The sequence below is a fragment of the Dermacentor variabilis genome, chromosome 4, assembly GCF_050947875.1.
Source record: "Dermacentor variabilis isolate Ectoservices chromosome 4, ASM5094787v1, whole genome shotgun sequence".
NCBI classification, from domain to species: Eukaryota; Metazoa; Arthropoda; class Arachnida; order Ixodida; family Ixodidae; genus Dermacentor; species Dermacentor variabilis.
Genome location: NC_134571.1, coordinates 62,425,000 through 62,493,709, shown reverse-complemented (window position 1 = coordinate 62,493,709; position 68,710 = coordinate 62,425,000). Strand labels below are relative to the sequence as shown.

At 47.5% G+C, this 68,710-nt stretch overlaps 1 protein-coding gene and 3 pseudogenes across 1 annotated transcript; 1 reads left to right on the top strand and 3 right to left on the bottom strand.

The window, feature by feature from the left end:
- Positions 1 to 11,123: 11,123 nt before the first annotated feature.
- LOC142577788 (very long chain fatty acid elongase 4-like) lies at positions 11,124 to 12,109 on the top strand. Its single transcript, XM_075687239.1, has one exon. The coding sequence runs from the start codon at positions 11,213 to 11,215 to the stop codon at positions 12,047 to 12,049; it is 837 nt and encodes a 278-aa protein (XP_075543354.1). The 5' UTR covers positions 11,124 to 11,212; the 3' UTR covers positions 12,050 to 12,109.
- A 6,033-nt stretch (positions 12,110 to 18,142) lies between these two features.
- On the bottom strand, positions 18,143 to 19,312 carry LOC142577787 (very long chain fatty acid elongase AAEL008004 pseudogene; annotated as a pseudogene).
- A 7,456-nt stretch (positions 19,313 to 26,768) lies between these two features.
- LOC142577786 (very long chain fatty acid elongase AAEL008004 pseudogene) lies at positions 26,769 to 28,597 on the bottom strand (annotated as a pseudogene).
- Positions 28,598 to 40,298: 11,701 nt separating this feature from the next.
- Positions 40,299 to 42,057, bottom strand: LOC142577785 (very long chain fatty acid elongase AAEL008004 pseudogene; annotated as a pseudogene).
- Between the last annotated feature and the right edge of the window lie 26,653 nt (positions 42,058 to 68,710).

The following is a 68,710-nucleotide window of genomic DNA, read 5'->3' as shown; positions in this document are numbered from 1 at the left end:
GCCCTGAGAAAAGTTCCGGAGAACGTGTGGTCTTATCAGTAATAATCAATAGTGGGCTAACGACGGAATCCTCAATCTGGAACCAACTTTCTAAGAGGGAAGCGCGCCTTCGTCCGAGTGTATATATATATATATACGACCGCTCGGTCCTGTCTCTTTCCTGTGTGTTGTTAATTTACGTTTCTCTTCTAATAGCTTTGCCTTGGTTAGAGCTCCCACAATGGCAGCAAGCCCTTTTGCCGGAATACTGGCTCGGGGCTGAGGTTCCCCTCGTTTCACAACTGTTGATCGACTTATCTCAATCTTACTGTGACGACATTGTCTTGTTTAATATATTCGTAATAAGTATGGCCTAGATGTCCGCGGGCGATAGGGCACTCTCATATGAACACAACAGCCTTAGGTATACATATATGATACATACGCAAGGCCCACAGACTGTGAGCACTGCTTCACGTTTGCATGCCTCATCGTTTAAAATGGTATACATAGCCGATAACTTTAGAAATGACAATAAGTAAAATTTATTTCCATATCAACGCCCAAATTACAAATAACCTGCAACGCGGTGTAATTCCCGCGTGGTCGGGTCTGATCGGCTCTTTTACGAAAGCCCCCCTCGAGTGAGCCGAGTCAGGAGTCAGGTCGATACAATGTGTTTCGACAGCATTCAGGGGAACTCGCTTCTACTGTCCGACATCTCTGCGACAGACAGCATGAAGTGTAGCGGGTGATTGGAGTGTCCCAGTCTATTTTTGGCTGCGAACTGCCAACCCGATCCAATCCGAGAGCATTTGAAGCGCCTTGCCAAACAAGTCGGGCTGTATCAACCCGCCTTGCGTAGCTGTGCTGACACAACTTTTTTTCATTCAGCCCATTTGTTAGCCCAACAGATTCGTTTGTAGGAGAGGCACGCACGAACAAATTTCTGTTTGAAAAGCCAACTCTACCTATTTTTATTGTCACACACAAGTAAAGTGCGCCGTGTGACAATCGTGCGCGACCTCGGCGAAGCTGAAGTTACGCCAGTCTCCTTCTTCCCAAAAAATTTTTTACGCCTCACGCGGTCGGCGCGCAGTCGTCGGGCGGGGACACCGGTGCTCGGCGGCTCGCGTGGACGATTACGAGGGCGTCTCTTGGCTGGGGCGACTGGAGTGGCCCGAGTGGCCGGTGCAGGAGCAAAGCTTCGAGAACCGGGAGGAGGACCTCTCCGTGGCCTCCTGCGTCGAGTCGCTCTGGAGCCGACGGTGCTTCCGAGGCAGCGGCGGAGCACGGTCCCTGCCAGCGGAGGCAGGCCTCGCGGGGCGCCCCGGCCTCCTCCAGGACTGGCGGTCGCCGAGAAAGGACGACTGCGTACGCGACGCGGTCATGGCCAAGCTTGGCCTCCAGGTGAGCGCAGCACGAGGCTTTAGACGTGCGCGGGCGCATAACACCTTAGTAGGACACTGCACATGCCGTCTTAATAGAACTCGCTAAAGAGGAGGTGCGGTATACACCGAGCCTTATTAGAGAGATTTAGTATATAGCGTAAAGCAGCAAACGCAAAGAGTTCGCGTTAGCGTTAGCGTTGCGTGCACCACACTGCGCATGCACTGTACGTAAACGCTGCTGGAGCTCTTACGTACGTACGCTATTAGACAGTTTTAGTACTTCAGTCTTGGGTACGTCAGCCCCTGGTGACTTGCCTGTTCGAGAGGAAGGTGGCGATCAATCGCGGTTCCACGGACGCTCGTTTAGAAGATTCATGTGGTTGAAGATGAACGAGCGCATATTTTGAGGCACCGGTAGGGTTAGGATTATCGGGGTGGTAGATTGGACTGTATATAGTCGATATTCCGTTGCTTTTGTTACAAGGACCTATACAGCGCCCATGCTAGTACGCCTTCGTCTCGTTTACTGCCTCGCGACATAGGCCCCTGAAACAAAAGTCATAATCGGTGTTGTACATGACAACATGTAGTTACACTGCGTTGCATGTGTGTTCGGGAATCCACCATGGTGCCAACCACGAAGAGTAACAAACACGCCTGATGTCATAGCGAAATAACTAAAGCAGTGAGTTTGTATACAGCCCGCATGTCACTTCCCTTCGCTGTGAGCTCAGAACACCATGCAGCTCACCTTTGCACAGACAATGTTTCATTGGTTTCTGCGAGACTATTTTCTTAGAGGACTCGAGTCGTGCGGGTGACATAGGCAAGAAGAGCTACGGCCCAGCTATTATTTCGTGCTTGATACCATGCGCGTAATATGTCTTATACGACTTGGCGACTCATGCATATATTTTTTTCGTGAATAATAGGGAAAATAATCAAAGGAACAGGTGTGAAGTGACGATATATATGAGTTACGCGCTTGCCGTGCCCCTTGTTCTTGCTTTAATCGACCGCATCACTGGAAACAAGGCACCGTAAAATACGCAAGACAAAAGGTATAGTCAATGACGACATAAGCGCATAGCTCACTTGGGAAGATATCAATGTGGAATACGAACTGTTGAGCGAAAACCGCAATTATGCGCCGGAAAATTAATTTAGATATAACTCCTAGGTTGTTGCCCGAAGCTGAAAGGAGCGCTGTATCCAAGAGCGCACACCTGGACTTTGAAATCATAAGGATGTAATTCACAGAACTTTCCGTTTAAAAGGCATGTCTGTTTTTGGCCGTCCGCCTTCGATAGAACTCATATGTCCACTTGTGCCATTTGCCGCGACGCCTGTTCTTAAGATGAAGCTTTAGCTCGAGCGCTCCTATCTAGATACAACGAAAAGGAGAAATCGTTTTTCTCCACGGCAACCACTGCACCAAATTTGGTGAGGTTTGTTGCATTTCAAAGAAAACTTAAAATGTGGTCAAGTGCTCTTAAAGTTAAATGGATTGGTCAGTCAACATCTGATAATCTTGCTGAACTGACTCTTAAACTATGGGTAAAATAAATAAAATTGGCGGCTCGATCCACCCCTCGGAGATGATCGGCGACATTAATGCGATCAGGAATCTATCTTATGATGGGTGTGCAATTGGTCATTGTATGTTTTATGAGCAATGATAATTATTATGACGATTATTGTGATTATTACGACGATAGAAATAACGAGACAGTGAGAGACAGTGAGAGAGTTGTGAGAGAGTGCAGAGGGTTTATTAAAGAGATTCATGTGGTACATTCGATTGTTCTTCATACATTTTTCTCCATATACAAATACGTACACACACTGAAAGTAGTGTCCATTGGTTCACCACCACCAGCGATGTTCGATGGTACGGTATCCTCAGATGCAGCCGCAGCAGCCTCTCGTACGTCGGTGATGGTATACCGGCGAGTAGCCAGCAGCTTCTTTGAGACGGCTATCCATTGAGCGGCCGCGCTCAACGCAGATGGTGTGCTATCGCTTTGTCACCGCGGCACATCCATTCAGGCACATACCCATGGGCTCACGTTGTCAACTATACGCCAGACATTAGTTGGCGATTTGCAAGTTGTCTACTCGGGCACGTGCACCTAGTGAGTGGCCCACGTTCTCTGCTCGGCTAGATAGTAGCCAACAGATACCGAGTGTCCCAAGCTCGTCGACAACTTGGTTCACTGTCTGTGTGAAAGAGGTCAAATACGGACAGCGTACAAACCGCACAATCGGTAAAGTTCCCAAAGAAAGCTAATAGCATTGCAGAGTCTTGGTTGCATATACTGTACTTGCAGTAATAATCTACTAACGCATCTTACGAGTACTCGCATGGCTGCATGATGCGTATTTCCGCAGGTCACCTGCCTGGGTAGCATGTCACCGATGTCGAAGTCCTACCCTGGCCAGAAGGCAGTGTTCAGCGCTTACCGTGGCCTGAGCCTGTACAAAAGTGGCGGCGACGCCACCATGGCCGCCGCCGCAGCACCATCCGCCCACCGGTCACCGACGAGTCGCAGCGAGCTCTACGATGAGAATGATGTCGAAGCCAAACCCGGCGCTGGGGACTACGGGCATTCGCCCGACGAACACGGCAAGTCCCGTGATCGTAAAGGTGGAGTCAAGGATGAACGTAACGATAGAAGGTTATTTCATCAGCAGATGCACGAGCCGCACCCAGTCGACGTCGGGGGCGCCAGCTTTGAGACCTTCCACGCGAAAGATTCTCGAGTAGTTTCAGCGTGTTCTAACTGCAGTCATTTGGAAGGACTGCTCGAGGAACACGAAGCAAAAGCAGCAAAAGAAGGAATGCTGAACGAAAGCGGCTATGATGAAGCAATTCCTGGCGGCTTGGCCAACACCAGTGGTAGCCTCGACACTTCAACGTTGAGTGGCGACATCAAACTTGACCACATAGAAGATATTGGCAGCAGGCTTCATTCCACGCCTAGCCGCCCTCACGGAGGCTGCGGCGTCGAAGATGATAGGCGGCTACAGCTTGGCCTGGGCGACTTTGACCACTTAGGCGGCACCGCAACTTGCAGCCGCGCGAGAGGAGACACTTCACTGCACGTGAAGGTAACAGGCTCCGGTGACTGTGAGCAAGGCAGCGGAGGAAGCAGCCGGCTTCCTGCAACTTCGTCACCGATTTCTACGGGAGCAGATGAAGACGGTGCGTGCCTTAGTAGCTTTGGTGAGGACGGTGTCATCGAAAACAAAGCGAATGAGGTGAATGACGAGCTTTGCAATGAGGAATTCGTCGAGTCTAAAACGTTGAAAGACGAGTCCTTCTCTTCGGACATGACCGTGAGGCGCCTGAGCTATGGCGATCCCATCGATGGGCTTGAGTCAGAGTTTGCATCTCAGCAAGGTAGTGAATCTGCCGGAGAGTTTCTAGATGCCGGGTTCGACACAGACTGCTCCGAGGGAGCCGCCGTCGATGCGGACTTTTTCTCGTACATAAATTTGAACCCGAACTTTGTATCAACGTCCGTCACAATTCGGGACCAGCGAGCTGCATGCGAACAGCGAAGTTCTGAGCGGCGTGACTTTGACGTGTTTCGGGAGCAGCAACGAGACGAGTTCTTCGGCGTGTTCGAGGCGAGTCCATTTCCTAAGGGCGCGAAATGCAAGTCAGTTCCGATGTCGTGTGAGGTTGCCCAGTCTTTGAGCAGCGGATCACCTTCCACTCAGACCGCAACGCTCAACAGTGGTCGTACGTCGGCATCAAGATCTTCCAAACTGACTGCTGTCTTCGATAATAACGAGCAGGGGCAGCTGAGCCCCAGTCCGACTAACAGCATCGATGGACAAATATCCGTTTCATCGTATGGTTCCTTCCTGACCGTAGACTCGTACGATGAGGAAGCAGACTTTCCAAACGTCAAACTGATCGGCTTCAGTACGAACAGTGAATCTGCCCATGACTTAAACTCTCCAATAGCACAAAGTCCTGCAACGGTACATAACCCCCTTCGTCCTGAATCGCAAAGCTTTCAGAACTACCAAGAGGCAGTAGGTTCAAGTCCTGTCGGATGTGCTACGAGCGATGAGCTCCCGCCTGACATGAACCTCGTAGAACACACCTCTTCTCCTCTCGCATATGGCCAGCTACGTCCAGAGTCACAAAGCTTTCAGAGCTACGAAGATGCAGCAAGTTTCAGTAGTCAAATTGAACTGGACACCGAAGATGCAAGCGACATTGTGGGACCAGGTGAGCGACTGCCGAGCGCAGACTACGAACCAGTGGTTCAAGAGACCGGAGGTTCGAGTTCGACAACAACGCTCTCTTTCCACGTTCTTGATGAGGATGCGGACGAACGCACCTCGTACCGCAGCAGCAACAGTAACAACAGCAGCAGCAGTGACAACAGCAGCAGCAGTAGCAACGGCAGCAGCAGCAGCAGCAGCAACAGTAGCAGGAGAAGCAGCAGCGGTAGCTGTAGCAGCGTAAGTCCCGCCGAGTCCGGTGACGAGAATATTTCGGCTGCCAAGTCATCACCTACACCGCCGCAATCGACATCACCGGTACAGCCTAACACAGAGAATGATGCCATCAACAACAGCGGCGCATCATCACCATTCCCGCTGCAAGACTACCGCAGCTGTCGTGACTTTCTGCGTAGGCTGACGGATGCGAATCCAGAGCTCTCCTACTCCCTTAGCAAGTCCTTTGCTTCCGAGGAGTGCGGCGTTAGCGAGGCTGCGTCAATCGAAGACGTATGCAGCCAGATCTTCAGCAGCTACAACGAAAGCTTTACGCACTTTGAAGCACTAGAGGGCTTCCCGGTGCTTCCACGCTCTAGCGCCGCAGAGATGCTTACGTGCCCGGAGCTTAGGCCTTTGCGCTTGGAAGGGAAGGCCAAGGACGTTTTCGAACCTGTGTTAAGTAGAGACCAGAAGAAGCGCTTGAAGAGGTCCACGGCGCCCGCAGCTGCTGCTTCGGACACGACGGCAACGACCAGCAAGATTTCTGAAAAGTGGAGTCACATGCCGTCGGCGTCTTCAGTGTCCATGCCTGATTTGAACCATTCTCAGAAGGGTACATGGCCGCCGAGTCTTCAAGAGCAGAGTGGAGTTGCAGCCACCTCGGATGCGAATCTCGATTCAGTGAGAGCCCACGCAGCCACTGCAAGAAAAGTGGTGGGTTTCGCAGTGTGACGGTGATCTGAGACTTAAGGGCATTTGTAGAGAGAGATGAAATCTGGGGTGCATAGAGACATCCACCTTGTAATCAAAGGTAATGAATGAGAGCATGCGGGAACAAGACCATTCTCAGTTTGTCTATGTCGCGTCAATTGCCAGGACTTGTTATCCATCTAAAGGAGCCGTGTGCGAGTTTCGAGGCCAATAAATGTCACCGCATGAGTACCTTGTAGCAGTTTTGTAGGTGCCCGGTTGTTCACATATTCAGGCGTGATTGGAGGTACTGATAGCCTAATGCTAGGTGCCCTATGTAACGGTTGACCCTCTCTTAATCTTTCTGCACCACTTCCTTGGTGCAGAGCGCTTCTAATTTAGTAAGACAGACCATTTCATCTACATAAAATGTTTCTAAAGAACGCTAGTTCACCTCTAGGAGCCACGCAAGCAGCGTTCTTTGCACCAACGCGAAATATTACATCGGTTCTGAAGCTTGTTACACGAGCCGTATACCAATGCTTTTATTTGTCTTCTTTAATTACCATAATTAATTTGTAATACTCTTTGGCTACCGCTGCTGCAATGTTTACGAAGTGAAATTGGCAGCCGCTTTAATTGCCTTAACTTACGAACTGTTAAAGAGTGGAATAGCGTGAGGACACTGAGCCCAGAATTTTCCACGAAACATGCGACTGGTGCGGTAAAATTAATTAGAAGTAACAGGGTCGCATGTTCTACTAGGCTTCACCGTGCATTCCCCAGTGTAGGCCTCGCTGTAAGCTAAAGGACTGTATAGGCGCATCATAATAGCCTTTGAACAGGGGTACTGTGATAGGCAAGGTTATTTTGCGATTTATAAAAGTCAAAAGAGAAACGCGCAGAAGTTTCAAATGGGAGGTCACGATCACAAACCGGGATAACAGAGACGGCAGAACAAGCACAAAATATGTAGAATTCAATATGTAATTAATTATGTGCCAATGTAAATGCTACAATGGTTTCGTTTCACTCTAAGCGAGTATGTAAAACCACAAAAAAGCAACTGCAATTGTGATTCTATACCCGCAGTCAGTGAAATCGAAGCACTCTTATAAATTGCCACGTAAAATTTCCAGTGCCTACCCGGCAAACCCTCCATCTGTGCAGCAGCGATTCCTATTGCTTTGGGTTATGTCTTAAAAAATAACCACTTGCTTGGGTTTTAAGCGGGTATTATTCAACTTGGATATATACGGAGTGATCATTATTAAGTTGCCCGAAATTTTTTGAAATCGCCTGTGGCAAACATAATTTTTGTCCTTCAGCTGGATTATTCGAAGAGGCGGACACTACTAGCACCAGAACTCGAAACACACATTTAGCTAATTAGCAAACATCTACTAATTCATAATTACTTTACGGCACCCATTGCAATTTACGAATTGTAGCCGGTGAGATTGCAAGACGTATCCACTTGAAATGAATGACCAGGATAGAGATTCATTTCAGTGAATATTCAAATTAGTGAACATGTAAATGAATCCATTATGGAAATTCATTTACATGTACGCTCACACTCATGTACACTCACACTCACGCACATGCCTACACCGGGTGCTTCAGCAAACTTTCAAACTTTTTAAAGGTTGCCTGTGGTAGATAGCACAATTCTAGTTCATGAGCTGCTCTAGTCGAAGAGGCGGACATGTCAAAAATCGAATTGCATAATCGACTAATTAACAAAAATTATTAATCAAGTGTTTAACTAATTACCTCATGGCCCATATTGCAATTTACAACTTCTAGCCGTGGGGTTCGCAAGGCGGATCCACTTGGAAGAAAATCTCAGGACGACACCGTTTACGAGAGATGTGTCGTCAAACTTGCACTAAAAATGCCCTGTCGTTCCACTTACTTTTTTAACCAAACGTGGTTTTATACATTGAACAACAAAATTAACTGGAACGCCAATGCATTTCTCGGCAAAGTTCGGGAATTAATATCTCCAAACTGGTTTCAGCCTGTGAATTCGTTCCTAATGGATTCGCCCTGAAAACTTCGTGGCTAGAATTTGTAAATTGCAATGTGGACCATAATGTAATTACTTTAAATGTTAATTAGGTATTTTTGTTAATTATTCAATTATGCATTTCAGCTTCTTGTGCAAGTTGTGTCCGCCGCTTCGAGTACACCACCTCATGAACAAAAATTGTGCTATCTGCCACAGACAACCTTTAAGAATTTTCGAAAGTGTTCGGTTAAGCACCCTGTATACTCCCGTGCAATCACATTCGCCGACAGTCACCCACGTTCAAACTCACGTCCACTCAAAATCCACTGTCGCTGACTTTTCGTTCGTACTGACGTTAACCGACACTCACGCCTGCCCCTATAAACTCACGTCAAAAGGATTGAAAAGCGGGCGAGTTGGAAGCTATCCATTCTTGGACAGCGCACGTAGAAAACGAAACACTACGAAGACATAGGACCAGCGTTTGTCCTGTATTCTTTCTCGTGTTTTGTTTCTCTATGTGAGCTGCCCAAGAATGGATAGTAACGTTCACTGACGCCCGCTCCGACTCTTCGTCACTCACTAACGTTCTATCTCTCACCTGTGAAATGAGTGTGGAGGCAGTATGAGAATGTACTCTTGAGTGTACCGACCTATGTGTATCAAGTATCGGCGAGTGTGAGTGCATGTGTGTTTGTGTGGAAGGGGGGGGGGGTGCTGCGTGCCTGTGCGTTCGTTCGTGCGATCGTGAATCACTGCTTTAGAGTCATCCGATGTCATGGCGAACAAGTTCATCGACGATATCTGAACGGTATAACTGTAATAAGAAAGAACTGCAAGAATGTATGCAAATGGCCGTTCATGCATAAATCAATTTCACCAATTTCACGAATCCAACCAATTTCAAAGTAAACTCTCTTATCAATAAAATATTCAGCAGTGACTAGGGCCAAGAAGCAACATGTGTGATCAACTCATAGAAGGCAGGAGAGAAATTGGTGCTATTGCGCTGGTCTCGCTTGAGAACTTCATTTTCGTTCTGCATGTAAGAAATTGCGGATCGGCTTCCAGGCACTCTTATTGTGGGTCATGCGCCTTTCAACTGACCTTGCGTCAACTCGGAGAAGCAGGTTTTGCGGAATCTCTATACGCCAGCCATTTTTGTAGACCTTGCCTCATCTGTCCTGAACGCGGCTGCAGGAAGTGAACCATAGCAGCAGCAAACATGAAGGTAGGTTGCAGGCGCGTATTGCGAGACTAGATCATAGCTTGGAAAAATTCCCTAGGAACTCGGTGTATGCGATTGAAGTACTGATGTCTCGAAATTATGAGTGGTGTCCTGTACACTTCCAAACAAGGCGGAAATTGAAAGGAAAATGGAACCTCGAAGTAATGAGCTGCAGTTGAACAAGGAATGTCGCTTAAGCCACATTTTCTTGTTTGGCTACTGGTCATACCGTCATGTACGCTATAGCGCTAAGGGCACAATCACGGTAACAGAACATACTGGGACACGGCGCTACTTATAACTGACGGTTTTATTGCACATGATCGATGTACACCTAATCGCACAGCAACAGAAAAGAAAAACACGAACAGGTCCACCCAGCAATTCACTTGTGACGGGCCACTATGCAGACAAAAACATTTTCTTTTCTTTTTGGCAAATCGTTGTCCGACGAAAAACACCCATCTAGCTGTTGGAAACGGTTGTCTGCTGAACACTTTGGTCGATATACCATGGTTGTAACCTCAAGGAGATAATATGCTATGTTGTGGTATGTATGTATTAAATGTCCCATCTGCTGTGTGTATCACTTCATTGTCATCGCATTCATCTGGATTAGCATGATAGGCGTGCCGCCAGACAGTCTTTTTTTATTTGACAGCCTCTCTCTCTCACTTTGTAATAAGCCGAAAAAGTTTCACGAGTCTCGTATTCGGCGGGCACCCGCCACACACAAAAGCACGTTGAGGCAATGCTTTCAGCGTTTCAATGCACGTACACAACATTGCAGATGCAGCCTTCTTCAGTGAAACACCGTCCGCGATGATCTTGCCCGATGATGTACGGTCTTGTGCAGGTAGTCAAATACCTGTTCTGAACGGGGATTCTTCGAGAATTCAGCACGATTTGGAGAACGGGACAAGCACAGGCTCATTGATGATTTGAATCAACCTGAAAGGGACAAATGTCCCGGAATCAATTCTCGCAAATACCACGAATCTAAAACGAGTTCACAGAAGCCGGAATAAAGCCCCTTGATCGATGCGCTCCGACAAATGGTCGGCGGAACACGTCATTGAGGGTCTTTAATGCCGGCATGCGCCGCACGTGCACTCGGGGCACGTGCGTTAGTTCTCCACCGTACTTCAAGCAGACGAACTTCGGCGCGCCATGAGAAGACATCCTATCCGATAAATATACACAGGTTATGCGCGATTCTTGTCTTATTTTTCTTCTTTGCATATTTACTCTCCTTGAAGTAATTATAATTTTTTGGTTTTTCTCACCGCTTGATTATTCGCCCATTCTGTTTTGTTGGCACGTGCCATAGTTGTGAATCGTCGTCGTCATAATGTCACGTGAAAGGCCTTTCGAACAGATCAGTGTCCCATTTTCGAACAGCTCAGCCCCTACGGTCTGTTCCATACCAGCGCAAGCGTACCGGGTACAATGAACTACTTCTACGACCTTGTGGACGCCTTCATCGACACGTGCGACCCACGAGTGAGGAATTGGCCGCTGATGGGTAATCCCACACCGATGCTATTCTTGATGCTCGGCTACTTCGCGTTCTCGATCTGGTGGGCCCCGTGGCTGATGCGAAGCCGCGAACCACTCCGCGTACGCGGACTGGTCCAGTCGTACAACCTCGCCATGGTCATCTGGAACGCTTACTTCGTCGTGGCCATGGGGCGGCTGTCCTACTTCCACGAGGACGCGCGGAAGCGCTACAGCTGGCTCTGTCAGGGACCTGACTACACCCGAGGAGGGCTGCCCTTGCTCAGCCTGGCCTGGTGGTACCTCATCATGAAGCTCGCTGAACTCTTCGACACGGCGACTTTCGTGATGACCAAGAACCTGAATCACGTGACTGCGCTGCACGTCTTCCACCACGCGGCCGTCGTGGGCGTCATGTGGATCTCCGTTCAGACTGGCGTCGTGGGGCAGAACGTTTTCTCCATGGTCTTAAACGCCCTCGTGCACGTGCTGATGTACACGTACTACTTCCTCACCACGCTCGGACCCGAAGTGCGCAGGTGGCTCTGGTGGAAACGCTACCTGACTCAGGTCCAGATGGCGCAGCTCACTTCCTTCGTGCTCTTTGGAGCCGTGCCCCTCTTCGTGGACTGCAGGTTCCCGCGATGGATGGCGCTGCTCATGGTTGGAGTGCCGTTGGTGCTGCTGGTTATGTTCTGCGCCTTTTACCGACGATCGTACGCGGCCAAGAAAAGCCTCGGACGGCTGGGAGACTGCCTTCATGTTGATGCGCACTCGAAACGCGGCTAACATTCACCGTGCACCAAGTCGTGGGTTGTGTTGTGTAAAAATAAATCATTTGGTTAAGCAGCTTACCTGAAAAAAAAAAAAAGACGCGCCCACACAAACACGAATGATCAGTACATACACAGGCGCCGATTTCAAATTCGCTGCCCAACCAAAGCATGGATTATCGACTAGCTCTTCAGCTCGTGCTAAGCATAAACAAATGACCGCTTTCAATACGGCTTTTAATGAATCCTGTCATGTTTTCTGTTACTGCATGTGATGATGTGTAGACCATGCGGCAAATTCTTCCGCTGGGATACCTACCACGCACTCTCCGGGGGCACACCATTTAGTTAAGCAGTGCTCCGACAAATGTATGTGCAGCAATAACATCATGACACGAGTTTCCAATAGAGCGACACGGCAATTCTCTCAAAGAAAATGTGAAACTGCTTATTATTTCTTCTTTTAAATGATACCTGACGAGCTGTCCTGCATCTTCTAGACAATGAAAAACTCCATGGCGTCAAATTCTGCCACGTTGGCATTTTGAACCATTGAGACGAGCCATGTGAGCCGATGAGGAGTGACAAGACAGAGAATTCAACAATATGGCGGAACTTTACAGTGTCATGCCACCCGCTTTCGTTGTTGAATGTCTAGTATACGTGCGACTGTGCTTCGTATATACCGTTTGGCATATAGTTATGTCGGTTGGTGAACAGTAAAGAAAGGTTGTCATTGCCTTGATATGGCAATTACTTTCGGGGATACTTACTTTCATGATATTTCGAGCGACTGTATCCCCGGACGCGTCAGCGTCTACGAGCGATAGCGCTCCTGGCACAATGACGAACCCGCTGGCTGTTTTGGAAAAGTGCCTGCGAGGAACGCTGTCTCCCGTACACGTCGACGCGTTCGGTGCCGGTCACGCGAAATCTCCATGAATGATCGCCGAGAATACCACCCTTACTTTGCTATTGCGCCAAACGAGAAATTGTAAACCGAGTGACAACGAAGACGGAGAACAATGAGCCAACGTCTCGTACAGAGCGTCAGTTTTCCATTACTGCAATGGTGGCGCCAACGTATGGCGGCGTGGTCGGTATCGAATGTCCGCATGTGGCCTCCGAGGTTGCAACGGCGCACCCGTGCGATCTCGGAGGCCACGGTCACCCGCAGAATTACCTCCAGCAACGCAGCGTGCGTCGGAACCCCAAAGCGGCCATATTACGAACCGGGCATCAGAACGTGCAGCTGGAATCCGGCGTCCATAGAGCCGGCAGTAAAGAGAGAGGAACGAAGAGGGAATTGTGTAGGGCATGGAGTTTCCTACAAAAATTACTAGAGGGAACTCTGGCGCTGCAGTCGTTGTCCTACCATGGGAATGAAGGGAAGTACATGGATTTGTCTGATCTTCGTGCTTGTGGATTCAGACGTTCTTGTGGCTTTGTATATTACGCTATATAAATCTTATTGTCCTATATTTCAGCGCAATCTATATTCTTCGAATGCAGAAGACACCGGGAACGCGTATCATTGCTATTATTTGCAAGGATTGAGCTTGTCCAGGTGGTCAAATCGAAACGCGCCAAGCGTCTCAAGGCAATGGCATGCCCGCGATAAATTCGCAAGGGCGTTTCATTCGCTTGTCGATGCATGCGTCCGTGGCTTAATACAATAAAGAAAAAAAAAGCGTCCGTGGCTTAATGGTTTCCGTATCTGGCTTCTGCGCTAGAGTCCCTGTGTTCGAATCCTGACGTCTGGCAATATTAATGATGTTTATTTAATTATTTATTATGCAATACACTGTTGAAAATGACGAGTTTACAAAGTCACGAAGCCGGTTTGAAGCCAAAAAGACGAAGTTTAGGCAAATCCATGTACTTCCCGTAATTCCCATGCTGGGACGACCGCTCCCGTAGACACTAGCGCCAGAGTTCCCTGTAGTAATTTTTGTTGGAAACTCTATGGTATAGGGAGCTTAACCAAGGTTGGCTACCCTACTCTTGGGCAGCAGAAACTATGGAGCCAGTGCAGAATATTGAAACATATACCGTACAATAGCGGAGGGTATAGAAGTACCACGCATTGGGATATAGTGGAGCGTCCTAATGTTAGTCGGTCGGTCGGTCCTCGGTGATATAGCGCAGCCCCGTCTGGGGGATCGGCCAGAATGGGGCCATGCAAGGGCATGGTGAAACGTTTGAAAAGTCTTGGGTAGATTTCGGGCAGTGGCAAGCCAGACACCTGGACTTACGAAAGGGTTAAGAACTTCCTTATTAAGCTTCGCCGTCTTTCATATATGAGTTGCTCGAATTTTCACACAACTGCAAAAATGGTTTTCTAAAAATTTTGTTATTTGCCATTATTCAATTTATTTCTCAATGTCTGACTAAGTTCTTTAGTGGGTATACGTCATGTTTTAAAGAATCACCACCAACATTAACAAGGGAAAGGTTGGCATTCTTTCTCCACAAATCAACACATATTTTGCTCACCATCTGCCTGAGCATGCCCTATCTCTCTCGCGGTTTTTACATTGATACTGCTATTTTGACTACGCTCCGTTTCATGCGCAGCATGGAACGCTGTAGGTGCTAGCAAGACGACTTGGAGTAGCTGCGTTCGCAACAAGAAATGCATTTGTTTTGTTTTTTTTCTTGCCAGCACTTCAGTGAAACTTCTTTATTTAGGTTTAGTAATAAATTTAAAAGAAATGTTTCAATCCGTAAAAGTCATGAAATCGTGTTTTAAGTCTGCTAATACGTTGCTTGATACAATTTTGCTTTTCATTCTTTTCCTTTTCAGGTTTTTCATTAGCAGCTTAACCCGCCAGCATCGCACGCAGGCTCACACGGCTCGCGCGAGCACGTTGGTGCGACCACGATACTTGACCACGAAACGCGCGGTCGATGACCGAACTTGCGCGCCAAGTATGAAAAATCATTACATTCGTGCTTTCACGGTGTCCAGGAAGAACTAGATAATTGACCGCGATTAAATTTAGAGTAAATGGAGGTGCTGACAGCTATAACCTTCAAACGCGGTATCGTCCATGGGGACGTGTTCTCGGACGGTCACTTTCGGCGATACTATATCACTTTCGCGTGACGTAGCACACGGCGCGTAGACTGATTCGAGCTGTTTCCAGCCAATCAGCTCAACTGGTTTTGTCAAACAGCCAGTCAACGATCAATGAAAGTGATATCTCCGAAAGTGACCGTCTGAAAATATGTGCCCGATGTCCGCCTTTAGTGAGGCAATCACGATGCGCCCCCTGGGGGAGAAGAATACTCGCCCACTCTTCGAACCCACATAAAACGCCGTAACTGGGTACAGCTGTTCCGGCACCGAAGCTCCTGTAAAGTGAGGTCACGCCCACATTTCGGGAGTCAGTACCACGCCCCTCTTGGATTCCGTCGTCTCGATTCAAAGTTCACCAGCGCTGGAATGACAAAGTCTCATTGAGGAAGAGCTCAGGTTCCGTATACAATTACAACATATGAGTGGAGAGCACCCCTCTCTAGGCATACGTGACAGCAAAACCCTTTATCTGCCAGCGCCTTATGGACGGGAGCGGGAAAAACGCCGTGACCGCGCCGTGCTGAAACTGTTTCTGGCCTCAGGGTATCGGCGCCTACCATGTGCAAGCCGTCACGTAGTCCGCATGGGCCACGGAAGAAAGCAAGCGAGCCCGTCACGTTTCCTCGACGTCAACCGATACCAAGGCGCACACACGGGCCGGTACCCATGAGCAGGCGCTGGCAGCTTGTGCACCTCCGCTCACTATGGACTCCTTTTTTTCTTAGTATCGTCGTTGCCTAGTGTCTTTATGTCTTGAAGTCGTTCCCATCGCACGGGAAGCCTCGACGAGAGTGTTTCGCGGCCAAGGTCAACGGCGTTCGGCAAGACGGCGTTGCGAAGGGCTCGATTAATTATCTATGATTGCAGCCGCGGCTCCGATGTACGATAAATAATGTGAAAAAAAAAAATATACACGAAGACACCGACATCTTATTGTGAGATGATGCCGGTGGGGTAACGAGATAGCTCGCAGCTCAAAAAGGTTTTCGAATGGCACCGTATATTATACACTGTAACACAAGTTTCCTATTTTAATTTCTTTCTCTAGTTTTTTTTTTTCAAGAAGCCCAGATGAGGACCTCTTAACTGCCACAACGGAAGGATCCCGGCAGGAGAGGACACGCGTGTTCGGAAGGAAATTTGTAAATATTTCCAGATTTCCTTATGCGAAGAGGAAGGAAGCTTCTTGAGCTCGTTTTTCGATTCGCGCGATTGCTTTCTCTGTCGGCGTACATTCTGTGTTCTGTGTTCTTGCAATTATGCCTTCTTTCAAATTCATCTTAATGGTACTATGACAAAATAGGATTCCTAATAGATCAACACTTTCATACTTCTTCGATTTTCCTGGGCTCTTGTGTATTTGTGTGTGTGCGCGCATGTGTGTGTCAGGCAATTCACAACAAATGCCGGCTTCCAAAATATCAAGCCACTGGGCCTACATTATTTTCAAGAATCTTTCACCTCAATCGCAAGTTGGATGTGTGGTCGATGATTAAGTGAAGCTGGACGCATATTGTGTAACCCTGCAGCCAACACTAGCACCAATGGAAGGCGAACTTAGAACACCGACATTGTAGGATCGACAGCGTATTCGCTTGCTTATTGCATTCCACTTACGTTTTCATTATTGAAGGCCACTTTTTCTGACCGAGACCAACAACTGCCTTTTGTTTCTCATGACTTCAAGAACAACCCAATTTCCTGTAAGTCTTGGTCGGCCTTCCGCGCACTGCGAAAAAAAGAAATAATGCCTGCCTCTCTCGCATCTGCCGGTACCGCGTGCACGTTAGAATTAGTCCGAACTAGTATCCGACAGTTAAAGTACTACCGGCACAGCATAACATGTGCTACATGTAGCTACAAGCGGCCTTCGAATTCGCAGCAACTCGCGCCAAAAGCGGTACTTCTCGCCGTCGTCTTCGAAAAGTCAATGTGTCGCCGCCTCTCATACGGCAAAAATTGCGTAGACATGAATGCCAGGGTGAACAAGTGCAACGTCTGCTCGCTCGCTTCGTGATTCACGCGAAGGTCAACCCTTGGATAATTTCCGTTGAATGCACATCTCTTGTCAAAAGTATACAGGAACTACGTTACCTTCGCAACCGCAAGGCCGGCTACAAGCTGTTTGAGAGAGTTCCCGAGGTATGTCCTAAGTAACAACGCCTTGATGAATGAAAAAGCTATCGCACTAACTATCGAAAGGTCTGGAGTGGTACCCTGTGGATCCCCACGGGAACCACGCCACACAGCCGAACTACATATATGGTGAAGGCATGGAGTTGCCCGTATACTTTTGACAAATGCTGTACATCCGAGGGCAATGCGAAAGCCCGAAGGCCTACCACAAGGTCGCGGTGAACTATAGAAAAAAATATTCAAAGCTTTCTCGCGCTATCACATAGAAAAGCTACTGCGGCGGTAACGAAGCAAGCCAGCTTGGCGTCACCTCTTATTTCTGGGACGCCTTCAGTGTTAACGTTTCGCAGTGGCAAATTTTATTTTTAAGGTATTTATTTATTTATTAGTATTTATTTTTCTCAATAATATCATTTATGAATTCGGAGATCATGCTCAGTACTTTCAGTCAAGGCACTCAGCATAATCTCCGAAGCAGCAGGTCATAGAGTTTACTCGCCGAATTGTGTGGCCGCTGCTGCGATGAAAGGAACTCAAACGAAGATAAACGAACGACAAAACTTCAGTAACAATGTGTTATACACGTATAAAACAAAACAATGAGCTCTTCAGCGGGGAAGCTCTGGGTTTTGCTACGATGCTGATCTGCAAGTGCACCGAGCGGCAGGCTTAGATTAGTGGAACGCTCGACCGGTTGTCGCTCGCACTATCTCTGCCTGAGATTCGTGCTTACCTTATGCCAACCTCAGACATACGCGCTAATGCTGACGCTACCTGACGTCGGTTGTTTGGGATTGCCAACTTTCCCCTTGAACCGAAAACGGGAAAAAAATATTGCGATTTCACTCCGAAATAAAATAACAAACGTTTCGCTTACGTTCTGGTCAATAATGTACTTTTTATCGTTTTTATTTTCGTTTCGTTCAGACACACCAGCTCAAACGCCCTGTAAAAAGGAGCATAGGCAAAATAGGCACATTGTCACAGAAGCCACTGAACACATCTGCATCGCGGCCTCATACAGATTCGACAGAGCGGAACCATCGGTAAAGTTCGTCTGAAGGTCAATTTATCTTCCTTATAACGCCATTGCGCGTAGTGAGAGCCTTCTTGTTGGTGTAGGCGCTTGCGTAGAATCGAACAAACATGACGAGGAAGAAGAGACCCTGGGGTAGACCAATGTAGATGTGAGCGGTCGGGTAGCCGCAGTCGACGAACAACGGAATCGTCGCGTGCAGCATCAAAACGACAAACTGAAACATCTGAAGCTGCGTCAGATATCGCTTCCACCACAAGTAGGGCCGCACTGACGGTCCCAGGAGAGATAACAGGTAGTACGTGTACATGACCACGTGTACGAAGCTGTTGAAGATAACAGTGAAAGCCGCGTGGCCATCCGCTCCGTAGGCGAGCCCGTACCAGCCGCTGGAGACCACCAGGACATGGTGGGCCAGGTGCAGGAACGACACATGCGATTCCTTCTTGCGCAGCACGAAAAACACTGTATCCAAAAAATCCACAACTCTGATCCAAAAGTACATCCAGCAGTGGGTCAGCAGACTCATAGTCTCATCGTCGCGCGCTTCGAAGTCTATGCCTTGACAGAAGAAGCTGTAACCGCCGCCCAAGTAGGTCTTGGACAGAAAGGCTACCACAAAGTAGCAGTTCAAGAGCACCATCGCGGCGTTGTAGATCACGATAACAGGCTTGATGCTTTCGTAGGGCTTTCGCCCCCTCATAAAACGCGGCCCACCTATTTTTACGACGTAAACATAGCCGAGCAAGAGGAAGAGCAGGAACGGAACGTTGCCGACCAGGAACCAGCGGGCGGTGCGCGGGTCCCTCCTGAACCAGCTGCCTTGCGCGGCAGCGGTCACCGACGCAGGGTCCATGGTGCACGATTCGCCGACGTGGGCTGCAGTCAACTTCGCCGTCTCTGTCCGTTTGAGGAGTGCGAACGCATTTCCCGGCGTTTTGAAGTCTTAACGAGCGGCCAGCAGGTAAATGGTAGTTCTCGCTGTACAAGAGGTGCATCAGCGTGAAAGGGAGTCGTCAAGCATTAGTGGCCTGTAGAACTGGGTGTGTGCACGCATGTCGGCACTTGCGCTTTGTGCGCGCGCAAATGCAGCCTCGTTGCGACGACGACCGTGCTTGCCACGTGGCTGCTTTAAATAAGGATTGTCGTTTCTCTGGATGCAGTCATTAAGATGTACGGAAGGTTTCCACGTGTAGTAGATGACACGGGCGCAGAAAAGGGGCACATTAGGAAAGCAATGACACCAAGAAGCATGAACATTCCTTTTCAGCGACATGTGCAAGCACGGATGGTAGCCTAAGACTCTTGTGGACGTCTGCGGAGGAAGATTAACCGGAAATTGCTAACGGGCCGCCAATGGCAAGGTGCAGACGCATAAATCGTCGAGGCTAGCTTTTTGTATGCGGTGTTTCTGGATAGAACCTGTCTTAGCGACTTTGCTATAAAGGAGACTCGCAAGTGCAGGTGAGGTCGAGAGCTGCAGGCCACAACCTGTACCGCATGTACTGTCTTTCTTTTTTCCTTTAGATCAAGTATGGGCCGCCTAGCTCGAGTGAGGAATCAAAATGAGAAGCACGACGGGCCGTCTCTGTTGCCAGCAGTGCTGTACGAAACCATGATCGACCAGCCAGAGCTGCAGTAAACGATAAAAGCGTACGAAGGAGCGCAGCCTGCAATTAGATTATCATATTTGGTGATTGTGTGAGGTCAAAAGTTTTGAGCCCTATCAACTTGCCATAATGCTTGCCAATCGATTACTCTGCAGACCACGGCTTGTTTGCAGGCGCTGAGAGAATAGAGAAAGATAGATAAAGAAGAGGACAGGCAAATAGGTTAATCAGGTTACACCTGTTTTGCTACCGTAGACTGGTGGAGGAGGAAGGGGGCAGAAAAGTAAACAGGAACGGTGAAGGAAAGGAAGTACAAGTGACACGCGCGCACACACACAATCGTGTTTACCGCAGAGACAGAGGCAGTCGCAGAGGTCAGTCTTCTTCAATCTAGCCTCATCCTAATCAGAGATTAGATGCTTTACACTTATACCTGGGGAAATAAACTCAGCAGACTTCAGCGATTCATCTGGCATTACAATCGTAGCGTAGGTTCTCAAGAAATCTTCCCAAAAACATATTGATTGCGATGTTCGCAATGGCTGTCTACTACAGTATTACCTACTCTGGCCTCCGAAATGCATGCGTGCGCCGGCGCCGCTACTTCATAGTTTTTTTGTGGTGCGCGAGAACGCGTACAATTGACCAAGCACGGATCTTACGTGCGAATTGAATGCTTATCACGTCCGGCTACCCAATGTGTGCACATTGCCGCAGGGTCAGCAGTTCGATATGCAGTGGTGGGCGAAGTTTTATTATTATTTTTTTATTCGTATAGTGACTGTTAAGTGAAGCTAATGAACTGGATTTATTGAGTGGGACACTGATGGCCTGACGAAAACGGCGTAACTGAAAGACTGGGCTGTTGGACACAATTAGTTTTGAATTGCTCTGAACTAACAGCCGGTGTAAAAGAAAAGCCCCAAAAAAAGAAGGAAAGCAGGTGTTTTGAAAAGTATGCAGTTATCGGGGGGCTAACAAGAGTCCGACAGCCGTAGCAAAGAATCGAAAATAGAAAACCGCTAAAAGCGCTCCGCTAAAATTTTCGAGCAAATCAATCGACACGAAAGTGGTAGATGGTTAAAAGGTAAACAAGAACCCGGAGCACTTCGCCGACCAAATAAAGATTTAAAAGAAAAGAAGACGTTTCGGCTCCCACACGGGAGCCTTGTTCACAGGTAAAATAAACAAAGGTGTTCGAGCAGCTTGCTTAAATAGTTTGAACACGTGACGCAGGCAGCGCGCATACACTGACGGCAGATTGCCATCGCTCCTGTTGTCTGAATCATGAGGGACTCAAGATAAAGGCGTCGAGATAGCCCTTTTTCCCTGGCAAGGACACGTGCCTTCCCCTAGTCGAGTGCGTGGCCGCTTGAAGCGGCATGCTCAGCTAAAGCACTGGATTTCACATTTTCGTTTTTGACGTCATAATTGTGCTGTTTAAGACGCCTTTCAATGTCACCAGTTTCGCCAATGTACACGTAGTCGCAATCCGCGCACGGGACAACGTACACAACACCTGGGAATTTCTCTTTTGGTAATTTGTCCTTAGCATTGACGAGTGATTGTCGTAGTTTCTGGTTTGGAATGTGTGCCGCTTGAACATTGTATGAACGCAGAATACGGCTTAGAGCTTCACTTGTGAACGGGATATATGGTATTCCGGCGCGCTTTTGACTAGCGGCAGCATAGAGTAACTGCGGACGTGCCACTTGTCGTTCGACAGCATTCAAGAAAGAACACGGGTAACCACAGGCTGATAGTTCCCGCCGTACCACGCTTACGTCGGCTGCGTAGCCTTCTTGTCTCGTGCAGATTTCCTCCGCGCGTCGTAGAAGCGTCGAAACCGCTGCCCTTTTGTGAGAAGCAGGTTGCAAGGAGCCGAAATGCAAGTAGCGTCCTGTGTAAGTTGGCCTTCTGAAAACTGCGAACGACAAAGTAGGCTCCTTTCTTTCAATCAGCATATCAAGGAACGGAAGCTTGCTGTCGACTTCCCCTTCTACCGTGAACTGGATCGCTGCTTCCATGCTGTTTAAGTGCGAAGTGAACGTGAATGATGCAAAAACACTCGTCCACGTAGCGAAAAAATGGCTTCGGAGCAGGGCTGAACGAAGAGAGCGCTCGACTTTCAAGTGCTTTCATTGTCAAGTTAGCGGCGGTTACCGATATAGAAGCTCCCATAGCCATTCCGTGGACCTGTTCGTAGAAACACTTTTGGAACGTAAAGTACGTGTTTGATAAACAGAACTGTAACAGCCGAGCCAGATCCGGTGCATCAATGGGAGATCTCTCGGGTAGAGTTGCATCCGACTCCAGAGCGGTACTGCATACATCCACGACCCAGTTCCGTTGGCACACTAGTAAAAAGCGATTTCACGTCAAAAGAGGCCAAGATGCCGTTTTTATCCAGTACGAGGTCACGGACTTTGTCCATCAAGTCGTAGGAATTGCGTATGTGAGTGGCACGTTGTCCGACAAGGGGCGAAATGACACGATGTAAAAATCCTGATAGCTTGTGCAGGGGCGAACGCGTAAAGTCTACAATTGGACGCATGGGAACGCCTAGCTTGTGAACCTTGGGGAGGCCATAAAGAGCAGGCGCAGAACCATTATGACAAAGTAATGTGAAACACAGTGACTTGCGTTCAGGGGGGACCACACGAAAGACATCGGCCAAAAGCTTCTGGTAGTCTCTTTGCACCTTGGGTGTTGGATCCCGGTCAAGTTGAACGTACGTATTCGTGTCTTCTAACAGCGTCAACATCTTCTGGAAGTAGTCGACTTTGTCCAACAGAACAGTCGCGTTCCTCTTGTCTGCGGGAAGGATCACGACCTTGCAATTTGGCGCTCACCGCTTGACGCTCTTCTGAAGACAGGGACGAAGAAGGGGGGCCCCGCAGTCTGGAGAGAACAGACAAAACACGAGTGCGGGCCTCATCACGGTGCGTGGGATAAACTTGGCTAACGGCGTTCTCCACGGCACATACAAACTTCTTCTTATCCCTCGCAGCTCCGGCATTGAAATTAAGGCCATGGCTGAGGACCGAAAGCTCAGTTTCGTCTGGTTTGTACGAGGACATGTTGAGAACCGTGCACTTCCCTGCTTCGCGCTGAACCTCGCTTCGCTGGGCTTGAAGTCTGCGAATCTTGTTGTCGTGCGACCAATCATCTTTCCGTGCACGAAGGCTTGCTTGAAAATTGGCATGTAGCTGTACGCTTGCGAAATCGTTAGGCAAGCGAAACTCGAGCCGACGGCGAGCAAAGAAAGCTTGGTTCTCCAGAGTTCTTACTTTTTCCCGGCAGTCTTGGAGCCGTGCTTGTAAGAGTTGCCGCTCAGCTTTGACGATGACGCTGAGACCAAAGGGTGTCGATACAGGTCTTCCCAGCCGTAGTGAACGAGGGATCAAACCCAGAGTCTTGCATTTAGAGTTAAACTTGAGGTGGCCGCGGAACGCTGCCATTCGCGTTGACAGTGATACAAACTGGCGAATCTGCTGAACGATCGGTTGGCCATACGCCTGACGAAGGTTAATGAAGTTCAGTGTTTGACGGAAGCCCGTCTGGTCGGGATGAAACATGGTTAAAAGGTAAACAAAAACCCGGGGCACTTCGCCGACCAAATAAAGATTTAAAAAAAAGAAGACGTTTCGGCTCCCACACGGGGGCCTTAATTGTCCACAGGAAACGTCTTTTCTTTTAAATCTTTATTTAGTCGGCGAAGTGCCCCGGGTTTTTGTTTACCTTTTAACCACGTTTCATCCCGACCAGACGGGTTTCCGTCAAACACTGAACTTCAAAGTGGTAGATGATAAACTGACATATATATCAAGACTTTCCTCGTTTATGAAAAGCTGGAATAATATGAGATCTTTAGTAAATGTCAAGCCTCTCGCCCGACCTTTCAAATTTTCTATGTTTGCGTGTGCTGTAATACTGACGTTCATATACTTAAAAAATCCTCGTACTCATAAAATTATTTTTCGAAAGGGTAGCTCGTTATTTTCCGCAGCATTGGTGCTGTCTCGTTATCGTCTCACTCACTGCGACACTGGCCAACACTCCGACGCCACCCGATTAAAGGGCACGCTTACTTAGAAGAAGGTTTATAAATTTGGGCACAAATTGTTTGCGTCTTGAGAATTTTCCTAAAGAAAGGACCTCCAAAAGCAGTGATCCACGAATGCAACTTCCCAGTGCAGTAGATGGCGCCACTGTCGCATGACTATGAGCTGCGGAACTAAGATTTGATAAGATTTCGAACGCTAAAATTTTGATGTATTAGTTTTGTTATTTTATATATCTGTATAGTATATCCAGACTAGTATAGCCACTATAAGATTATGGTTGGTGAACTGCTGATCTGCGTTGCGTACTATTGCATAAACCCCCCTAATCACGTCGGTTACACAGAAGATTTGAGGTTTCTTTTACTTGCGATAACTAGTTACGATTAGTGTTTGCCCTGATTCGTGAAGTTAGTTGTCTGATGTCTCTCGTGCGTCACATGGGCTTCCGATATGTGTAATCAATAAAAAGTTTACTTGCGCTATCAAGTATGCCAGCACTGGCTCATGTCATCCTGTCTGAAGCCTCTCGTGTGTGATGCGGCTAATGAGAACAAAACTAAAAAGGCGGGAAAAAACGCAAGAATGTGCATCCAAATCTTGGACGCCTAGCCCTCATCCCCCGGGTGCATGGAAGCTAGCTGGCGCCAGCATACTATGCTGCCAGCAAGAAGGTTAAAGAAAAAATTTAACCTCATTGGCTGTATAATTTATCGTGCGGTGGCGGGAATGCGCGTCTTTCATAAATTCAACAGGAACGAGGACGTAACCTTACCTTTACTGCAAGCACACACCTAGCCCTGCCGTCTGACACCACTGTTACTACGGGTTATACCCGAGTGATGCATGTAAAGCGTGCGGACACAGAGCAACGTTGTGACACATGCTCTGGGAATGCGCCGGCAATAACGGTACCGAAACATGCCGCCGTTCGTGACATGTCCATAACGGCGGCCGTTACCAGCGTACAGGAAGCCTCGAGCTCGCTTCTCAGGACGCCGCCCCGGTTGCGGGGGCCGGCGGGGACCTTATCCATCGGCGTCGCCGCCGCTTGGAGGCGACTCTCAAAGCTCGGAGCTGGAAGGCCAGCTCTGGGCCGTCGTATGATTCGTATGAGACGTATGATTCTGTAGACGTCTGGGCGTGGGTCGCTAGTTCTTTCTTAGCGGTGCTCTTCCGCCCGATTGGACAGCCGTACAAGTCCCTCAGCTTCTGTTTGAAAGTTACCCAGCCGTTAAGCTCTTCCTCGTGGTTGTCATACCACACCTTCGCCGTGCATTATAGGCAAAAGACCAAGTTAGCTAACATAATCGTCGGGTCCCGTATGTTGTGGGCACTTACGCGCTTATGCGTGGTGAACCAATCTTCCACGCCGAAGTGGTCGGTGCCACAGAGCGTTCCTGGAGCCCGCGGATAGGCCAGCCCAAGCGTCGGGGCTGTATGCGTTGATGTGGACCGCGCCATATCGGGTTCTGTTTCGTCCGTCATGTTGTCCAGTCCGAGGTGACGACAACTGTACATGTTGTTGTTTCTAGTGGGTACCCACTCGCCGATTTGCTAGGTTGCAAACGACACATATAAAGATGTATTTCCAATATATAGAAGAGAGACAACGATGCATAAACAAGCACGCTATCGCGCACTTTGAATTAGCGGCAGCTGAATCCTGCGCGAATTTCCTTTTTTCAGACATTGTCATAGGCAAGATACGGGACTGAACTTTGCACTTTATCCATTTGTCTTAAGTTTAATTCTGCCAAGAATTGTTCTGTAGTTTCGAGGCATAAAAACATCCTCGAAATCACTGCAGAACTGAAAGTTTCACCGAGTAGTGCTAAAACCCTTAACACGTTCTTTAAGTTTGAAATGAGGCCGAGATGTAGCAAAGCGAGCGCTTCTGGCCTGCTGCTCCATTTTACCGAAGGATTAGGACGTTACATGGATGAAGATAGAATCAGAAGGTGAACACACGAACACCCACGCGCACTAAGTACGCACGTTTCGTAGAGCATGCATGCGTCTGCACTGCTATAGTGTGCGCATCATTTTGCGCACGTTATCAGCAGTTGTTCTTTCGAGATAACGAGGGAAAAAGCTGTTTATGAAATATGGGGTTTTACTTGCCAAAACTGCGATCTGATTATAAGGCATGCAGATAGCGAAGAACTCCGGATTAATTTTGATTGCATGTGGTTCTTTAACAGTGCACCCATGGGTGCACACGAACGTTTTCGCAATTCGCTCTCGTCAAGAGACAGAGAGAGAGACAACTTCATGTAGTCGCCTGCAGAACGACACCATGACCGCGCCGTGACGCGGGCTTTCGTGGTCGTAGCATTCCGCCGCAGTCGCTCTCGTCAAAAGGATGTTGAACACGTACTTGCATTCTGTCCAGAATTGTTTAACGTCAGTCACTGGCAGCGAGCATACGTCGCACATTGTAGATCCGCCAGTCGAGCACCGACAATACGTTATTCCCTTCACCCTAGTCCATTGCTCCGTACAAGCTTTGCCCGCCACAAGAAATTCACGCCGCTCATGCCTCCGTTTTCAGGGAGAGTGGAGCTCATCGCCTTCCCGCAGCACCGCCAAACTGACATGCGAATGCGACGACTACAAAATTTTAAAATGAGATACAGTGTGCCCGTTCCTACAATATCAGGTTTCTTAAAACGCCAATAGTGTGAAGCTGTTTCGTCGGTTTACAAAATTGTGTCTTCATCAGCCATTTTACGACAGCCAGTCCGACTTAGCACTATAGCTTGTGTTGTGAAAATAAAAAGCTAAACACACACACATTACACGAATTCAATGAATGATGAATATCTTTATTTTTGACACCAAAAAATTAAAAAAAAGTTGAAGCGTAAGTAGTTGTGGGATCACTTAAACTTACAGTATAGCTCTCATTACGAACTAGATACTTTAGCATGTAAGCATTCTGTAAGTACTTGCCAAGCGACCGCTATGAGACCTGTAGATTAGGGGATCACAACACGCAGTGCAGCTATCAGGCCAAGAAAAGCAGACGCATAGACTCTTGGCTTACGAAACATGTTTACTTTGACAGATTGGAACACTAGAACAAGACCACCAAAAGAAAGGTTACTGGAACACGCCTCGGTTAATTTCTGTACCACACTTCATTTGTTTCGTAACTTCAAAGTTTACTTTTTTTAGGGGGGGGGGGGAAGATATTTTCCGCTTGACCGTTCATTCAGTGATCACATACCGCAGAATGTCTTTTACATTTTTGCACACTGCTTGCGGTTGCGCTGAATGGCGTCAATCACTTTGTTCAACATCACGGCACTGTTTTAAGGCACGGCACTAACTGCTTGTATCTATCCAATGTTATAACTGAAATGGTGACTATGCGTAGCTGTCGTACCATGTTCTGGTGTAGCGGAAGTAGCCACACCACTTGCTTTCTTTTTGACGAGCAGAAAAGTTCTTGTACCAGAAAAATATAAAAGTTATTCCTGTAAAGTACAAGCTACTGTCACAGATCTCGATCATACAGTGAGGATAACCTGGGGCCGAATTCTCTAAGCTTTTCGTTCGTAAGCGCTTTTTGCTATTTGCTGACCGCGTTCGTCTGAATAGGTTGGCATTTTCTCTTACGAACAATTATATCATGACAGCGTTTTGTTAATACGGGCACTAGAGAGCAACGTTACTTCCTGCGTCATTTGGTCTTCGTTTTGCCGGCTCTATCCTGAGTCGCTTTCTGTCCGTCGTCGTAAGCACAGCCGTAGAAGCGAAGGAACATGTAGAGAAAGAAGAAGCCCTGCGGCAGTCCAATGTAGATGTGCATACTAGGGTAGCCACAATCGATGAACAGCGGGATCAGCACGTGCACAATCAGAACAACAAACTGAAACATCTGGAGCTGGGTCAGGTAGCGTTTCCACCACAGATGCTTCCGCACGGATGGTCCGAAGAGGGACAGGAAGTAGTAGCTGTACATTACCACGTGCACAAAGCTGTTGAAGATCACCGCGAAGGCTGCGTGGCCATCCGCTCCGTAGGCGAGGCCGTACCAGCCGTTGAAGACTACTAGGACGTGATGGACCACGTGAAGGAGGGACACGTGCGAATGCTTCTTGCGTAACACGAAGAAGACGGTATCCAAGAAATCCGAGACCCTAACCCAAAAGTAAATCCAGTAATGGGTCAGGAGGCTCATGGTCGCGTCGTCACGCGCTTCGAAGTCGATTCCCTGGCAAATGAAGCTGTAGCCGCCGCCCAGATAGGTCCTGGAGAGAAACGCTCCCACGAAGTAGCAGTTAGCGAGTACCATGGCAGCGTTGTAGAGCATGATGATAGGTTTGATATTCTCGTACGGTTTGCGCTGTTTCATGAAGCGAGGGCCACCGATCTTGACGACGTATACGTAAAAGGACAGGAGAAGCACGAGGAACTGTGCGTTGCCGACCAAGGCCCAACCCGCGGTGCGCGGGTCTCTCCGGAAGACATTCTCTTCGGGTGAAACTGCAGCCATGACGTTGGCGAGCGATACTTGTGCAGTGGTACCCTAGTTTTTCTGGCAGGCAGCACCGCGGGCCCTCGGCTCCTGAGTGGAGCTGATTTGATCCCTCACTGTCTAAAGGGAGTCGGCGGCGAGGCAGACGGCAAATCGTGCCCTGAGCCTCGAGAGGGGGCTGAGGAACATTAAATGCCTGAAAACAGGGCGTATGCTCGTTTAGTGACGACAAGCCTGGCGACCGACTCCATAAAGCAATTTCCTTTAGAACCCAGACGCTGAGACCTTTTGTGCCACTGCATAAATGAGGTTCTGAACGTCGTCCCAGTCGTTAGTGCTAAGTGTGGTAAGAGCGGGTGCACTCCGCTCGCTGTCCGACATGCGGCCACGCGTAGATGAGCACACGGACCGTGTACGCAAAAAGAATGTCAGAAAAGTAGGCAATATCTGGCTCATTTGTTGCCAGTATTTGGGACCTTGGTGTTCTGCCCCCAATAACATCCGTCGAAAGATATATATATCTATATATAAACTTCGGTCATATGTATAGTGGAAATTTATAATCGTATATAATTAAATGTATAATCGTTATAATTTTAACCCTTCGTCAATGCGAAGAGATTACAATGTACGACATCAACAAAACATGCTGTCGTATGTGTGTGTTTCTTGATCCCAACTGTTCTGCGGGTGACAAGGTGCGCAGTAATTTCAAGGTTAGATTTCTCCGTTCTTCCAAGTAAGAAACCAGAACGTCTGATCGCTCTTTCACCGAGATAACTACATATAGTAAATAATGTGTGATGGTCTCAATAGATTAGGAATCGTCTACTGCACATTTTCCTCATTGCTAGCGCTGCCAACATGGGTGAGAAATAATTGCTGTCATTAGTGTTCTTACATTCCAACCCCGTGTGAGCATTGAAATTTGAAAAGGAACTAAATTTGCAAAACGTAGTACGCCTACGCAGTATCGAGGACACGGAACACGAAAAAGACAAATGATAGCCCAGCTGGTAATCTTTTCGTTTTGCATTATTCATGTGGCACTAATTAAAAATCAATTTACCTTGCAAAATGTACCACACCATCGTATTCAGTTGACGTTACCGCACGCTACCTCATCGCGGTAGTTCTCTCAAACGCTTAGTAAGAATTAGTGAGTACACATACGCAGTACCTGTCTGTATTCTCACAATTATAATGCACACATCAAAATTTGCCATTCGTCGTGAAGCTTGGAGGATACAGCTTTCGTCTTCTGCGCAGCCTCTTGCGTCATTTCTTTCATTTTTTCCACGGTGGCTTGCGTCGCGAGTAATGTGTCTATATTCTTCACATAAAGTCAGCCAAACCTTGGACAGGGATTCAGAGAACGAAACTTATTGCCTGCAATAACAAAGAAAAGTCGTTCACTTCTCATGGTCCTTCAAACAAGGATGTGTTTCGGCGTCGTGACCACTGCTCTAAAGAAGAACGACTCCATTTTATTTAATTCGGCTCAGTGTTGCGATATCTGGTACTACCGCCAATCAAAGCAATTACACGATCATAATGAATAATCTCCCAACTAAACATTTTACAACCGCACTGGTGCCAAATGCGACAACGCAGTTGTGGTCGCTTAGAAAATTGTTTAGAAACAAATCGCACTCGAACGACAAATAGCATCAGCAGCTTTGTCAGTTGAGTTGTCAGTGCGGTTCAAAAACTGAGAAGGCGGATATAGCGTCCGTTACTTTTTCTGATGGTGTACGTTTGACTTACGTCCATTCTGAGGCACGTTTTCAGCCACTGCGCTACTCTGCCCATAGGGGTGGCCTACTTGACTATATGACATTCCTGTTAGTTCATGAAAGAACGCAAGGTCTTTTTTTCTATTATCACAGTTTCCCTTCATTCGAGAAGCCTGCCATAAAAAAGACAATCTTATGAGAGGAAAAAAAACATTGTGCAGATACTGTGGACGATGTTTCTCAATGGAAGACAACCGACAAACGTGCCTCAACGAACGAACGAACGAACGAACGAACGAACGAACGAACGAACGAACGAACGAACGAACGAACGAACGAACGAACGAACGAACGAACGAACGAACGAACGAACGAACGAACGAACGAACGAGCGAACGAACGAACGAACGAACGAACGAACGAACGAACGAACGAACGAACGAACGCTTCCCTCGCCAGACCGACCACCAAATACCGAACACCGATCAAACACGAAACGACCGAAAGAGGCAAAGAAGGCTATTCGCTTTGATATGTGGCGCCCCTCATTCGCCCGCGGAGATGTGCGCGCATATTTCGCCAGTACTGCACCAAACTAGAGATACGACGGGCGAAAACACCGAGCTTCGAAGAGTTAATCTTACAGCGCGGGGAAATTACTCCGTTACAACTCATTTGGGCTTTAATCTATGTGCACGCGTTTTGGAAAAAAGTGTACGTTCAATGGACCTTGAGCCGAAATATATTAGTGAGGCCGTCGAGTTTCACTTCCTGGTTGCAACATGCACCGCACATCTCAAGCTACGGAGGGTAAATGCAGAAGGGTCCACCTTCATAAGTTTGTGTGGCGACCTTCCTTCGGTCTGTCGCGGCGGTGCGGTAGCGTTCTGAAAAGACCGGGAAGCTGACTCTCGGAAAGCGACCTCGAATCGAAGGACGCGCTTAAAGAGTTTAGCTTCTCATTCAGGCATTTCTTTAATCATTCGGTCACAAGTGCACCACGTGGACTAAGGGGACCAGATGACTTCAGCAATACAAGTGGAAGACACTCTGAAAGTATACCCAAACATGCGGTGTTGCTTGTCTGTAGATACGTCAAAACAAGCGAAATATTTCATCTGAAGAAACCTATTTAACCCTGCGATGCCTAGGCACAATCCCGCAACAATGAAAATTGGGAACAAGAAGGCATTTGTTCCGGGAACAACAAAGAACAACGTGTTCATCTTTATTTCTGGCCAAGGATAGTATACATTTGGACACGAAAAAGAACAATGAAATGTTACTTGAGTAAAAGCTTAATTAGTAGAGTGGAGTTAACTGCGAGAGGGAATAGAAAATACTTCAATGAGCCCTAACTTCTGAGTCTAGCACAATATCCCTACGAATTTGATATCAAATTATGTGCTTTCAAATGTATTATCAGTTCAACATACACACAAAGTATACCAAACGTTCCGAAGACAAAAATTTTCTAAGTTCATCTCCTTAACTTGGCGAATCAGTAAGAACTATGACCTCCGTCATTTTATTTATTTCATTTTAATATGTCTTCAAGCTAGTTTATTGTTAACTGGGACAAACAAAGGAAGAGCACAATTCAAGATACATTGGCGCGATGATTCCTACATATTCAGGTAAATCTTTCTTGTGCAGAGGTTGGGTTCTCAAAAGGATGATTGGAGATAATGATGAAAAGTAGCTGGATAATGAGAAGAGGATTACTTGATAGTAATTAAGGAGGTCTGGAGTGGCTAGCACATTTAACCATCGTTCTAGAATGGTTCCTCAATGTCGTGTGGAAATTTGCCAAGAAGTTATCATGTTTCTTCGAATATATTAAAACATTTTATCTTCTGCGTGCTTACGCTGCTCTTCGTAGTCGCCCTTTCTTTTAATGCGTTAAGCAATGAAGTCGTCATGGGCGAACAGAAAGAGATACGGAGATAACTGTAGAGCACATGAGATAGATAGATAGATAGATAGATAGATAGATAGATAGATAGATAGATAGATAGATAGATAGATAGATAGATAGATAGATAGATAGATAGATAGATAGATAGATAGATAGATAGATAGATAGATAGATAGATAGATAGATAGATAGATAGATAGATAGATAGATAGATAGATAGACGTTATTCCAGCACCGGAGCTCAAACTCAACTAATATTTTATTTCTTCGGTTACCAGCCAACTAAACTTCCACATCCCTCGTGGCATTGCCTGACCTCGTCTTCTTTGCCAGGGCGATCGCGTCGATGTCACTGGCGCTACATAGCTCCACCGCTAGAGAGCAGCATGATCTGCGAACGATATAAGCTTATCCATGAAACTCGGCGGACTGAAGTAGCATGCGCAGCGACCGGAAAGGAGATGTACGGGGCTGAATTGAAGGATGCGACTGTGGGATTTACCTCACAGTAGGCTGGCTTCAGCCGGTCAAGTGCGATGGTGTCAGGTTTGCCATGAATGTCCACGATGTATGTGGACTCGCATCTGTCTAGTACGGGAAGGGGTCCAAGTTAGTCTGGGGGAGGGGGGGGGAGAGCAAGCTGAAAGGGTCCCTAGCGCACGAAGTGGTGGGTTGCGTGTCAAGGTCAGTTGAAACGTAAGGTGTGCGCACTGGAACTGGACGCGGCGGACAGGGCTTTGGATCCCGGAAGAGGTCGCGAAGAATGTGCACCATCTGTATTCGGCTGGGCAAGTGCTGAAGAAATAGCTCACGTACGAGGGCGTTGTCCGTGGTGGAAGCGCGTGGGCCGATAAGGTTAAGCACTCGAGGGTCAGCAACTGGCTTGATCGTTGATTGCTCAGCTGTTCGAATGAGAGTAGATGATGTATTCTCGAGCGTTCCGGCGTAGCTATACGATCCAGTATAGCGGCCTTGATTGCATCATAAGGCGACGTTGGGAGAGTGTGCGCGAACGAAAGAAGGTCAGCAGTCTCATCGATGACGACCGCTGGCAGCGCTTCGACCACAAGGAGGTACTTGCGGTTCTGTGATGTTATCGGCGAGAGTTGGTGACACGTCCGTGTCACCAATTGTAGAGCAGGTGAGAGAAAGAGACAACGAGACGTTATTCCAGCACCGGCGCTCAAACTCAATTAATCTTTTATTTCTTCGGTTCCCAGCCAAATAAGCTACCACGCCACTCGTGGCATCGCCTTACCTCGTCTTCTTTTCTAGGACGATCGCGTCGATATCACTGGCGCTACAAACCATTTGAAACGAAGAGAGCTGGATATTTGAAAATAGGCAACCCAAATATTCAAGGACGTGATAGGATCCTAATTGGCGTAATAAAATGCTAAAGACGGAACAATTCAAGGACTAAGTGAAGGACAACGTTTTGCAACAATCGACGCGGGAACGAGCGCGAGCGTTTTGCAGACGCCAGAGTGAACACGGTAACCACGCAGAGGCAGACTGAGGAGCGCTGCAACCAAAGACTGCTTCATTATGTTGCGTAAGTGCTTATGGCAATAAATGACTCAAGGCTGCAAAGAGCCTGAGTCTGTGCGTGTGTGTTTTCCTACACTTTCCACATCGCATTGACATTCAGGTGCACAAGAGCTGCGTGGGTTGCTGTTAAGATGGCAAGCAAATGTTCTTACTACAGATGGCGAGGCAGTGCTGCAGAACTACTCGTGTCTGCAATTAGGGGCAATAAGGTTCGTAAATAGTACTGACTGATGGCAAAGGAAGAAAAGCTACCGTAGTGCGAAGAGGAAATCGTGAAATCCCGCTTATCATGTGAAAACAGCCATGCTTCGACTAGTTGAAGGGTTCATTAATGGGAACCCGCCGTGACAGCTTAGCGGGTATAGTGTTGAGCTGCTAAGCACGAGGTCGCGGGATCGAATCCCAGCCACGGCGGCGGCATTTCGATGGGCGCGAAATGCGAAAACGCTCGCGTAGTTAGATTTAGGTGCACTTTAAAGAACCCCAGGCGGTCCAAGCTCATCCGGAGACCCCCACTGCGACGTGCCGCATAAATCAGATCGTCGTTTCGGCACGTATTTTTTCTAATTAATGGGAAAAACCACTTCGCCCAGCGCGAGCTTAACCTAAACCAACGTTCCGCTCAGTTGTACGCTAAGGATAAATCACGCTGCTCTTTGCTCCGCGTCCCTCTCCAAGAATTTATGGCCGGTGCGTGCGCTAAGCCACCTCGCGCAGTATACGCTCGATCGTCCATCATTACAGACCCATCAAGACCTTGCTAGTGAAAGGAGACACTGCGGGATAAACACTAATGACGTCGCGTCCAAGCACGGCAGTGAACGGTTCACCGCTCCTTTCACCGAACAAGGCAGTCGGACTGACGAGGACCACGAGAGAACGCTATTTTTGTCTCCGAGCGACGCGTGGCGTAAACGAAGCGCTGGCGGCGCTCACCGTACGTCACTGTTCGCGTAAAACTGCAAGAGAGAGAGAGAGGGAGCAGCAGCCGAGGAAACACGAGTACTGGAAGCCGGAGGCAAGGCAAACGCAACAAGCACTGCCATCCGATAAAGATTGGTGCCTGTTTATGCACTGACGTCACTATGTATAGCTTGATGAGCTGCACAGCGTGCTGAATTAATGAGCCGTCTGCGCTTCCAGCTTGTCACGGTCAATGATTCTGGTACACGCAAGATCGATCATGCGCAACGGTTATAGCCATACTTAGCTTTAATACGAATAGAAAATACTCTCCGATGTTTGCGTACATGGCCCTTCGACTGACACACACGTAAACCGCTAGGAGCTCGATGTTAAATTTCTGTGCCACAGGTTCCTCAATTCTCCCACATCTTTTTTTTTCTCCTCATCATCGTTGGGAAGCTCTGAACCGGAAGTTCTGACAAGCAAAGCATTCTTTCTCTTTCGCCTCTTCGCCATTCTGCTGAGTCTACCCTGACGCTAGAGGCACTGGCACTGGGCCCTTGTTGTTGGGCTGCTACACCTTCCACGTAGTTTTGCTTGATTGAACAGCTGTAATTTTCTCCCTAACAGAACGTGACTGCGCGCTGTTGAGGCACTGCAGACAGGAGCCGACGTGCAGGGAAACGTTCGAAGTATCAGACGCAATTTTAAATGCTTGTGTGCAACTCCCAACAACATATTTATCAAAGAAGTAGCTTTCTTTAACGTAACATTGAAAGGATTATGAACACTGCTATTCGAACGCAAAATAGCAAGCAATGTTCGCAGGGCAATCAACTGCAGCGCCTGATATTCCAGGCCGACCATAAGCAGGTAGGCTTGTAATTTCAGAGTGTTCAACACCTTCATTGCGTCGCTCTGCCGGAGATGAAAAAAAAAAAAGCACGCAGGCATCAGGTGTGCTACTATTCTTCGTGAGGAAAACTTGCTTAACCGGTCCTGCAGTTGTCTTTTGTACTATAATCAGGTTAAGATTCAAACAAGATGCAGACTTGAAGAGATCAGCTGTGGTCAAACAAGAGACGCCGCTTGACGTCCCTTCAGAGACGCCACTTGTTCGACCACTCTTGATATGCCCAGACTAACGTGACACGCCAGTCCTAACCTTGTTCCATTTTGGACGTGTCGTTAGACATCATCCGTCAACGTGTAATTCCGAGTAACTTTCCGTGTCCAGCGCAGCTGAGATCAACGATCGGGGAGAGCGCGCGCCGCGCTAGGCGCTTCGTGGCGCGGTGCCAAAGTCAACGTGATTTAAGTGACAGTTTCCCACGAATTTTCCGCGGCCTATCTCGTTGCGGTTTCCTTATGGCCTAGTCCTTTGACGATGTTTAAAGGTGTCGTAAGGTGTGATCCCACGACTCCGCGAGCGTTCGATGAGCCCATTTTCCTTGGCGTCCAGTGGTGCGGCGACACGTTAATCGTACACCTCGCAACGTGATCGACTTTCCCAGGGATAGAGAGAAAATAAACTTTATTTAATAAACGAAAATTTGCTTTGGGAGTGAAGCACCATTACTCAATGTGTACTGAAAAGATTTCTGTGCCTTTGTTTTGTGAAGTGGTTGAGTCAGACGCGGAAGAACTACAAAGGAAATTCCGCGATGGATTCCGCTTACTAGACGGTTAGTTGCAGATAAAACTGCCTATTGAATTCTGCCTGTGGAAGCAAGTCCTGGTGCGCAGGTAGTCTGAGTGTTCCATTTCCTCGAGTAATTACGAGTTGCTTCGAAGATTTTGTGATACTAAAGGCACCTTTCTGTTTCATGAAGCATGATGCTCTGAAACAGCACAATCCTTCTCACTGTGCATCTACAAGGAATTCGGTGCTTGTGTAGCCCGATTACGCCTGGGCAGGCGTGCGTGCTGTCGGTGTACGACGAACCAATCCGTACCCATCGATCTTTTTTCTTTAGGCGCGTTCTCAAACATCGCTGAAGGCTTTGTTATTGAAAACAAAATGCCCTTTAATGTCAACGATAAGAGCCAGCCCGACACAAGCACAGCCAACGTGCCCTGAGCTGCACGGCAATAGTGATTTCCGACTTCAGTGTTATCGCAGGATATTATACGAAGCTCGCTGGCTCGCTCGCTCATTCATTCATTCATTCATTCATTCATTCATTCATTCATTCATTCATTCATTCATTCATTCATTCATTCATTTTGCTTTCTTGCTGCGTCAAACCGCTGCGCAAAGGTGCTGCCCGACAAAGTTAAAAAGCTTCGAGAATGCAGAGATAGCTAGAGGAGCCCGCGGTGGTGACCGGAGGAGTCGTTACGACATATCACTGAGCCGAGAAAGATATATTGTAGGGTTACACGAGTTCGCACGTAAAACATAAAGTTTCGTGCGAGGTTATTGGACATGAGCGTAAAGTGGCATGTGAGATTTCTTCATAGGGTTCGTCCCCCGACCACCCGTGTCTATGTCAGACAATCACCCACGGCACTCACCTACACATCTCTCCAGGCAAGCATAAAGTACCCCCGCAGTTATATACAGTTCAACACCGCGGCCACCATAGTCTTTGCCAGGAGATAAACTGCGTCAGCGCCTATGTCGATATAGGTGCAATCAAATCTTTTGCGTCCGGGTCACTTGAATCATGGCGCCCTGTTAAGTTCCTTTATGCGATCTTATATCTTGAGGCTTCGTCCGTCCAAAATACTTTGCCCAAACCCCCTTTCCTCGTGAAAGTACTGTTTTAACAAAATGAACCGAGCTATAGCCCTCTACCCTTACAACGTACACAGTAATACACTTTACAATAATTACACTCTCTATTTGCCGAGAAGAGTGAGCGCGTTTTTTACCATCACTCGCGTAACCATAACGGTGAAGGGCGAAGCACAATAAAATGCGAACGACGCATTTATATGAAGAAGAGGAAGTCGGTACGTGCGGCCATTGGACGGAAACCACGCGACAACAACTTTCTATTCTCTTCTCTGAAGACACTTACGTCTCGTTCGTTTAGTGTGCGTGCCAGGCCACAAGGGTCTAGCCTTAAAAGAATATGCAGATTCACTTGCAGTAGCATTCCATGGTGGTCCTATAATTCCCATTTTACCTACGCCAGCCTTCATCCCTGCGGCGCGGTTCAGAAAATATACTATCACAAATAACTTCCCTCAAGCAAGGTTGACAACACTTGATTTCCCGCATCTCAATTTTCCTTGGAACAAGAAAGGTTCTCCTTAGAAGTAACGATGGCAAGACTACGGTGCCGAGTCCCCCCACTGAACTTTTACCTCCACAGGTATGGTCTGGCTATATCGCCTTTGTGCCCTTTATGCAATGAAAGTGAACCTCTGCAACACTTCTTTTCGACATGCCACAGCTACAGCCACAGGAGCATTTGTTATGCTTTCTGCGTCTTTCTGTGTGAGGCAAAAAATAGAATTGCATGCTAGAATTCTTCTAAATACTTATTACGCTCACAAAATTCACAATATTCCTGGATAATTGATTATTCACATTTGGAAAAGTACACACTTTAAATCCCATCTGCAAGATTCTTATTTCATCTCACTCTAATTTATTAAAAAAAAAATGCTCAGAGTTCCTTTACCACCCGATTCATAGTCGGTCTCCCAGAGTAGCTTGCGACATTTCACTAAGGAAAAAGAATACGAACGGTTATATTGAACTACCCGGTTCTTGGCCAATCCTCCAGAGTGGGTATGTGCCACTAACATCTAGGCTCTACATCTGCATTTACGTGCACGGCGCTCAGGAAAGCTATTACCAAGTGATCGTGCATCCTCAGGCAGTCACTAAAAGCGTTCCCACGATGCTGCAAGTTTCCAGAACTTGGGCGGACGTGTCATAAATACTGACAGCCTTTTCTGCGGACCACCGCACCCGTGTGACAGATGCTTGCGCCATTATGCCGGCTTGGGTTTAGTCGGGCGCAAAGAAATGGAAAACCCGCTGAAATAAAATTGGAAAAATAAAAAAAACATCGCAGTTTTGTTGAAGCTGCGAAGTCGTGATAGAGATATATCCCGATCCAGGATTCTCGTAGCTGGGAATTATTTTTTTTAATCCTTTCCTTCGCTTGATTTTGTGCTTGAGCGTTGTGCAACACAGAATGCGAGTTCACGCAGCCGGCTTGTTGCTTTCATCGACGTTAGACAGTTACTCTGCGCATGCGCCTTAAATAACGCTTGCCGATTAAATTTCATCCTGCGCACAATCCGACGACTCAGAACGAATAATTGTTTCTGCAACGCGAGGCGTTAAGTAACGGTGCGCACTGCAATCCTCGCTATATCTTCTGTATGGTCTTTCGTATAAATATCCATCCTTGTATTGAGAAAAAGTGTTCGGTCAAGGCAAATGTCTAGAGCCAACTCTTCGACAAGAGGACTTGCCTTTGAGCAGTTCCACAATGACGGGCTCGTCAAGCTGCTCATGCAGCCCTTTTGTTCTCGACTCTCCCCAAACTGAAAACGTGCAATTAAGTCAATCCGTATTCATCGTGGCACAACGGACAATGCCATCTCCAGATGCATCCAAGTGGATCCAGAGCGCATATATCGGCCAGCATGGTAATATTGTTGCAAAAGGATGCGTTTAACATCTTTCAAACCCCGTCTGTCTCAGCGCAACGTTTGAGCAAGTCCATGTTGTGCCGGGCAGCGAGCGCCTCATCACCTAACAACGACACGAAGTTCAACTGCTGTGTGGTATCTGCTGCTCGTGCGCCAAAAAAGTTCCTTGCGCTTAGTTTCCATCGTACTTTGCGTATACAAAACACTCTTTCTTTTACATAGAATGTTTATGTGACGAAAGAAGTTCAAGATCGTCCTTGCATAATTTGATTGAAGGACATTTTTACTGCACGAAACCAGCGCCGCAGTGTAAAAACACAATACCCAAAAAGACCACCTCAGTATATCCTTCTAAACTTTCTCCGGTACATGACCTCAAAGAGCGCACAAAAATTTACACTTCTGGGGGCAACGACGATGTAAACCGCGCAGGAATACGCTAAGACTCTAAGCAGTGAAGAGCTGCAGCCTTGATTACGTCCTTGTTATACTGCGAACTGCACTAAAAGATGCACGCGGACATTGCGGCCTCAAAATACGCGATACCAGTGAACATCATTGTGCGCTTAAAAGAACGCTTCGAAGATAGATGAACTACCCATTACGCTAGAGTATACTTCCCCGTAGAGCGTACGCGGAGACAGGGCGGCCGGCCCAGACAGACCGGCTGCTCCTGCGCCCGATGCGCTTACATAAGTGGGTCGGCGAGGTGAGGCCGTGTGAACTTGACACAGAAACGGGTCGAGTCTCGCGCTGCTTCGACGAAACGCGCGATGATGCGCCTTTCGTGTTCGCTGGGCCGAAAGGCTTACCGTATAGGCGGTGAAGAAGACCCAAGAACAAGTAATTCTTGAAATAGCAGTGGGGCGGCTCTACAAGCACAGCGCTGTTACACCGCACCCTGGCAAAAACCATTGCGGCGAATGAACGGCTGCGCCGTTCTGCTGCGGGCAGCGTGAGGTTGCGGATTTTATTCCTGGCAGTGGAATGCAGACTCCCGCGTGCTGATGTTTCAGTGCAAGCTTGAGATCCCAAGGTGGGCTAAAATAATCGGTTTCTAACACAGCCCATGTACAGTGGATGTAGCACACAGTCAAAATATCACACGGAAACGAAAGTGTACTGCGGCAAATATAAAATGGGTTTATTTACAAAACAACCTATTTACACGAAAGAAATGGGTGCGTTCATAAGCACAGCAGAACCCGAAGACTTAATATGAACGCTTAGTAGGCTACTTTTAGGGTCAGATCAGCGCAGTGGGATAGGAAATCATTGATCACAGTCATGGTCTTCGTGTCTTGAAGGGATGCCCAGAATAGTTCACTGTTATCACACAGTCCAAAACCTTGTGTCTCCGAAAGAGCAAGAATGTGTCGTGTGTTACAGCCGTCGCATGACTTCTGTGATGCCACGTTGTCATTTGGCTTCAAGGAATGGACAAAGCTAGGAATCAAACGCGCGCATCATCAGGCGTCTTAGAAGCATGGCTGTGGAACCTCTTACATGGGAGTCGCTATTTTCAGCCTCCGACCCCACCAATAAGATCCGTTCTCAGTCGCTGTCTCTCTATAATGTGCTTCCGTTGAAATTGGCTCAAACTACGGCACACAAGCGCGCGAACATAAGTTGTGTAAAATGTTTTACGATGACTAAAACTTGCTTATGTCATTCACTCTAGGCGTACTATGTCAGTTACATACACGAGAAACAGAGACGCAGTAAACAATAAAAAGGTCCTACTTGTAGGCCCTAGAAAATAGCTGTGCCTTCGCAGCTAGGACAAGTTTCTGGCAATCAATGCACAACGGTGTTTCTTAACTGTCTCAAGTCTGTTTTTCGAAGAATGACGGCGGGACAAACTATGCATTCGCGTTCACATGGACAACACATGGAACTGATTGCACACGCGTGAGCTTATTTTCCGAAAGTCTTACAGGGGCGATACTTACTGAGCCTTACTCTTGGATTCAATGTGATGCTGAGGCCTTTTTCGGTTGCAGTAACTCTTGATGTAAAAGTTCATGAACATGACGAAGAAGAATATTCCCTGTGGCAGCGTAATGCACATTTGCGCCAAGGGGTATCCGCAGTCGATGAACAGTGGAATAGTCATGTGGAAGAACAGGATTACAAACTGCACCAGCTGGAGCTGGGTGAGGTACCGCTTCCACCACAGGTATTTCTGTACCGAGGGTCCCATCAAAGAGAGGAAGTAGTAGGAGTACATGACCACGTGCACGAAGCTGTTGAAGACGATGCCGAAGGCGACGTGGCCGTCAGCACCGTACGCGAGACCATACCAGCCGTTGAAGACTACGAGGACGTGATGCACCACGTGCAGGACGGATATGTGCGAGTCCTTCTTGCGCAAGACGAAGAAGACGGTGTCCAGGAAGTCTGCGATCCTCACCATCACGTACCACCACACGTGCGACAGCATGCTCATGGTCCTGTCGTCCCGCGCCTCGAAGTCGATTCCCTGGCAGAGCAGGCTGTAGCCGCCGCCCAGGTACGTCTTGGAAAGGAAGGCCACCACAAAGTAGCAGTTGAGGAGCACCATGGACGCATTGTAGAGCACAATCAGGGGCTTGATGCTGTCGTACGGCTTGCGGTCCTTCATGTACCGCGGCCCGCCGACCTTGACGATATAGACGTAGGCCGTCAGCAGCAGAACTATGAACTGCTTGTTGCCTACCAGGGCCCAGTCGGCGGTGCGGGGATCGCGGCGGAAGAAATACGCTTCGGCCGTCTCTAAGTCAGCCGCCGTCGTGGCGGTGATGTTCTCCATGGCGCCGTCGACGGCAACACTGGCCCCGTTGCGCGGCAGGCAAGCGAGCGGGTGAGCGAGTTGCCGAAACGGTGTCGACGCTTGTGTGGCCCGAATCAGCTCTGAGTCCCGCTCGTCGGAGACGCGCCCCTTTTTCTATCCTCTTCCGAGAATGCTGCCGGTGTGGAGGAGGAATGGGCCGGTGGGTGGTGGGGGAGGGGGCGGGCGTGGGTGCTCATTTCCAACAGAATGACCATGACGGTTTAAACATGCGGTGCGAGGGTGCAAGTGTGGGAGAGAGGAGATCGAGGAGGGAGTTCTTCTGCAATGACCGCGTGACAAGTGATCGGATGCGGCATGTGCCCGCGGCGGAGAAAACGCGCGGTCCTTTCCTTCTGCCTCTCGAATGCGGTCACGTACAACGTATGCGCCAATGTTGCGGACGACACACCATTTCTTCATTCTTTTTTCCTCTATGTGAGAAGCTGCCGTGACGCCGGCGATTGTGCCGGCTCTAGAGTCCGGGCTTACTTGCTCTCGCCCTTCATAGATTGAGCTCTGTGATCCTGAGTTCAGTAGGAGCTGTCATATATCCACGTGGACAATAAACCATAAAAAAGAGGGAAAAAACTATAAGATATAGCTCTATGCGTTCTTTCTGTTCACGGTCGCGGTTGACGTTGAGCGCTGACGTTATTGCTTAGTGTTACTGGACTACCGATCTGATAAAGATGCTCTCTTTGCAATTCGCAACGGGCTGGTTGGCATGATGAGCTGCTTGGGCCTTTGATTGCATCCTAAATGTGCAAGGAGGTTTTGGTAATGCATCCGCGTGTGCTCTCGAGCAAGAAATTTCTCAATGTCACCTATAAATCCTTTCAAAGCAGCCTGCTACTTCCTGATTTTCTATGACCAGCAGGGAGGATCGGCGTCAATGTTTTTAAATGTCTTTGCGCAACAAGTCCGTAGCGCCGTTGATTATTCGCTGCGTCAGCACGAGAAAGCAAAGGCTGCCGAATGAATCCCCCCCCACACACACAACTACAAGCGCAACAAACAAAAAGAAACTGAAGTATAAGGCCTGAGGAAAGTGCTGTTAAAATCCTTTTACCGGAAACTCTATAGAGGGACCTATTCGCGACTCCAAGTAAATGTTCGCTACCTATAGGCCGCGCCAAGCAACAGCTGATCCAGGTTCAGGCTTGAAGTGAAATACCGGGTCCTGTCACAGCATGCGCTGAATGCCTCGTAGTTCTCAAATCGTTATGATGCCGGCACGCACAAGCCCAAAAATTTCTGGCGTTTGAAATCGCACAGTGCGCTTTGCTCAGGCAGGCGATTTGATAAATTCCAGTGATTTACGCTAAAGCTTAATTTGGTTTTGTTCGTCTAAAGTTTGCTGCCTCAGAATTAGTATTACTAATGCTTTAAGCAGCAGGAATATTCTCGCTTATGTACTTTTGCCTACCAGCAGGGTAGCCGGAATAATAACTACGTCGGAAAGCCTGAAGTTGAACATGACACATGCTATGCCGCGAGGTGGCATATCGCTTTCATAGCATGCCTCAGTTTAGCGGTAAAAGAAGAAGATGCTATTTTCTTATTCAACGCCGTAAGTTGTCAGCTTGTTTCCCCGCAAGAAATTTAGAACTGCAACCAGCGCTCGTTCCAGCTTTGGAGCGTTCGACCTGCGCACAACGCCGCTAATTTGCTTTCCGACTCTGTGCACACAGTTAAATTCAATTACAGCTGGTTCAATTCGTGTCGAAGCCAGGCATTTACACCAATACAACTAACTTTGCCACAAGAAAAACCTCGCTAAGTTTCGAAGACCTGCTGGAAGAAACTCAAGTTGGTCCGATTGGTTGTTATTCACTTATCAGGCTTCAGCGAGTTTGAGAATTTCTACGGGCGGCAAGCGTCTGCTGTGTTCCCAAGCCCGGGTCCTACCTCGAACACTGCGTGCTGCGAACACGAACAAGCGCCAGTCATCGGACACCCACATCCTCATCAACGGTATCAGCTACCTCTAAAAAGAAGGTGCACTCCAACTCACAAACAGAACTCTCATTTGTTTTTATCCCAAGACACACTGACCAGCTAACCTTACACTTTTTAGCCTCGGTCTATCAGTGCAGAATATCCGTATTTCGCTTCTGAAAGTACGACAGATGTTACTGCCCATATATTGTGAGATGCTTTATGCAATACACTGCAACACGAGTCGCAGTGCGTAGTTGCGTATGAAGGTCGAAAACCGTCAAGTATCGTACCTGCAGCAGTGGAGCACCGCCGCGAACCAGTGATTGCACCATTCGGAGAGGCTCACTACGCAAGAAACACCGCGCTTCGACGCCACAAAAGAGGAACGTGACAACAGCACCAAGCGAAAGAGCCGTCGTGAAGCTGGATGTTGTAGCAATCTTTATTTATTTGGACGGGCGAGTTATTGACCTCTGCCTCGTTTCCGGCTTAAAACGAAGGTTCAATCGCTTTGCATTTACCCACGTGCAGCCATCACTGCCCCGCGCGGTCATTTTTCAGTGTGCGCTATCTCCCTGTATATGTCTTCCTCCCCCCCATTTGGGGAACGTCGAACATTTTCCCGCTTCCCTTCCTTGCAACCCACTTGTCATAAATGCTTACAAGCTAGCCAGTCCTTCCGCGTGGACTCGTCCATAATACCTTGACCCTTTCGACATGCGAAGCGCGGGGACACGTGTCGTTGACCCCTTTTCTCCCCGTCGCTTTGGCAGTCAACTCAGGCGCCAGTTTCACGTGAGTCGTTCAACGTCCTTTGACCCCGCGTTATCCCTTTGCTACTCAGTAGTATGTGGCAGCTGCCCTGCGCTTTTGTATTCTTCCGAGAGGTCTGCATCCCAACGTGTAGTATTGTTCACATTTAGCGGAGACGCTTAAACGGTGACAGAGAGCTTTAGAAATAGGGTTTCCTTACGGCTTGATGTATTCAGAGCCCCCACACAACGCTTGCGTTCTTTTGCACTTCATATGCGTTCTTCTGTACGTCCGACCAAGAACGTCGCCTAACTTCGCGTCTTCCATTTTTAAAGCTGCAAAATAAAGCGGACATAGCAGCCGCACTTGCTCAACTATATCAGAACACTCAAGGCTCTCGAGGAAAGTTCGAGGCGGACATCTGCGCACACATACAAGTATAGTTTGAATGGCCTTCGTGCAGTTTATCAGCTGCTACCGATGATTAGATTTGAAATGAGCGTTCACTTTAAGAGTGGACCGTACTGTACATTCCCGGGCCAACTATAGAGAAAGAGTTTTCCCTAATGGTACGAAATGACACGACGAGACACGCCTGAAAGAGCGTTGCTCCGTTTATTGTAACTCGTGGGGACGTAACAGAAACTGCTACAAACTTCTTGAATGTTGTTGTTACGACTGGTCGAAGGCACTTCGGATAGTGGTCGGACCATGCACAGAGGAAGGCTCCGGATAAACCTTCAGTACTTTCAAACTCTATCAAGCATCCACCCAGATAACTTAAGTTAGAATAGGGGCAACACTTGTATTCAATCAACCAAGAGAACAAGCTGGTTTCAAGAACCGGTATTCTACAATGGATCACATCCATACCATCAATCAGGTAATTGATAAACCTACAGAGTACAACGAAACTCTATAAGGGTTTCACAGGTGAAGAAAAGGCATCTGGTTCAGTATAGCCACTAAAAACCACAGAGACATTGTATAATCAAGGAGTACAGTAAGCATACGTGAGAATTCTAGCAAATATCTATAAATACTCCAGAGCTACCTTAATTCTCCACTAGAAAAGCGTAAAAATACCGATAAAGATAGCGCTCAGGCAAGGACACACAAACAATGCTATCCTGTTCAACAACACTGAGGATGAATTGCAACAAATGATAGAGGATCTCATCCGAGAATGTAAGAGTAGGGTTCAAAGCTATTATGCAGAAGACAAGAGTAATGTCCAATAGCCTCGTAAAGGAACAAGAATCATTGATTGACAATCAGCCTCTAGAGTATGTTCAAGACTACGCTTATCTAGGTCAGCTGTTCACAAGGTATCTTGCTCATGAGAAGGAAATTTATATAAGAATAAACATGCGTTGGAACGCATACGGCAGACATGACCAAACCTTGATGGGCACCCTTATCGTTATCTTTGAAAAGTGTACAATCACTGCATTCAACAGGTACTAACATATGGGGAGAAACTTTGATGTTAAGAAACAAGCTTGAGAAGAAGTTAAGGACCACACAACGAGCAATGGAATGAAAAATCAGTAGATCCCGCGTATATATGGGAATCGATGTTAAACGAAGCTTTCCTTGATGTTTACGCAAATGTTATGCAAACGTAACGCTAATGACAGAAATGTTTGCACGCAATGACACAAATGGAGTGTTAATCACGGCAGCGCAAGGCTATGTTAAACCAAAAGGTAAGATGGTCAGGTAAGTGTGTCATAATGACGTGATTGTTACAGACTTCTTTACTATTCGCCTCTGGTAATGGTTTGTGGGTAACGGGCTTGTGTTAACTCAGCGAGACATTTAGCCTATGCCGACAGTATTACAACAACGCCGTGATGACGACAGCATGACGGCAGTTCGAGGGAAACGCTCTAATGGCGACGGCGGAATGATCATGATAGAACCACGGCGGCCTAACAACCGCGGCATGACGGTAGCTGCACGATGATGAGGACAAGCTAACGACTGCATGCTAGAAGGCATCACGACCATGTGATAACAAGTCCGTGAAGGCGACATAATTATGATCATGATGACATTACGATGACAAAGCGACGACGACCTGCGGCGATGAAATGATGACGACTTAGTGATGATGATTTAGTGCGGACGGTGACAGATTTCTGAGACACAGGTCATGGCGACGACGGTACAACGGCAGCTGCATGAAGATGACGACATGCCGATGACTGCACAATTAATGAAGACAGAGCGACGATTGGACCACGACATGAAGACGACGAAACGATCATGATGGTGCGAATAGTACGAAGTAATGAACATGACATGTCACGAATGAATGACAACAAGGAAATGGCGATCACAGAATGACGATGACGAAATGACGACTATTGAGTTGCGGCGACCGAGTGACACCCCCCCCCCCCACTACCTGACAGCCTGAACTAATGATGAAAAAGGCCAACGTCAAATGCTATCGAAGTACGGCGCCGACGTTGGATTCCCAGTGCTATCTTGGCACATATTCCATACCATCGGTGGGGGGATGCTTCGGAGGTGGAGTGCTGCGGAACGTTGCCATAGCATGGGAGTGGTATCGTAACCGATTCTACGATTGCGATTGGCTGCAATAGAGCCATCAGATTCCCTATCTAGGCGAATCGTCTAGGGAAATGACAATACTAAAAGCGGAGAGTTTCCACGCAGTGGGGCCGACGTGTCATGATGCGGACTCGGATACTGAACATGCTCCTGCATGGAGTGAGCTTCCGTAACTGGAGCCGCGTAACTAATGTCAAATAAACCCTTTCTTTCCTTCATTCCTACTACCGGACGTATTCGTCGATGGGCTTGGTGGATTCCTTGCCAGAACACCACCTCGAGCAGCAACCCCCTCTCCGGGCCAGGTATTCTGAGGCGCCCGCTACCGTCTCCAGCGTGGAAGCTGGAGCAGCACACGCAGTTGGTGACGATAATGATGGCGTTCTTCTTTTCTGGCGCGTACCAAGTAGACGGATAGGCCAAGAATCGGGCGGCAGGAGGAGGATTCTTATTTGAAGAGAAGAAACGCCAATGAAAACAACAAGAACAAAAGGAGACTCCGGGAAAATTAGAATAGTGTGCGAGTGAGCGGTCAGAATAACTGAAGGAAAATGCCCAAGGTAACGTCACCCACTGACCTGTCACCTAGCTAAGCCCATTCTCTGTCACGCGCCGTGGAAGGGCGGCGGCTTGTAACTTGTTTGTGTCTAAAAAATATTTTATGTACTGCAAGTACTTCATTTTGCCGGGACTTACATCTAACGTTTTCATTGAATATTCACCACTTTTGTGTTGTCTGCTACCTATGAGCCTATGAGGCCAGATTTCTTTAGACCCGTATGTACTGGTGGACCTATTCTGGTGCATCTATCTGTATGACCGATTGTTTGTCATTTCTTCTTTATTCTAGGTAATTCACACCCAATACTGCGACCATTCATTCAAGTTAACTTAATCAATGCTTTACCCTACTTGTTAATTTCATCCGAATATTTTGAACGACCTTCATTTTGGTATCTTATGTATGGAGTATATTTCGCTGTGCAATTCCTCTTGGTTCACTTTTCTACTGAATATCTTTACACAGTGTTCAGAAAACAACTGTATACAGATTTGATATCAATAATTTTCCCACCTAACATTTACCGTTTTTCATTCTCCAGTCTGCCAGGGCATGGCGTACGTCAACGAGTCCCCAAGATGTCTTTATCCTCGCGTACAAAAACATTTTTCTTTAAATCACACAGTGAAATGCTACCGGTTAAACTTTGGTTGCACACAAAAAAGGCATTTTTGTATCTACTGTGAATTGTTGCCTTTGCGATCTGCCCAAAACTCTAGATCATTGCTTCATACGCTGTAAAGGTGCAATATTACTTAGGGATGTGCTTCAAAGGACTCTTAAGAAAGGCTTCGTTTCAGTCAGCATACCATCCGATACTTGATTGCACCCCTCGGAGTAGACAGGTCATTTGACACGTTTTTTTCCCTAATTGGACTAAATAGCCTATGGAAGACCCGCATGTTGGACCGAAATGGGAGGGGTGGGGGTGGGGGGGAGGGGCTGAAGCCATTGTTTCGTCAAAAAATTGCTCAAATGATTGCTCACTTGAAGGACACGTATGACTTAACAGAGTTTCTAACGGACTGGTACCACCTCTTGATGAGTTTATTGTAGTTGCCGCTTTTTAAGGTTCAAAACTACCTGTAGCTTTTGTGTGGTGCATGGTGTGCACAGCGTGATTTATAGGTCCTTTCTAGGCCATGAAAATGAAATGTGTTGCCGAGTGTTTGCCCGTTTCTCCCGTATAGTGCGTTTCTCGCACATACATGATGCAATAAATACCATGTAAGAAAAAAATAATGAGTCAATCCACTCTGTGAAGGTGGATGATCACCGAAGCTGTTTAGCACACAACACAGAGGTTACACAGAGTTTTGAACGAACGTACGAACGCAATTATTGTCATGATTGGTGGTCATCGTGATGAAAGGTACGCACACACATTTTTTTTTAATTTCGTGACGCTGTCAATCCCCTCAGGGATTTTCACAGGAGTGGGTTAGAAGGGTCTGTAGAAATTGTGGCACATGCATTCACATAAGTTGACAAAAGGGTAACTAGAAAGTGTTAAAGACAACGGACTTATGTTAACAGCATTGAATAGAGTAAAATAACGGGTAATATACTTATTTCAGTTACATATGGTGTCCTGCAAAATAAAGAAGAAAGACAAGCACACAATATATAAAATTGATAACCTCATCCAGAATTTCACCTGACTGATCTCCATTATACCTGTTAAGTAAAATAATGATAAACACAATAATGATATTATCACTTACTCGTTGCTGACAGCATAGCTTGGACAGCAAGTTCCACAAATTTCTCAGCACTGGGCCGTCCGAACCCAGTCTGGTCTAGAGCATTCCAGAACAAACAGCTCGCGGGAAGAACGAAGAGTTAAATGTCATGTTAGCGCAAAAATATTCTTGGAGTGTAGGATGCTGCTTATAACGGGTTTCGCTGCAGGTGTTTAAGTAACTGTAGTTGTTAGAATCCCTTTATGGACATTCGCGTGGACGACGGGGAGGCGGCCGGAGGAAAGTAGACACGCGTGCCGTTTCGGCGAAAACCGCCACTAAGGGAGAACAGAAGAAAAGTAAACTAAACATACAGATAAAATATTGCAAGCTATTACAGCATATAAATACAGTAAGGTATACATCACTACTTCAAGTCACATTATATCAAAGTACTCCGTGCGTCAAGAGTAAAGAAGAATACTCCTGACTAGAACCAGCTACGGCCGACAGAGCTTAAATTCCCAGATACCGCATTTGTTAAATAACATATCTGACAAAGTTGACTTTCAGCATCCCAGATCTAAACAATACGTCAAATCATTTTTGTCAAATAATCCAATTTATTTTCCCTAACAGTGACTAACCAACATGGCTCTGTATCATAACAATGCATACGTATACAAAACGTTTTCCGTGCTACATGATATGCTATGTTGTATGTGTGTATCTGTATATACGTATGAAATGCATGTACATATGTATTCAGAAATGGTGATATGTACATTAGAATGTGTGCAAATATTATACATGAATGAGTTGTGTGCTGTTTTGTATTTATATCATTCGGTTATATGAAACAGTATGCTGAACATGTTACCTAGGGCAGGAGCCTCTGTCAGGACTTTAGCTTTTAGCTCCTGCTCCACTTTCGCTATAGAAAGAAATCAAAGAAAGAAAGAAAAATACGCAAGCGCTTGAAACGCCGACAAAGAGAAGGCGGTGCGAACGTATACATGGCCGACTAGCGTCGGCCATGTCGCACATCATTAGCCCTATGGACATCATAACTTGAACTATGTTTTGACACGTGTGTTATTTTCTGTTCACTTTTACACTTTTTTATTAAATGTATTTAAGGAGAGGTTGGTACCTATGTGTGGCGCCGGCTACTCCTTTTCTCTTACACGATAGTTATCGTCGGAAAGCTGTCAATAATCACAAAAGTGGACTAATAAACACATGAACGAACATTCACGTATAAAGCCTCAGTACTGCAATATAAATAAATGTTCACGCAAACCAAGAGTTCGCATGGCACAAATAGTCACAAAACCATAGTGTTCACACGCAACCCATGAGTTCGCACAGCATATTCCCAGAGATGTTGGGCACCTGAATACCGCACTCTAAGTACAGCAAATACAAAGGCTACATGACTTTTACACTTCACTTTACAGCTAAGCTGTATATGGCTCAGATCTGGGGTTTCGTGACGTCTGCGGGCTGAAATTATCATCATCAGCAGTGGCTCGAGCGTCGGCGTCTTCTTCGTTAGGTGGTTGCTCAGTGGCTATGGTGTTGGGCTGCTGAGCACGAGGTCGCGGGATCGAATCCCGGCCACGGCGGCCGCATTTCGATGGGGGCGAAATGCGAAAACACCCGTGTGCTTAGATTTAGGTGCACGTTAAAGAACCCCAGGTGGTCAAAATTTCCGGAGTCCTCCACTACGGCGTGCCTCATAATCAGAAAGTGGTTTTGGCACGTAAAACCCCAAATATTATTACTTCTTCGTTAGCGCCCCTCGGCGCAACCGCGCGAAAGCGCTCGTGCCACTGCTCGCGCGTTCGTCGTCGTCTTCTTCCACAGCTGGTTCCGTCGTGCAAAAAAACTATCATCATCACCAATGGCTCCTTCGAGTGCGGCTGACGTCACGGCTCTACAGGTGAACGACGTAAATGATCAGTTTCGTTACAGACCGCGCTGCTTCACCCGACCACTCGGAGAACAAGGACGCCCCCACTACATACAATGAAATCACTAAACACTACTACCTACAACGTAGAGAGTATAGCACGCCACACCGCACGCTCACTCGAGCCCAAGAAGTTACACCCAGAATGCTACAAACAGACACATACCCCACGCAAAACAGACTACACCGTTACACGCCTGAGCTCTACGACAAGTCTTGTTGTACCAATTGCAATACATCCCTTAAGGTATATCATTTACTCTTGCCGTGCTCGCACGCTCGCAAACTCCGAACCGGACAAGCGCAAGTTTGAAGAAGCAATCCGGAGCGAAGAATTCGCTCCCCAACTCTGGGCCGTCCAGCAGGTCCATGACGCCGCCAGGAAACTCAACCTCACGGTTCCGTCGTGGAAAACGCCCACTCCATGAGAGCCCAAAGCTCTCGTGGCCTGCAGGACCTTGAATAAAGTTGATTTTCTTCCTTCCTTCCACTGGTGCAATGGTTGGTAGTGCGTCGTCAGGACTTCAGAACAGCCCGCGCATGTAGAGCGACGGAGAAAGCAGCGACCCGAGTGTGATCGTCGACGTCGTGCAGACGCTAATGCGGCGGCCGACGAGCGTGCCCAGGAGGCGGCGCGTAGCGACCGTGAGTCAGAGAATGGGGAGTGTGTCAGAGCATACCGTGAGTCAGAGAATGGGGAGTGTGTCAGAGCATACCGTGAGTCAGAGAATGGGGAGTGTGTCAGAGCATACCGTGAGTCAGAGAATGGGGAGTGTGTCAGAGCATACCGTGAGTCAGAGAATGGGGAGAAACACCTCCGGCGTCAAGCGGTCAACGTGGATGAGCTCAAGGGCGCGAACGCGAGGTTCCAAAGAGACTTCCTTGATCGTAATTTCGGCTCTATCTGCAACGTATGCGACAGAATATGCTTCGACAACGACCTCACTACGATCGCTGCCGTGAGAGATGGCGAGAAGCGGCAACGTAGGTTGGAGGTGTTCGCGGTGCTATCCCGCGAGTGTGTGTTGGACTTTCGAGCGTGTGGTACGTGTAGAGAGGCTCTACTAAAGGGTGCGGTTTCACGTTTTTCGACGACGAACCTGTACCCGCATGTGCTGGCGCATCTTCCGAAACTAAACGCTGATCGGATCAGCTCGCGGTCATCCGATTCACAGAGTGGAATCACTCATTTTTTTCTCCTTACTCTTATTGTTCTATTTAAACATCCGAATAAAAGCCTCCAATCTTACCCTTGTGCCTGGAACCTCTTTGGGTCCCAGGTGTGACAAGGGTAGTTCAAGGGCGCGTTACGGGTCCCGGAGCCCATCACCAGGAGTCCACAGAACCATGTGTCATTGCGCTTGGACCCTTCCCGCACTATTTTGGGAATCGGCATACTAATTCTGCACATACGCGAACTTCTGCACACACACGGAAGCCTAGCCATAAACAGTTTCGCTGTAAAAAGCCGCGGTGGCGGAGTAGCTTTGGCGATGCGCTGCTAAGCCCGATGACATGGGATAGAATCTTGTCGGCGTCGGCAGCATGTCGATGGGGGCGAAATGTAGATACGCCCGTGTACTGTGGATTTGATGCACGTTAAAGAACCCCAAGTGTACAAAATTATTCCTCAGTCTTCCACATTAAGACGTGCCTCGCAATCACATCGCTGATTTGGCCCGTAAAAGCTGCACTATATTCACTTTTCACTATATTTATTCGCCAGCACTAAAACCCACGGCATTTTCCCATCGTGCGATGGTCTGTCATCGCGATAAAAATGCGTGGGATGTCCACTTCACTCGGTGACAACACTCATCCACAGAAATTCTAACACCGACATTGCGCGGCGTAAAATGGACGCTGGGCGATGCCATGTCGTAAATAACTCCGGAATACGTTCCATGTACATTGCACTCAAAGCGAGATCAAAAAGCAACACTATGCCAGTCTAAAATGGTAAGGCTCTGGAGCTCTCTTTGCTCATTTGGCAGGAAGAGGCTGATTATTAGTGAAAATATAAACAAGCACCATGAGCAGCTACATAAACTGCAAATATGATTTTAACATTTTTCTATTCCATTACAAAAGTGCAAGACTGGAAGGCCTGTTTATCGCATTGGAGTTAAATGTAGGCGGATATAAGCTGCACATACACAAACTGAAGAAAGGGTATCACACAGTAAAGTCTCTAATTTTCGCGATGGGAAGATGTAGAAGTGCTAAGCGGAAGTCCTGTGAAAAACGGAAGTCCTGGGTTCTCCGGTTCTGCTGTAATGATAGAAGAAATGCATATAGAGAAAAAAAGACGACTGAAAGTATCCAGGATGTCAAGGATGTCCAGCATGTCAAGCAACTGAGAGCGGTCCGTCCTTGAAGATGCCCGAGTCGTCTAGTGAGAGCTCGGCGGCAGTCACAGAAGTCGACCACTCCTCGTCGGAGCGCAGTGCGTTGTAGTAGCATTGCACGTCGCGGCTGTCACCAGCCGTCTTCCTCGCGAGCCACAGCGCGTGGATCCACGATGCCAGCTTGTTGATGCAGCCAAGGGCCACGGCATAGGCGCTTCGCTTCCCGCTCTGCCTGACCGCGCTGCGCGACCGTTGCCGATTGTGTATGCGAGAAAAGATCCGGAGCAGACCGGTGCTCTTGGAGCCCAGCAGGGCTGACTCGCCGAGTGGTGCAGCTACCTTGGGCGGCGGCTCACCTCGGCTCATCTGCTCGCCTGGTTGGAGCACGGATGGAAACGAAGGTCCCCCGTGCGGCTCCGAATATTTCGTGTCTGGCGAGCTGCTGCCCATGTCCGGTCGCCGATGATTAGCGGTCGCCAGGATAGCTCAGGAACGGCCGCCAGGAAGTGACTGCCGGTGACGATTCGTAAGGCTTCTTCTTCTTCTTCTTCTTCCTCTTTTTATGTTTAAACACTGGCTAACGACAACTACGGGGGAGTTTGGAAAAAGCAGGTGGTTTCACATGTGTGTTTATTAGGATTATGACAAAAAGAAAAATTGTGCATAGCGGAGCGTGGCCTAAAGAAAAATAAATATAGAAATTAAAAGAAAGAAAACTCTGAAGAATTTCGTGATAATATAATTTAACATCAAAGAATAAAATAGTAGAAATGATTGATAATTACAGGTCGCAAGAAAATGATGACGATTTCTAGGCCGGAATGATGATTGCGAGGCCGGAACGACAACAGCACCTGTAGGGCTAGCACTATATGAGACCAAGCCATTGGTATATGTGTGTGTTCAGTCCGTGTACGTTTGATTCTATAATTGCAGCGTCAGCTGTTTCAATGCTGTAGTTTATTTGACTTTTCTTTTTTCATCCGGGACATTTAAACACACCTGAGGCTATGTATACATAGGGCAACTTGCGGAGACAACTGCAAGTTGATTAATGACAAGTTTCGTCGGAAAGTTGCCATTAATCTCTAAGCTGGACTAATGCACACATGAACGAACGTTCACGTGTAAAGTCTCAGTACTGCAATATAAATAAATGCTCACGCAACAAATGAGTTCGCAGCCACAAATACTCACAAAACCGAAGTGTTCACACGCAATACATGAGTTCACACAGCATATTCACATATATGTTGGGCACCTGAATGCCGCACTCTAAATACAGCAAATACAAAGGCTACATGCCTTTTACACTTCACTTTACATCGAAGCTGCATATGCCCCCAGATCCGGGGTTTCGTTACTTCTGCGAGCAGAAATTATCATCATCAGCAATGGCTCGAGCGTCAGCGCCTTCTTCGTTAACGCCCCCGCGCGAACGCGCTCGTGCCACTTCTCGCGCGTTCGTCGTCGTCTGCTTCCACAGCTAGCTCCGTTATGCAAAAAGCTATTATCATCACCAATGGCCCCTTCGAGTGCGGCTGACGTCACGGCTCTGTAGGTGAACGACGTAAATGATCAGTTTCGCTCCTCCTGTGCAACGGATGGTAGTGCGTCGTCAGGACTGCACAACAGCTCGCGCATGAAGAGTGACGGAGGGAGCAGCGACCCGAGTGTGATCGTCGACGTCGTGCAGACGCTAATGCGGCGCCTGACGAGCGTGCCCGCGAGGCGACACGTAGCGACTAGCGACAACCGACGAAGCATACCGTGAGTCACAGATTGGGGCGAAGCGCCTTCGGCGTCAAGGGGTTAACGTGGATCAGCTCAAGGGTGCGAACGCGAGGTTCCAAAGAGACTTCCTTGATCGTAATATCGGCGCTATCTGCAACGTCTGTGACAGAATATGCTTCTACAATGACCTCACTGCGATCACTGCCGTGAGGGATGACGAGAAGCTGCAACGTACGTTGGAGGTATTCGCGGTGCTCCCCAGCGAGTGCGTGTCGGACTTTCGTGCGAGTGGTGCGTGTAGAGAGGCTCTGCTAAAGGGTACGGTTTCACGTTTTTCGACGACGAACGTGTACCCGCATGTGCTGGCGCATCTTGCGAAGCTCAACGCTGATCGGATCAGCTCGCTGGTCATCCGCCTTCACAGAGTGGAATCACTCACGATTCTTTTTCTTCTTATCCTTATTGTTCTATTTAAACATTCGAATAAAAACTTCCATTCTTACCCTTGTGCCTGGAACATCTTTGGGTCCCAGGTGTGACAAGGGCGCGCTACTGTTCCCGGAGCCCATCACCAGGAATCCACAGAACTATGTGTCAGTGCGCTTGGATCCTTCCTGCACTATCTTTGGGATCGGCCCACGAATTCTTCACACACACGAACTTCTGCGCACACACGGAAGCCTATAGGCCATAAACAGCTTCGCTATGAAAGCCGTGGTGACGTAGTAGCTTTGGCGATGCGCTGCTAAGCCCGATGGCATGGGATACAATCTTGTCGGCGTCGGCCTCATGTCGGTGGCGGCGAAATGTAGATACGCCCGTGTACTGTGGATTTGGTGCACGTTAAATAACCCGTAGTGTACAAAATTGTTCCTCAGTCCCCCATTTTGAGGCGTGCCTCGTAATCACATTGCGGATTTGGCACGTAAAAGCTGCAGAATTTAATTATTTTTTCTGATTCTCTTTGTTTTTTTCACATTCTCCTAGCTGACGCGCGCCAATTATCTGTTCTCTTCTTTTTATATCTTGCTGGACGCTTCACTTCGTTTTCTTTGTGTCCTTTTTCACTATAAATATTCGCGAGCACTTGAACCCGTGGCATTTTCCAATCGTACGATGGTCTGTCATCGCGATACATATGCGTGGTATGTCCACTTCACTCGCTGACCACACTCATCTGCAGAAATTTTAACGCCGACATTGCTGAGCGTAAGATGGACGCTGGGCGATGCCGCGCCGTAAATAACCCTGGAATACGTTCCATGTGGATTGCACTCAAAGCGAGATCAAAGGGCAACACTATAGCAGTCCAAAATGGCAAGCTTCTGGGACTCTCTTTGCTCATTTGGCACGAAGACGTTGATTATTAGTGAAAATATAAACAAACATCATGAGCAGCTCCATAAACTGCAAAGGTGCTTTTAACATATCTCTTTTCCGTTACAAAAGTGGAAGACTGAAAGACCTGTTTATCGCGTTGGAATTAAATGTAGGTGGATATATACTGTGCATAAACAAACTGAAGAAAGGGCATCACACAGTAGAAATTTTCACGATGGGAAGATGTAGAGGTGCTAACCGGAAGTCCTGTGGAGAACGGAAGTCCTGCGGTCTCCGGTTCTGTTGTATTGGCCGAAGAAATGCATATAGAGAAAAAAAGACGACTGAAAGGCTCCAGGATGTCCAGCATGTCAAGCAACTCAGAGCGGTCCGTCCTTGAAGATGCCCGAGTCGTCTAGTGAGAGCTCGGCGGCAGTCACAGAAGTCGACCACTCCTCGTCGGAGTGCAGTGGGTTGTAGTAGTATTGCACGTCGCGACTGTCACCGGCCGTGTTCCTCGCGAGCCACAGCGCGTGGATCCACGATGCCAGCCTGTTGATGCAGCCAAGGGCCACGGCATAGGCGCTTCGCTTCCCGCTCTGCCTAACCGCGCTACGCGACCGTTGCCGATTGTGTATGCGAGAAAAGATCCGGAGCAGTCCGGCGCTCTTGGAGCCCAGCAGGGCTGACTCGCCGAGTGGTGCAGCCATCTTGGGCGGCGGCTCACCTCGGCTCATCGGCTCGCCTAGTTGGAGCACGGATGGAAACGAAGGTCCCCCGCGCGGCTCCGAATATTTCCCGTCTGGCGGCCTGCTGCCCGTGCCCTGTTGCCGAGGATTAGCGGTCGCCAGGATAATCAGGAGCGGCAGCCAGGGAGTGACTGCCGGTGACGATACCCAAGGCTTCTTCTTCTTCTTCTTCTTCTTCTTCTGTCCAAACACTGGCTAACAACCACTACGGAGGAGTTGGGCAAGAAGCAGGTGGTTTCACATGTGTGTTTATTAGGATTATGACAAAAAGAAAAATTGTGCATAGCGGAATGTGCGCTAAAGAAAGATAAATTTAGAAATTAAAAGAAAGAATACTCTCAAGAATATTGAGATAAATTAATTTAACATCAAGGAAGGAAATAATACAAACGATTGATAATTTCAGGTCGCAAGAGGATGATGACGATTTCTAGGCCGGAATGATGATTCCGAGGCCGGAATGACAACAGCACCTGTAGGGCTAGCACTATATGAGACCGAGCCATTGGTATATATGCATGTTCGATCCCCGTACGTTTGATTCTATAATTGCAGCGTAATCTGTTTCAATGCTGAAGTTTATTTGCCTTTTTTTTGGTACCCGCAACATTTAAGCACACCTGAGGCTGTGGGTATATAGGGCAACTTGCGGAGATGTGGCACGATGTCTCTGCGTGGACAAGAACGCCAAATGACGATCGTGGACGCGACAAAGGTGAATAGGCGCCCTGAGATATAATGCACGACAACGTATGATTGAATCGAATCATCTTCAGCAAACACGATTATGGCAGATGTTGAAGCACAGTGAGCAAGTTCTAAACACGTGCGCAATGCTCGGCCCTGTAAAATGTCCAATGAGCGAACATTCGACTTACACGTGACGGACAGCACTGCGTCGGTTCTACCCATTCTCCGCCTTTTCTCCCTACATCCTCTCTAGCATTCTATCTACCCCCGCTCTGGACTTGCGCGTTAGTAGAAAGGTAAGCGTTGCACTTTCTGCAATGCTTTTGAGGGTGCCACGGATACTTACACCTGTCAAGAGGCTAATGCGGCGACGCACAGCAAGCTTCATAGGGCATTGTGCACATGTGAGGCGACTGAAAGGTACAAACGAGTTTCTCGCTCCGAATTTCCTCTGTCACGCTCCTGCCATGTATATGCATGCTATGAACCACACCCGGACGCAGCGTCCAAGACAGCCACAGCAGCAGCAGCAGCAGCAATGGATAAGTCGAAGGAAGAGGCAACGAAGGCGTCAGTTTAAAAATGGAGCTGGGCAGGCCATGTAATGCGCAGGGTAGACAACCGGTGGACCATTCTAGTTACAGAATGGGTGCTAAAGGAAGGCAAGCACAGTAGAGGAGGCAGAAATTTAGTTGGCGCAATGAAATTAGGGAAATTGCAGGCGCAAGTTGGAATCACCTAGCGCGAGGCGGGGTTAATTGGAGATCGCTGGGAGAGGCCTTCGTCCTGCAGCGGACGTAAAAAATAGGCTGCTCCTGATGATGATCATGACGGCCATGATGATGATTTGCGGCAAATTCTCTAAAAAAATAAATACACAAGCTTAGGCATTGAAGCGACCAAATCTTTTTTTTTTTTTAATTCCGGGATTATACGCGACAGAACCACGACCTGATTATGAGGCACGAGGCAGTGGGGGCTCCGGATTATTTTGGACCCTTGGCGTTTTTTACCGCGCGCCCGATGCGCGGTACACGGTCGTTTTCGCATTTCGCCCCCATCGAAATGCGGCTGCCGCGGCCGGGAATCCGCATTAAGAACGCTGGCAAGCACACGCCGATGTTAAGTTCATGTGAAGCTACATCAGCATTCATTTTGAGCAGCGTTTACAGGAGAAGCTATAAACTCGAATTAAAGAAAGTTGAGTTCTTGCTGCCCAGAAAAAGACTGTCCCCATAGCCCTGTTAAGCGCATTCTTTTGCTTGTCCTGTTTTCTAGCAAGGCTCGCTTTCCCAGTGGATTCGGTCCGTCCTGGTGGGAATATGCGTCTTTCCTCTTGCCAGCGTACGATGTTCGCGACAGCGCTTTGAAAGATGCCGGTGGCGTCGCCCAGTAGCAAGGTCAGGAAACAGCAACGAGTGCTGGCAAAGAATCGTACTCATAGCTGGCGCGCTGCGTCGCGATGGGAGCAGTCACCCGTTAAATGAGCAGATTTTCGTTACATAGACCGATTAATTACATATTTAAGTGTGTCTATAACGAATTCAAATTAGGTTGCGTACGTATGTCGCGCCATCTCACGTTGTCATATGAAGTCTCATGTCGTGTATTTAAACGAGAAGAAAGGGGGTTAACCGAGGGGCCCGATTTTTATTAGTCATATCATAAGAAGCCAACAAACGCTGACACCAAGGACAACATAGCGGAAATTACTTGCGCTTAATAAATGAAATAAAGAAACGATAAATTAATGGTAATTAAAGTGGATGGAAAAACAACTTGCCGCATCCTAGGAACGATCCCATAACCTTCGCATTTCGCGTGCGATGCTCTACCAATTGAGCTACGGCGCCGCGGTAGAGTCGCCGTCAGGTATCTCTTCGGCATATCATTTTTACTACCGCGATACTGCTCACAATTTCAAACCTAGAACCCAGCATTTACTTTGCCGTTGCAGTTACTTTTCCCAAGCGCACCCATCAGTCGATAGTGCTTGAAAATAAATGAGAGAGAGAGAAAGAATTTTAATGTGGGAAAAACAGCGAGGTCGGTCGGTGAAGGTCGGTCGGTCTGCTTCTCTGCGTAAGGGACAGGGAGAAGGGGAATAAAAATAAGAGAAAGTGAGTGCATATGAAGACGACAGTGTGCAGTGAGCCATGTAAACGTCCCATGCGCGTACATAACCTGAACACAACGCGCCACGATGCCCTGGCGCCTTTCACAGGGTGCTAGCTAGAGCCTGTGAGGCCGCTCTCTGCTAAATGTATCAAAAGCGCTCCGATTGCTCGCAGTGCCCATTGAGTGCCGTTACACGGCCCCAGAATTTCCCGCTCCGAAAGAGATCCATAAATCAAACAGGACAATGTGGAATTAACAACCTGGCGTTCTGTGCCATATTGATGGCAGACGTAGACGATGTGCAAGATCGTCCCTGGAGTCTAATATGCCTAACAGTTGAAGTCGTCTTCTTCGCCACCTATCATACGAAGGTAACGTCGGGTAAACGCCACGCTGATCCTCATTTTGTGTAGTAAAGCTACATAGCTTCGCTGAACCTTAAGCGAACATCCTGAACCTTAAGTTTGAGTCTAGTGTTAAAAGGCTATTTTGGCTGGTAACACTTGGAATTAGCTCAATTGAGACTGTAGGCCTTCCGTACTGCACAGGAGAGCCATCCTGTGACGTCATGTTTCGAGGCTAAATTTTTTCGTTGCCACTGTCAGTGCATTCTATGATCTATGATCAGTGTTGATCAGTATTGAAGGTAACTGGACATCCTCCAGGGAGGCATACGCCAAGCGTCTACTGAGATTGTGTACGAACGCGTCTAAAACCGCAGTTCGTCGGCTGTACATGTAAAACAGCGTGTAAAACGTGTTCTTCGCGCATAATTTGTTCGATTGATAAAAATAGCATACGCTTACCAAATGGAATTCTCCGGAGGTATAACTCTAACGATCTTGAGTCAGTTCAAAACCGCGCCGCAAGGTTCGTTCATTCTTTGTAGTATTCTCATATATATAGTGTCGGAGCTCTAAATGTCCAACGCGATGAATCTCCTCTGTACTTTTGCAGCCGCGCACTTGTCACCCTCTACAAACGTTCCTCTTTTTTTTCTACCCTTAATCACGAGTATTACATACATCACCTCTGCCATTAAATATTTCACCGCATCTGCCAGATATTACAGGTTGCACTAGCCGTGATGGCGCAGTAGCTATGGCTTTGTGCTGCTGAGCGCGAGGTCGCGCGTTCGATTACTGGCCACTGCGGCTGCACTTGAAATGAAATAAAATTGTGCAGAAACCATCAAGGAGGATTGTCAGCGCAAGCGAGCAGCCCGAACGAGCGAGAGAGAGAGAGAGAGAGAGAGAGCCCTGCAATGATCCTCTTTGATGACAACTTGGGTCGCTGGCTACGCGCCACTATTGGTATGTGCCGGTCCTCCATATCCTTGTGGCGACGAGCGACCGCGTAGACCTGTAAATTCTCGGGCTCTCGCAGGAGAGGAACAACCGACACACTGCCTGAAGGTGTCGCTCGTCGCCACAACCTCTTTGACGCCAGCTCTGGTAACTATGTACCACTGGGTGGGTGCCGCTCTTCAACGGCTAAAAAAATATCATTGGAAATTTGTCCGGTGCTGGGCGGAATCAAATCCGCGTCATATGTAATCAGACAAACTTGTCTGAACGTTTATTAACACAAGAGCCACTCGCGGGGCTCGCGGCGGCGCCGCTGAATGACGCAGCGTGTGCAGAGTGGGAAGCGCGAGAGGAGGAGCCAGGCCGCGGACACGCCTCGTGCACGCATGGCGCGTCTCTGCGGTGGGGCTAACGGTGCGTCGCTGCATTGCCGATTGCGTTAACGTGGACATTCATCGTGAGATGGGTTCTGCCGCAATTATTCTGTTTACCTTTTTGTGGTCCATACCTTATGTCGGACCGTATAGCCTTCTGTATGCGACTGGCATAGCCTAACAGAACCTTATGACGCACTTTATGACTAGATGATCATGCCAGCTTGTGTTCTTTCCTCAGATGCTATCTATCTATCTATCTATCTATCTATCTATCTATCTATCTATCTATCTATCTATCTATCTATCTATCTATCTATCTATCTATCTATCTATCTATCTATCTATCTATCTATCTATCTATCTCTTTGTAAAACAGATATTTTGTAAATTGTATTGCCCGTCTTGCTTGGACTAGATTGGTATGCAGTATGTAATAAATAAAATAAATAAGAGACCCTCCTGTTGTGCTTTAAGTCAACAGAAATAAAAGTAGAATAAAATAAAATGGAATCGTGAAAAATTAATTCGCGAAAAATAGCGCTTCAGGGCCACTTGCGTCTGCCTCGTGGCTGCTAGAAGAGGTAGCTTATGTCAAGAGTTTCTGCGGTAGTTTACGTCAAAAGTTTCTGCCCACATCACTACCGCTGTTATTTCTTTTTATTGATTTCTTTGCCATAGCTTTGTTTAGCTACTCCGACCAATTTGAATAGACGACGTCGGCCGATCTCGCACAACAAAAACCGGGAGAAGCGTCAACGTGTGTCACTAGGCATGTTCTGGCTGCTGTCTTGCGGAGCAGACTACATGGACCGCTGGGTACGTGCCCGAACAGACAACTTCGGCATTGCTTATCTGATATTAGTCTGTGCCGCTTTTTGGCGAATCCTTCGGGACAGCAAGGCACCCGATTAGGTAGCGTGCGCGTGGGTGACGTCGTGCAGGTAGTGGAGGAGGAGGTGAGGTGGGCGCGCGCCAGCTGCGAGCGCCCCATCCGGAACTGACACGTTTCGCATCGATCGCGGCCGCTTGATGGATGGCGACTATGTTGCCGACAGGATAGTAGAGATGGTAAGGGTTGCTATACAGCGTTTCAACTGTGGTGTTTTGATTACAACATGATATACTGTGTCGTGGTGTCATTTGGCATTGTGGTTGGTAGCGAGATTGCCACTTGGTGTGTCTGCATGTGCCCGTAAGGTTTCGTTATTCCCGTATAGCATGGAGATACATGCAGAAGGTTAGACAAGAAAGCTTTCGCTGACTTTGACGATCACCATAGATGGTTTCTGCCAGAATTGTTGCGTCTTAGGTGTCACTTACAAATAACAGCCGCGTGTATTGTTGTTCAAGCTGGTATAAAAATGCAAAGCACTCGGTAATATGAGCTTTGTCTTTGTCGTGTCCCGCCTACCTGTCGCGTCAGCTTTGTCTCGGTCTTAATTTGTATTCTTCGTACGCAACATCTGCAATTAGCTTTTCCTCGTGATCCAACGGCAGTACAACTGCTTCTATAGTGTGTGTTCTTTTTGCAAACAAATTATTGTAATAGAAAGCGTCACAATCTAGAGGCAGTATCACCACTTTCGGTAGCTTCATGATAAACGGCGTACAATAAATTTATATATGCTGCACGAGTGAGATCTGCGGGTACCGTCGTCGATAGAAAACGTTGGCGACAAAAACGAAACCTGAACCGAAATGTTCGACCTCATGAGGTCTCCACGACCTTCGTGTTGTTCAGTGCACGTCGCTCGGCGATATGCGTTATGCTCGACACCAACGCGACCCCCATCATGCAGCCATCTCGGTAAAACTGTGTGCGCTCCAGACAGTGACTCCATAGTCTCATCATCCATAAAAGCGGATGTGTGCTTAAATGAAGCAACGAGAGCAGTGGCTTTCTATGCGCATTCGTTCCTCGTGCGTGTTTAATAACGATGGAATGCCAAGTGCGGTCTCGCGCAGCTTTTGCGGAAAATAACTAGCTCGAATAAGTGTTCCAAGTTCTACCGAGTATATAAGAGGGCGTGTCTCACTTACTTAATTGTTACCCCATTTCGACCGCATCTTTCTTTCTTTTCTTTTTTTTTCCTTGCCGTGTGCTGAGCCGTACGTGCTGTTGCCGCTCTTTATTTAGGCAAATATATCTTCCCGGACGTCATAAAAGGTCGTCGTAAGCGTGTTGTCTTTAGCCTCTGGTTTTTATCATTGTTCAGCCTAAATACACACCCTTCATCGTGTAATTTCTCGCGCATACAGCCTTCTTTTTAACTCCCCGAATACGAACTTCTTTCGTTATTCTGTGTTCAAGCATAAACTGGCTGATGAAGTTTTAAGAGGACACCATTTATTTTGTGTTATGAGATTTTTATCTTTCACGTGAAGTTATTACACTTTGAGTTTATTCTGAATCCGCCTTTAGCCGTTCGCCATCGCTCATAAATTTTCGGGCCGTGTCCACTTTGCCTAACTGTCAAACGGCAACAGGCAAATTGGGAGCGGCCCGAAAATTTCCGACCAATCGCGGATGCCTAATGCGGATTTGGGAATAAATTCAGAGTGAATAATTTTACGTTATCGCGACCGGGGCAGCAAGACGCACCGTAATGGACGACTCTGAAACTATTTCGACCCCTCCAGTTCTTTGCTGTACTCATAAATCTAGCTGTACGAGAATAGGTTATTCATTCCGCCCTATCTGAAACGTGGACACCACGTTCAGAAATCTAACCTGAGACATCCATCATGCAAAGCAACAGAACGTCCATAGTCGGGGCCAGGAGGCACCATGCGGAATAAAACGCGTTGTGGTTAAAAATGTTTCACGTAGTCGAAACCTTGAAGCAAATCTTGCTTCCGCGCTTTTCCTATATAGTCATCCACGAACATCAGTACAGATGTCGATGTTTTGAACACTATACGCAATATATTTGAATTCTGCTGCGTAAAGGAAAACCTTGAAACAATTTTAGCCCAGCGGTCATCCTTAGGACGCAATCTATTTTATCTCTTGTTAGCGTTCCAATCTTTCCAAGTGCACGAACCATTTCTTTATGCGAGGCTCATGCTAAGCACGCACTAGTCTGGTCGGCTCTCTTTGCATACGTATTCGTTACGAAGACATGTAGGTGCGAAAAATGCCAATGCGTCCGCAACAGGGACGTCAGTAAAAAAATAAAGGAATTTATGTGTTAACATGGTACCCCGCATAATTGTGTCGATGGCCGCCGCTTAAACCACGCTTAGACAAAACGCAAATGCCGCAACATCGCACCATCGATAGACCATATCTTCGTTGGAACAGGTGCGCGTTAACATTTCCTCCACAGATATGTGGTTGTCAAACTCTAGTTTTAGTGAGTGAGCCGCACTGACATCATAGAGCACTTCGCAGACTCCTTGAATTCTGCTGTGGGTTATAGTGCGAAGGAAACGTTAACTCTTTTATCCCAGCGACGAATCCGACGCAGTGTCCTTGAAGATGGAAAACGAAGAGACAAATGCAGTACCCTAACTTTCCCTCAGTGGAGGACATCTCAACAGCGCTGCACGGGGAAGGGATGTGGGTAGAAAAAGATGAAGAATCTCATAAAGCGAACTGTCTCAATTCTAGGTAGCGTTACAAATGTGCGTAGGTTCTTTTTATGCGTTGCTCGGGCGGCGGGTTCAGGCTTGAAACAGCGTTTCAGCAAGGGGACCTGTCTTTGCCAGGTACGACAGCTTTTCTTGAGAAGTTGGCGCTAACATGTGCTTAGCCACATAGCCTATGCACGTACGAAAACCGCAGGGGCTCAGATGTAACATATTTATTCCTGAAGTGTTCCTAAGGTGAAAAAAAAAAACGCCAATCCACTCCTCTGAAGGTGGTTGGTCAACGAAGCTGTAGATACGTTGCGCCTATAATGTAAGGCACATTGCTCTTCAATGTGATATATCATACGAACGCATGTTTCAATGCAGTTTACAAAACCTTTATTTTATTTATTACTTTTAATTTACTGCTATATATGACTACTTTGTTGTCGCTATGACACACAAAGATGTTTTCCTTTCTTATTTGAAGAAAAAAAATGTTTGCCAAGCATAAATCGATGAACGACCCATGTACGGCACTTGCTTAAATCGGATCGTTGAAAAAGCCAAGGCCAAACTCTCCCACGAAGTGGGTGAACCATTTCTTTGTTTCCAGTTTTGAGATGTCTGCGTTAAAGACTGCGACAACAACCACCGGCAAGGTATTGGCGGCAACGTACGTTGATGAACGTGGAAGTGCGCGTGCCTCGTCACCAATCATGTAGTTTGACGACCTTTTTATTTGTGCGTTTCGTATTGAAACGAAAGCTGTAATGTATGTTCGCCTCACGCCTCTGCCTTACAGGGGTAAGAGCCATTGCTCATGGCGCTGCGCTGCCGCCGGAATAGGCCCGCTGGGTTTTCTATCCATGTGACTTACGCCACAAATTCCTGGGATCTTAGCCCTAGACAGCTGCAAAAATACCCTGCCTTTCGAAAGTAACACACGAGCAAAGAAGAAAATTGTACGGAGCCACTCGAAGACGTGAAGACTTATAATTGATTTGATTTCATTTGAAACACCGGTATAGCAGTTCCGGCCGAACACAATGACATAATAGCACGAATGCTGAAGGAAGAACTTGAAAAAATGGAAAATGCTTGAAAGAGACGTGAATATTACACTAAGCTTCACGAATTTTGCCTAATTAAGGCATTACTGTTACATGCGCGCATGCCCTTGAATGAAATCCGCTGCCCTGTCTATGTTACAAGTTGGTTTAAATATTGTTTATTTTACTCATGGCAAACATAGATATTTAGAAGGTATGCGCAGCTACTGCTTCAGATCTGCATTCATGCTTTAATGTTAACTAGCTTGCCGTGGTCATGGTGCAACATATATAGTGACGTTGTCACATGTTATCCCAAAAAGAACTCGAAGCAATCCCACTAGTGATGAATCAAGCAGTGAGAGAAAGAAGTGCACCAAAATTGAATTAACTGCTTTATTGCACATTAATGTATACATTACCTATTTGGTGAAAGGAATGTGCCTTGCGTTGAGGACGGTCTGTACTCGTGGCCGAGAATTCTATCCTTCAACAAATGGTGGACGTCCAATCTAACTAGCGTAGTGGGGGAGCTCTTTTTCTCTAGCTTGTATAGAAAAAACAGAATAACCTGTTCAATAAGCCCTAAGAGCTGCGAAGGCACAAGTGGAGGTATCTTTCCACTATATTATTTACGTGTAAATGGAAAACCAGTTAAAGACACATCAGCAGCAGGAAGCAGGGTGTCTTGCTCTAAATTTTGTAAGCGTGTCGCTATATTGAGACGAAAAAGTTGCGAGTTTTGAAATGCGGCACGATTTTAAAAAGAAAACACGAGTGTGTAAGTTGCCCTTCCTAGCACGCAAAGGCACATGGTTCACATTATTCCTGTAAATTTTAAAGTTCCGTGCGCTCCTCAGAAGGATAGCAAAATTCTGCCAGGGGCACAAGGTCGAGTGTTAACATAGCGATGACGATTACGTGACCTTTATGCAGGTCGAATGCTGCGCTTCCGACCCTTGGTCTGCCTGAAATGTTTTCTCGGTACTTATTCGTCCAAAGCCGATGCGATAAGAAAGATGCGTAACAAGATGGTGAGTCGGGCTGGTTAGTTAAAGTTCATGTTGAACCGGTCCTGAAGCGCAATGGCACACATACACACACAAGCTATTACATAAATGTAGACGTGACACTGCAGACTATCACCATTTGTGTGCGTGCTGTTGTGCTTCAACATGTGTTCAACATGAAAAAAAGCATTGTGTTCAGCCTAGCCGCTTCTATGTGTACAACTTTCTACAGTCTATCTACCTTACTATTCACCTACAGCGTTCTAAATCTCATAATAAAATATGTAAATACCCAGCAATCGAACGTATTTACAGAAAGTGCAGAACCCGGATTGTTAAGACCCATCCAAATCGATTTCGTGAAGAATAAGGAAAAAGCATGCATTCCGTGAGAATATACTGCTAATCCTGTGAACGCAACGGCTGCTTCATTATTGCCACCGAGCGTATACATTATATAGCCAATTTCGGCAGCTCACGTGTAGCTTTCCAACAAAAAGTCGCAGTTTCGCCCGTAAGGCAAAGCATCCATTGCGATAGGAAAATAACAGACAGCTATACGAAGTAAGTATAATAGTTTTATCTGCTGTATAAACTCGTAAACATTCGCTCACAAACTAAATTAAGAAGCACGTCATGCGCGCGCAGAGAAACACCTTTAACTTGAGAGGCGTGGACACTCGCAGTCAAAACATTGGCGCGAGGAAGGGCAGCGGCAACAGTGAGCAAATTGACCTTGGTGCTGTCTCTCGCTTCAATGCGAGCTAAGCGGCAAAAACACAGCAGCACACACGAAGTCTAGGTGCACCGAGGGCGTAACTAAACACTCAGCTCATCACAGATCTGTGCTAATCGCAGATCGATTTCAAAACAGGGCCCACGCGGCCGCGCTCAGCCGCGCCATATGCAGCCGCCGCAGCAGTAGAAAACCGCCCAGCCTCTCCGG

Coding starts and splice junctions, on each gene's coding strand:
- LOC142577788 (XM_075687239.1), top strand. CDS start 11,213: ATGAACTACTTCTACGACCTTGTGGACGCCTTCATCGACACGTGCGAC.